This window comes from Chenopodium album, chromosome 10, assembly GCF_948465745.1.
Source record: "Chenopodium album chromosome 10, dcCheAlbu1.1, whole genome shotgun sequence".
NCBI lineage: Eukaryota > Viridiplantae > Streptophyta > Magnoliopsida > Caryophyllales > Amaranthaceae > Chenopodium > Chenopodium album.
In genome coordinates, this window is record NC_137843.1 from 8,768,515 (window position 1) to 8,840,603 (window position 72,089).

General features: G+C 35.1%; 6 protein-coding genes, 1 long non-coding RNA gene and 3 pseudogenes across 10 annotated transcripts in view; 2 read left to right on the plus strand and 8 right to left on the minus strand.

Moving 5' to 3' along the window:
* The first annotated feature begins 1,343 nt into the window (after positions 1-1,343).
* Positions 1,344-17,195, plus strand: LOC145564727 (protein DETOXIFICATION 27-like). The gene is made up of 5 exons (XM_081624945.1): positions 1,344-1,637; positions 14,174-14,718; positions 15,389-15,475; positions 16,369-16,425; positions 16,946-17,195. Exons 1-5 carry the CDS (start codon positions 1,344-1,346, stop codon positions 17,193-17,195), a joined length of 1,233 nt encoding a protein of 410 aa, XP_081481071.1.
* A 301-nt stretch (positions 17,196-17,496) lies between these two features.
* On the plus strand, positions 17,497-18,018 carry LOC145563430 (uncharacterized). Its single transcript, XR_014094539.1, has 3 exons — positions 17,497-17,616; positions 17,730-17,816; positions 17,971-18,018. It is a non-coding gene; the product is annotated as an uncharacterized LOC145563430 (long non-coding RNA).
* Positions 18,019-33,127: 15,109 nt separating this feature from the next.
* Positions 33,128-34,342, minus strand: LOC145563431 (putative clathrin assembly protein At4g40080 pseudogene; annotated as a pseudogene).
* A 3,575-nt stretch (positions 34,343-37,917) lies between these two features.
* Positions 37,918-41,510, minus strand: LOC145563432 (uncharacterized; annotated as a pseudogene). Its single transcript, XR_014094540.1, has 2 exons — positions 38,854-41,510; positions 37,918-38,734 (listed from the first exon to the last, which is right to left on the minus strand). The product of XR_014094540.1 is annotated as an uncharacterized LOC145563432 (transcript).
* Positions 41,511-47,191: 5,681 nt separating this feature from the next.
* Positions 47,192-47,752, minus strand: LOC145564728 (uncharacterized). The gene has a single exon (XM_081624946.1). The coding sequence runs from the start codon at positions 47,750-47,752 to the stop codon at positions 47,192-47,194; it is 561 nt and encodes a 186-aa protein (XP_081481072.1).
* Positions 47,753-48,175: 423 nt separating this feature from the next.
* Positions 48,176-53,310, minus strand: LOC145562160 (uncharacterized; annotated as a pseudogene). Its single transcript, XR_014094291.1, has 4 exons — positions 52,700-53,310; positions 49,154-51,241; positions 48,635-49,046; positions 48,176-48,540 (listed from the first exon to the last, which is right to left on the minus strand). The product of XR_014094291.1 is annotated as an uncharacterized LOC145562160 (transcript).
* A 445-nt stretch (positions 53,311-53,755) lies between these two features.
* LOC145563433 (putative LRR receptor-like serine/threonine-protein kinase At3g47570) lies at positions 53,756-55,405 on the minus strand. Its single transcript, XM_081623880.1, has 2 exons — positions 54,400-55,405; positions 53,756-54,289 (listed from the first exon to the last, which is right to left on the minus strand). Exons 1-2 carry the CDS (start codon positions 55,115-55,117, stop codon positions 53,895-53,897), a joined length of 1,113 nt encoding a protein of 370 aa, XP_081480006.1. The 5' UTR covers positions 55,118-55,405; the 3' UTR covers positions 53,756-53,894.
* Positions 55,406-56,603: 1,198 nt separating this feature from the next.
* Positions 56,604-57,302, minus strand: LOC145564730 (wall-associated receptor kinase-like 14). The gene has a single exon (XM_081624947.1). The coding sequence runs from the start codon at positions 57,300-57,302 to the stop codon at positions 56,604-56,606; it is 699 nt and encodes a 232-aa protein (XP_081481073.1).
* Positions 57,303-58,907: 1,605 nt separating this feature from the next.
* LOC145564731 (trimethyltridecatetraene synthase-like) lies at positions 58,908-59,961 on the minus strand. The gene is made up of 2 exons (XM_081624948.1): positions 59,923-59,961; positions 58,908-59,537 (listed from the first exon to the last, which is right to left on the minus strand). The coding sequence occupies exons 1-2, from the start codon at positions 59,959-59,961 to the stop codon at positions 58,908-58,910; spliced, it is 669 nt and encodes a 222-aa protein (XP_081481074.1).
* Positions 59,962-61,998: 2,037 nt separating this feature from the next.
* Positions 61,999-72,089, minus strand: part of LOC145562161 (cytochrome P450 750A1-like) — an 11,771-nt gene continuing 1,680 nt past the window's right edge. The window contains exons 2-3 of one of the 2 annotated variants that reach the window (XM_081622352.1): positions 62,865-62,927; positions 61,999-62,175 (exon numbers count right to left, since the gene is read on the minus strand). In XM_081622352.1, the coding sequence (XP_081478478.1) occupies positions 62,904-62,927 (24 nt within the window). In that variant the 3' untranslated portion in view covers positions 61,999-62,175; positions 62,865-62,903. Of the gene's footprint in view, positions 62,176-62,864; positions 62,928-70,533; positions 71,768-72,089 lie in introns of those variants that run through there. The other variant, XM_081622351.1, reaches the window with a different exon arrangement.

The window sequence follows — 72,089 nt, forward strand, 5'->3', positions numbered from 1 at the left end:
TTTAGTTGTAAGGTAGAAGCTTCTAATATTTAAATTTCAAAAATGTTAAAAAAAGATAGCTCTACAACAAAACAAAACAAACAAAAAAAAAAAAAAAAAAGAAAGATGACATCAACATTGTATTTAGGCGGGAAAATTTTTATTAAGAGAACGACAAGTGGACAGCAGTGATGTCATCATCTTCTCTTTTAGTAATAGTTACTCCCTCCGTCCCCAAATGATAGTCCCTTATGACCTATTTTTAGTCCCAAATTGATAGTCTCATTTGCTTTTTTCAAGTATCATTAATATTAATTTTTTATCAAAATTCCCTCAATTGCAACAATATTTGTGCAAATTTAACTTCCCTATGTAAATTTTATTTTTCAATGTACTTTCTCTCTCTACTATTTTACATATCCAATATAAATCTATTTTTTCAATGTAATTTACTACTTTTATTTAAGTTTCTTAATTCCCGTGATTTTTGCCCATAAGGGACTGTCATTTGGGGACGGAGGGAGTAATAGATATTGGTATGCAAAGATTTTTTTTATTATTATTTATTATTACTTTTGTTATTTTTTTGAGACATTGTATGTGAAGAAATTAGTTAAACAATAGTGTGTGAGTGTTTTTTTCCCTTTTAACTACATTTAAAAGCAAAGTAGGTTGTCATCTAAATTAAATTAAATGTATCAAGTAAAAGTTAAAACTTTGTTTATAAAATGTGGAGCAAACTTGAAGTTTTAAACATTGAGTATGAGGAGACCTTTACTACACCCACAATTGCCCACAATTGAGATTTAAAGTTGCTTTTATTAATTAGGAAGAATATCGGATCGGTTTGAACGACTTATGCTATTTCATGTTCATGAATCTAGACAAGACAAGTTAAAAGCAATTTGGCCAGTATAGACTTGAGAGGGTGATAGAGTATATAACCAAATTTTGAGCTATATGCCTTTTTAGCGATACATATATGCATTATAACATTTTCAGTTAAATAAGTTGTCAGACGGAACCCTTCACTAAAGTGTACGGTAGATTTTAATTTATTATGGAGTACACTTTTTAGCTCTTCTTATAAGTTATGGTAGCTAATTAGCAGTTTTTAGTAATGTATTACTCCGTAGTCCGTAGTATAAACATAGTGTGTACCACGTGACCAAAGTTCCTAACATCCTTAATTAATAACAAAATGATTTTTGATCCAATAATTTCAAAAAATTTGTCTTACTCTTGTAGTATAACTTCATAATTAATTGACCATAGTTTTTATTATATCGTTCTTATATCCCAAAGAAAAAAGAACAACCTCTCTCTATCGTGTAATTTCTCTCAAGCAAGTAAACCTGGCTACCATGGTATTAGACCAAGCAGTTCCTTTGATATCAGAGAATAACGATGATTCAACATCAAATGAAGGAATAACACAAAATTATGATTATTTTTACGACGACCTAGCTCTTTCTAAGCGGGTATGGATCGAATCTAAGAAGCTATGGCACATTGTTGGTCCGACTATTGTTAGTCGTATCGCGGCCTACACGTTGTTCGTCATCGCTCAGTCCTTCGCTGGCCACATCGGTGATGTTGAACTCGCTGCCATCTCCCTCGGCTCCAACGTCATCGTCGGCCTTACTTGTGGTCTATTGGTATTACGTACTACTCTCTTTTACTCAAATTTTATATGGAGTACAAGACTACAAGCTGTTTCTTGATTTTTTTTATAGGAATTCTTGATTCAGTGTTTAAAAACTCTGTTCTTTTTTGTTTTTCACATTTGAAATATATTTTATAAGAGAAATCTATCTATACTATATATTAAAGTAATCACTTGGGGGACATTTAGCATAATTTTGTGAAAAAGTATCCCTCAAAAATGCTTTTTTTTTGTTGTAAAATTCTATTAAAAAAAAAATTAAAATTCTTTTTATGAAATTTATTTATACAGAGTATATATTTGTAACACATAAGAATTTAAAGGATAGACATTAATAAATTTAAGTTTAAAAGAAAAGTGTTACATAAATCATTTAATTTTAATTAGCTCTATTTCAATTGGCTATTATTATTAACAAATCTTACTTTATATATCCCTGTATTGCACGGGACCAAAACTAGGTATAATTTAAGCGTAATTAACAAAAGTTACGGAGGAGTAACATTTTTTGATATGTACTCCGTATCAGTTTATATAAAAAAATTTCCTGAAAAAATAAAGTCCTCCTATTACGGAGTAACTTTTAATACAAGTAAAAGAAATAAATTTTTAATTTTTTTTCTTTGAATTATTGTGAGATAATAAGATGTATTCAGTCAACATTATCTTCCGCCACATGAGTGATATCACGATTCGATTCCATTAATTAAAGTGAACCTTATTAAGAGAAATACATCTTATGGAATACAGGTTATAAGTGGTCAAAATTTTAGTTTTATTTATTTATTTTAAAATAAATTGTACTCCCTCTGCTTTTAAATACTTGCTTCAAATCTCTATGCGCGGACTTTTAGGAGAAATTGAAGAAAGTAATATAATATGGAGGTAATGGGGTAGGTGAAAGAATAAAAAATTGTAAAAAACTAGTAGAGAGAATTGGAGGAGAGAGAATATTAAAATAATAAAATATGATTTATGTTGGGTCCACTAGGTGAGAGAAATGATTTAAATATTGTAAAAGCTTTTCAAATAAGGAAATGGAGCAAGTATTTAAAAACGGAGGGAGTTATATGAAGTGGTAAAGATTAGAGAAGTTAGGAGAAGAGAGTGAGGGATAGCTTAGGTAGTTAAAACCGTCCTTCCGATTTCAGGTTATCATGGGATTGGTGATCTGATCATCACTCGTCCTTATAACTCTCTAAATTAGAAGTACAGAATTACAGAGTATTAAAAAAAAGAGAGAGAAATTAGAAGAACAAAATTACGTTTGTGATTAGTAACAAAAATCCAAAGACATACTCATTTTATTTTCTTTCTCATCAAAAACAAAAAATCAAGTTGAGAGCACCTCTCACTAAAAGTGAGTTTCTTCCTAGCTCAGCTAGAGTTTATCTTCTTATCAGTGAATCTGCTTGTGTCCACCTTCTCTATTCCAATATTTCTTGATCTATTCTCCTTCATTTGATTCTGCTGGGGATTGTATGCTTTAATTTGTCTAGATTAAAGGAATTTTTCACCTTTGTCTTATTGAGTTTTCGGATTCCCAAGCCAGTGTTTCATATTCCAAAAATGTTATCTTGGTATTGCATATTTTTCTCGGCATCCAGGAAAGGTGCATACCTTTAATTAGATCTTACCTTCTCTTCGTTTATTGAGCGCAGTTGATAAGTGTTTTATTTGTCCACTTATCATGGCATTTTTAGCACAATTTTGTTGTCATTTTTCCCTCTTTACCCCCCTTTCCGACTCCTTTTTGTGTATGATTACAACTTTTGGCTTCCCCGTTCCTTTTTATGTGTGTGTTCGTGTTTGTAGATGCAAGGAGAAATTGGTCATATAGCATGAACATGAAGAACTATATTGGAAGCAAAGCACAAGAGGAGAGGGCGTGCAACCCCTTAGGAGAGGGCGCTCCTACCCCAAGCTTCACAATCTGCCTCTCTTTATTCCCAGCTAGGAGAGGGCGTGCACCATAGTAGGAGCGGGCGCTCCTCCCTAATCTTCCACAAACTGCCTCAAATTGCTGCAGGAGGAGAGGGCGCGCAAGATCCAGGAGAGGGCGCTCCAGCCTGAGGAGCGGGCGCTCCTACATGCAGACTCGACTTTTTAGGCGGATTTTACAATGTTATTTTGGGGTGTATAAATACGACCCTTGGCTTCAATTTTCTGCATCTTCTTCCTTGGAGAAGATCACCTTCTTCCCTTTAGTTTTCTTAGGCCCTTAGTTCTTCTCAACCCTCATTAATTAGCTTAGATCTTCTCAAACTCAATCCTTGTAATAGATTAATTGAAGATTGTTCTCTTGAATTCAACAATTTCCTCAACCTTGAAGCTTCATTAGTAATCTCTTTCCTCTATCCCTTACTCTTTATTTTCTGTTTTTAATTCCTTGAATTGTAGATTTCTCTCTTAATCTTGGTTAATTGTTGTTGCATGTTCAATCTACTTTGTTCTTACTACTCTCTTCAATTTGTTAGATTAATTTTGAACTTAGATATTGTTGTTAGAATGTTCTTCACCATGTTTAGTGAGTAGTTTCTTAACTAGGGGTTGGGTGAAGACCCAACCAAGCCATGGGTTAATTGATGTTTGTGTTTGCATGTTCATTTTGGGTTGATGATTGATTGTTAAAGAATTGGTTAATTGCATGTGTAATTGGATGGCCACTTATTGCTCATGTATTCACTTCTATGCTTGCATTGAAAGATGAGGTTTAGTTGTGAGCCATTTCTTGTATGATTATGCTAAATTCCTCTTGATTACGGTACCTTGTTTGGATGATGTAGTAGTCTTAGTTGCGGTAATTAGGAGAGAAATCCCAATTATTTGTGCCTTAGTACTATCTCGAACCGATCGAAAGACAAACCCGAGTTAGTAGTCTACTTCCCATCGTTAAGACTTGGTTGGCCTATCTTGTTAGTCGAGTTTAGTTTAGGAATGCTTAGTGTTGTAGTTTCGAGAGAAGTGAACCTTTTCTTGTATGATTAGACCGAATTTCTATCTTGATTACGGTTCCTCGTTTGGATGATGTAGTAGTCTTAGTTGCGATAATTAGGTGAGAAATCCCAATTATTTGTGCCTTAGTACTATCTCGAACCGATCGAAAGACAAACCCGAGTTAGTAGTCTACTTCCTATTGTTAAGACTTGGTTGGCCTATCTTGCTAGTTGAGTTTGGTTTAAGAATGCTTAGTGTGGTGACTTCAAAAGAAGACAATGTTGAGTGCCCTTTCTATCACCCAATTTGTGTACATGCTTGCCTATTGTTTTGATTCATTGGTTTGGTTGGTGTCGATTCCCATTTCCCCCCTAGTGTTTGTCTCCATATAGTAGTTATTTAATCAAACCTCCCATTTGTGACCGAACTAGATTACAACCGTTTCATATTCTCGGTGTACTCATACCCATTCCCTGTGGATACGATCCTTTACTTGCCCTAGACTTGTCTTAGGTTAGTTTAGGTAGAAATAGTGTTTGGCTTGAGGGTGATTGTCCAACGACCGATTATTTCCCTTTACCAGCAGTCTATTGGTACATGCAACCAATACATGAGCAGCAGTTAGTGTTCTCACCCTTCACTGGTGCAGTTTATTCTAGCTAGAGGCGGCTAAAGGGTAGGATATTAAATTCGTTCAGGCCTTGTTCCCCATGCTTGCTCTGTTACATTTCTCAAAAACTGAAGTTCTACTATAAATGTGAAAGTATTTTCAGACTTATTCTAATCTCAAACTACCTTAATATTCTTTCTTCTTGTCTTCTTCTCTTCTCTAGTCATTCTCAAAGCTCTTCCTATACTCTATGTCTTTTTCTGTCCTCTTATGGATAATAACAGGAACTCAACAAATGCTCATAATGAGCGAAACAATTTAGATCTAAGGGGGGGGGGGGGGCTCTTATTCCACCCCCACCAGATTTTAATCTCAATGATTGTATCATCAACTATAACTCGTGTGTTATAGGGGTTTTTATTGGCCCACATCCACCTCCTGTGGAATTTGTACAACATATTGTTGATTCAAGGTGGATCCGGAATGGGGAAATTCGAGTTTATAGAACAGGAAGCTATTTCTTGTTCGAATGTAGGAATGAGCATGATCTTGCTAGCTTGAATCAAACCAACACTGCAGTAATTGATGGAAGGATTATAAATTTCAGACGATATCAAAGAGATTTCGTCCCCCACCAAATGAATTTCACTCTCACTCGGTTGTGGGTAAGAGTACATGGACTCCCTCTGGCTTATCTCACTATGGGATGGGCACGACAAATTCTAAGGCATGTTGGCTATATTGAGGTAATAGATCAAACAGAAGCTCATTTTCCAATCAATGCAGAACTGAGGGCTTGTGTTCTAGTGGATCTATCGATCCCGCTTATCCCAGGATGCTTTATCCCAATTGAAGGGGATAGAGTGATATGAGCCTATCTGCGATACGAGGGGATCTATAGGTTTTGTAAGACATGTGGGTGTGCAGGACACGCCACATCTCGATGTCACCTTCATCCTAGGACAACAAGAAGAAGAGTGCAACACAGACTCGATGAAGTGGAGGCGGATGGCGTGAGGGTATTGTATGGCCCTACCGAATATCCTTTTTATTCTAATTACATTCATGGCTTGCCGGACAGGTACAGGTTTCGAAACACGGGGGTGGACTTGCGGATTCACGAAATTCAAGAGAATGAAGCAGTGTATCGAAGGGTGTCTAGAGAGGATGGGGATTTTGATGAAGGCCATCCTTATGAGCAGCCTTTTTCTCCTCCAAGCAGCGATGATAGTGAGAATTATCATACAGGAGAAGAGGAACTGCCAAATGATGAATCTGATGTAACTGATGGTGTAGGTGATGCGCGTCTGACTGATCTACACCTATCTCCGGGGAGGAGATTGGGCTTGGGTGAAGACCCATATGCAGAGTTTACTCGACCTAGGCAAGCCAACCCTAATCAGGGTGATTTGGAACAAAAAATGAGATGCATTTGGATCAGAATACACAAGTGAATGCACAACATTCGACTTCGCTGCTGGGCCAGGAAAGGCCTACTCCGATGAGGTCTGCTAATCAGCGTGCTAATCTGCCGGTTGCAAGGCAATTGTTTGGGGGCTCGACTTTCGAAGTCGGGGAGTCGTCTTCAGCACGCAATGAAAGCCGACAAGCGGGTGGGCCTGGTACGATATTCCACACCTTAGGGATATCGGATTGGGCCCTTTCTCCGGCTGCATTTGATGGTAATAATGTGGCTATTGCTGGGAACGGAGCAGGACAGGTTCGGGGTGGTAACTCCTCAGCAACTCATATTGTTCAGAATGAAAATCTCAGTCCGACAACGCTGCCTCCGATGAGAACGGGAGAGGAAAACCTCACGGATGATGAGTATGCTCAAATCATCGAAGCAAGCACAATTCTCACACTTGGGATTCGAGGTGCGAGACGGGTAGAAATCCGAATTATCCATCAGAATTCTAGGGGGACTTCTTCGCCTTTCTTGCGTCTTTCTCATGAAGATTTGACAGAATTTGATCCTCCAAATTCTCCAGTATCTCCGGTATCTCACTTCAGTTTGTTTAATTTTACTGACTTGTTTAATTATGATGATAGTGCTAATGATAAAAAGAGGATAAGGGAAGCAATTGGGCATCACCCCCACTCTTGTGATGGAGATTCGGTTAGGTTTAGCAAAACGGATTATGAAAGGGTTGAGCGGAAAAGGCTCAAAAGGTTGCATCGATGGTCCAACAAAGGGGGGTTTGCTATTTGGTTCAAGGGTGAGGATGGAACTATGAGGTTTGCTTCTAAGGAGATCTCGGACCCGGACATGGCTCGTGAGTTCGGGGTCGAGATAGATGATGACATTAGGAAGAAAGGGAAAAACAAAAGGTGCCAATGCTTGTCTTCTTCATCTTCGGGTTCATCCTACAAGAGGCAAAAGAGTGAGGAGGTAACCTCGGCTTACCGTGAAATTAGGGATGATATGGATGTTGATTTGCAGATGATGATTCTTGATTCGGTTAGGATCTCTTCCGGGGGTGGAGTGGCTTCTCAAAGCCAACCCCCTAAAGAGACATGAAGGTTGTGGCGTGGAATTGTAGGGGTCTAAATGATCCACACTCCCTTACAATTCCCTTCATAGTGTGGCTCTTCCGGGCTAAACTACCTATGTTTTTGTTTTTATCGGAAACTAAAATGGACTTTGTAAGCGCGGCTAGTAAGTTAGATATGTTGCACCCTACTTCAATTTTTGGTTGGGACTCGGAAGGAAGTAGTGGAGGGCTTCTAGTTTTATGTTGGTCTAGTAATCTAGTAGAATGTTTGTACTCTTCAAAGAATTTCATTTTTTGTAAGATCAATGAATCTAATGGAAATTCTAAGTATGTAATGTTTCTTTATGGTAAGCCTCAAGTAGAAAATAGGAAAATAATTTGGGAACAACTTCAATGGTTTTTGGAGGAGTTCAACAATGTGTTAATTATAGGAGATTTCAACCAAGTAGAAAGTTAAATTGGGAGGTTCTTCTATGATTAGAGGAATCGAGGACTTTCTTGATTGGAGATTTAGTAGCAATGTAACGGAAGTTCCTTTTTCGGGTCCAAGGTTTACTTGGAGTAACAAGAGGGAAGGAAATGACCTTATCCTGGAAAGACTTGATAGAGGCTACATTACAGAAGAATGGTTCCAACACTCCCCGGATGGGAAGATTGTTCATGAACCAATTATTTGCTCCGATCATGCGGCGATTACTTTTCACTCTCAGTTGGAAACCTCAACCTCAAATAGGCCTTATCAAATTGAGAGTTGGTGTCTACATTTTCCTGAAGTCAAAGATATGGTTGAAACAATATGGAAAACAGGGTTCAGTGGTTCATATATGTTTCAACTCACTAGAAAATTAAGTAAGGTGAGAACAAAGCTTCAATATTGGTGCTTGGAAAATAAAAAATTTTGGGGCATAAATTGGAGGAAAACAACTAAAGATCTACGAGGCATGGGGTTAAGCATTGATTCGGTTAGAGAAGGGGATGGTTACATTCGCAAGGTGAACCATCATATCTTAGATGATAGGTTGAGTTTTGATTTTTGGAAGCAAAGGATGAAGGCAAATTGGGTTAGGTTTGGGGACTGTCCAACTCCCCTTATGTATAGGAGAGTGAAGCAAAGGCAGTTGAGCAATGAGATTTTGACTTTGAAAGATGATGATAATAATTGGGTTGAAGGGCAAAAAGAGGTGGAAGAGGTGGTTCTTTCGTCCATCAAAAGGATTTATGACCCGATGATTGCTGAGAGTCACGAGGAAGATATTGATCTCCTATTAAGGCAAATGGATCTGTGGAGGACCTACACTGGCTTGATAGGCCTTTCACGGATCAGGAAATTAAAAGTGCTATGTTCAAAATGCACAAGTCCAAGTCTCCGGGGCCAGATGGGTTTACTGCTGATTTCTTCCACACCTACTGGGAAGAAGTGGGTCAATTAGTGATTAAGAGTGTCCACCAGTTTTTGAGATCAGGAAACATGCTGAAAGAATGGAATCAATCTCTTCTGGTGCTAATTCCAAAGGTCAAAATTCTAGAATCAGCCAACCACTTCAGGCCTATTAGTTTATGCAATACAGTTTATAAATGCATTTCTAAATGCCTGGTCAATAGGATTAAGGTAATCCTCCCAAAGCTTATTTCTGAGAATCAACATGCTTTTATTCCAGGGAGATACATGGAGGATAATGTCCTTCTAAGACATGAACTCATGCATCTGATAAACTCAAGGAAGGGTTCAAATTATACTGCAGTAAAGATTGATATGTCAAAAGCATATGACAGGGTAGACTGGACTTTTCTTCTTAAGGTATTAAAGGCTTATGGGTTTTCTAATCACTGGATTAGAATGATTTCACAGTGTATTTCAACAGTGAGTTTCAAGGCTGTTGTCAACAGGAAGACCACAGAACATTTCTCTCCTAATTGTGGTCTTAGGCAAGGGGATCCCCTGTCTCCTTATTGTTCATATTTTGTATGGATATTCTTTCAAGAATGCTAACGTTAGCAGAGGATATTAATCAGCTGAAGGGGTTGAAGGTGTCAAGAAGATCCCCTTCGATCTCACATCTTTTCTTTGCGGATGATGCCATGCTTTTCTTTAAAGCAACGGAGGAATCTTGTGGTTGCATCAGAGACATTCTGCACAAGTTTGGTAGTGCTTCAGGTCAACAATTAAATCTTCAAAAATCCTTTGTCAAATTCTCTCTAGGCATTGATAACAATACTCGGGCATCCCTTAAAAGGATTTTATGCATGTCTGAGACTGACAATATGGGGATTCATCTAGGGGCTCCAATCGATATTCAAGGAAAGAAAAGCTCCTCTTTTCAATTTCTTGTTGACAAAGTTTCTGACAAGGTTATCTCCTGGGCCTCCTTGCGCATCTCTCAATCAGCCAAACTTATTTTGATTAATACAGTGCTGGTCAGTATTTCGCACATGTTATGAAATGCCTGAAGCTCCCGCAAGCGGTTGCGAACAAAATTGATTCTCTCATCACTCGTTTCTGGTGGTCGAATAATGGAAACAAGGGTATGCATTGGGTAAGTAGATCGACTATTCAGCTTCCCAAAAGTATGGGAGGACTAGGTATTAGAGGTATGTCAAATCTTAATGATACCCTCCTCTTCAAACAAGCAACAAGAATGCACTTGAATCCACAACTCCTTCTTTCAAGGGTGCACAGAGGATTCCAACCTTGTGGAATTTGTAACTTAACTAAGCCCTATGAGAGAGTAGGAAATCCGTCGCTGGGAAGGTCAAGTCTGCAAAGAGTAACCAATTCTTTCAAAAAAGGTTTTGCTTGGAAGGTGGGAAACGGAGAAAGTATTAAGGCAATCAGGATGCCTTGGGTAAATGGAGAGATACCAGTGGCAAATTCGAGTCAAACGCTAGGTGCTTCTTTGAGCTGGAAGGTGAGAGATTTTATTGATAAAGAGTCAGCTACTTGGAAGGTGGGGAGAATTAGGGAATATTTTGATTGGGATAGTGCAAGATCAATTCTGGCAATGGAGCTTCCCGTATCTAAGGAGGATGATTTCCTCTATTGGAAATATCATCCATCAGGTAGGTTCACTGTTAAAACAGGTTATTACTTCCTCACAAAGGAAAATGAATAAGGGTCGAGTGCATATTCACATGAGGAGAATAGATTTATAAAGCTCATTTGGAGGATGAATATTCAACCCAAATGGAAAATATTTTTGTGGAAGCTCTTTCATGATGGAATCGCGGTCAAGGGCAATTTAGTGAAGAGGGGGATACATGTTGAGGCAACATGTGAGTTTTGCGGAATGGATGAGGAAGATAGCCAACATCTTTTTAGGCTATGTGATCTAGCAAGGGATGTCTGGGAGAATGGCTCCTTGGTAATTTGCTCTGACACTTCTGGGTTCAACTCTTTGAGATTATGGATCCAGCACTATATACTGCTGTTTTATAGCGAGGATGGTAGGTATGGTACCCGCAACATTAAGTTTATTGCTACTTTATGGGGTTTATGGAAGACTAGGAATGCTCGGTGTTTCAAGGGTACGAATGGGGGAACAAGCCTTGTGACGGAATTTTACAACTTGGCAATGCAAGACCACGATATTTTCTGCCAAAACAGTGAGAGCAGTAATAATGGTAATGTCGTTGAAAGACCTGGGGATGACCCCTACATTCCCCCGGGATTCAATGCGGTGCAATTGGGTAAAGAGAGGCATGGGTACGACAAGTTTATTGTAAGTGTAGATGGCTCGTGGGATAAGACTACAACAAGGGCGGGGATTGGTTGGACAGTCATAGGGTACAATCCTGGGAATGAGAATAGTGAGGGGGGCAAGCATGGAGTGGCGACCTCGGCTCTGCATTGTGAAGCTTGGGCTTGCTTGGAAGCTATGAAGTGGGCCAGGGCGAAAGGTAAGCAGGGGATCCTCATACTCTCGGACTCTATTGTACTCATTAATAATCTTCAAGGCGATTCAGGTAAGGATGTCTTGATTACTTGGATGGTCAAAGAAATTAAGGAAGTGGGTTCCTCGTTTCAGAGGTGCACCATCTTAAAAGTCCAAAGGGACCAAGTGCAAAGGGCAGATGTTATTGCCAAAAAATGCCGCACTAGTGGTTCGGACATAGTGTAATTTCTTGTTGTATTTTGCTCTTGTCAAAAAAAAAAAAAAAGATTAGTAATTTAATATTCTCTCACATTTATTTTTATTATTTTTAAATGCGTGTCAAAAGAATATATGTTTTAAATATAATCAAGTGGAGAAAGTATTTATATGTGAGTGTCACTCAAATCTAATCAGCAATTAACTACTTATTTTTTTTATTAACACAACAATTAACCACTAATTTAATGCTAATTAAGACGCAAAACCAACCCTTTTTTTTATTAGTCAACTTGACAAAATTGCTATAGCGTATTACCAACCTTTTGTTTCCATCTGAATTAAGTACTTCGTAGTAGCGGTGTTCAAAAATCGGTCTGGACCGAAAAAATGGACCGACCTCGGAACGGATCGAATTAATCGGTTCGGTCTCTGGGTCTAAAAAATTATTTTTCCGGTCTTCGGTCCGGTCTGGTCCAAAACCCCATAAAAACTGGTCTCGGAGTGGACCGATTTTTTTCTTAAATTTATGCATAAAATGTTAGGTAATGGTTAAGATTATTCTTAATAACCTTTGAAAACTTTAATTATATGAGCTTTTTTCTACTTAACATACAAAAAAAAGACGCTAAAGTAGAGTTTTCCTATATATTTTTTGAGTTTTCCAAAATATTATTAAAAATTTAGCATTTTTTAAATAAAATTCTAAAATCGGTCAAAAGCGGTTCGGTCCGGTCCGGGTTTTGGACCGATTTTTTCGGTCCGGTCTTCATTTCTTGAAATTAAAATTTTGGTTCTTCGGTCTGGTCCAATCCGATCTTGAACCGATGAACAACCCTACTTCGTATTCCATACTATCTTTAAAGAGAGCGTATTTGTTCTAATGATGGATTTTTTTTTTCGAACTAATGCATTGGATGTTAAAAAGAAAAATAGTTTTTTTTTTTTTTTTTTTTTTTTTTTTTTTTTTTCTTTTGTAATTTATTAATTTTCCTATTTACTCCTCATTATATATTTTGTCAAACTTTAGTTGTCTTCTGTGATTTCTATTTACGAGTAATAAGGAAAAAAAAAATATCCGGTGGATCATATTAGTAACATTTCAAATTTATTTTTGTTTTCATAGTATATAACTCCCTCTGTCCCTTATTTTATGCCTATTTTTCATTTTTTACGTGAATTAAGGAATTTAGATATTCTTTAAAACCCATGATTAGGAAGTAAAAAAATGTGCATGTGGGGTTAGAGAGAGATAAAGAAAAAAAAATGTAGTTGGTAATTATTGAAGAAATAAAGAAATAAAATGTTGGAAAATGATGTTAGAAGTACAAAAAAAAAAATAAAAAAAATGACAACTCATCAAAAAGAGAAAATATTGTCAAAAAATACCTTATTCTAATAGAAATAGGCATGTAATTTTGAAAACCTGAAAAAGGATTACAGACATGTAGATAAGGTACGAAGGGAGTATCTACTTTTTATAAAAAAATATATTTTACTAATTACTACGAAATTAAAGATATTAATGTTCAAAGTTTTAAATGAAGATTGTGCAAGATCTGAGGAGGTAATTATAAAAAAGCTAAGGGCGTAAGAGAATGAAAGAACTCCGATCTCTTCATTATTTTTATGTTCATCTTTTGACTATTGAAATTTGTCTAGACACATTTTTTTAATAATAGTTAATTTCATATAATAGAAAACTTTTAAATTTTAACAGTCCTAAAGTATTTAGAAAGCTTTTAAATTTTAACAGTCCCAAAGTATTTGTCACAAAAAAAAAAAAAAAAAAAAGTCCCAAAGTACACATTAAGACATGTCTAATAACACACCACTATGTGACTAATATTTTTGTATATACTGGGAATGATTTAAAAGAAGATTTCAAACAAAAACATCGAAAAAAATCGGAGAGTGTAGAAACTACTCCATATTTTATTTTATTATTATTTTTTTTATAATAGCAAAATTAACATTAATTAAAAAGTGTTTACAACGTACACTAAGCAACATAAGATAAAACAAGGGGAATTAAAACTTGTAAACTTCATCTTCATAGGGCATATAAACTACTCCATATTTTATTTGCTTAATGAGAGAGTGTAAACACTGTAACGACGGTGAGAATTTAGGTATTGGAATGTTATAATAGAGACTAAGTTTTATTCACCTAATTTTCACTTATTTGAACATAATCAACCTTGATTATCTTAGCTTAATTAAACTGACAGAACCTTTTATTAGTATATGATAACCATAAATTTAATAAGCGAAAATTATAAAAGACCAGCAAAAACAACACATGGAAAAATAAATTCTCTTAGCTATTTTCATTTTGACTTGCGTGTTTGTCAATGTGCGAAATATGATCATATATTATAATTGTGATTGGATTTACCAGGTAGGAATGGCAAGTGCACTAGAGACGTTATGTGGACAGGCATATGGTGCAAAAAAGTATTACATGTTGGGTGTGTACATGCAAAGGTCATGGATAGTTTTGTTCACATGTTCTATACTTCTACTACCTTTGTTCATTTTTTCAACCCAATTATTAAAGCTATTAGGTCAACCGGACCATGTTGCGGATCTAGCCGGGACAGTGACCTTGTGTCTAATACCATTGCACCTATGTTTCCCGTTCCTCTTCCCGCTGCAGACGTTCCTTCAAAGCCAACTACAGCCCGGGATTATGGCATGGGTTTCGATAGTTGGTATCGTTTTTCAAATTATTGGTTCATGGATATTGGTCACGGTACTTGGGTGGGGTGTAATGGGTGTAGCCATTGCTTTGTGCTTGGCTTGGTGGATACAAGCTTTGGTGTTGTTTGGATATATTGTTTTTTGGGATGGTTGTCCCCTTTGTTGGGCTGGTTTCTCTATGGAAGCCTTTTCTGGTCTATGGGAATTTATCAAGCTCTCTGCTGCTTCCGGCGTCATGATCTGGTAATTGTGTTGTGACGCTTTGAGTTTTGCACTTTTTCGATCTAATCTAATTCACGAATACTAAAAAAAATACTCATTATTTAAAAGTACGTTCAATTTTGTTTTCTCATTTTAACTCAAATATAATTCAAGTATTTTATAATAATTTAAAAGATAATTTAACTGCTTATAGTTTGTCTTTTGTATTGTTTATATTAAAAAACAATTTTTTTTCTTAATTCAAGTAAGATGCAATTTCTATTAAAAAAAATAAATTAAAGCTAACATGCAATTTTAAGTATTTTAAACTTTTTTTTTTCTAAGTATAATTACTTGTAAAATCAACAATCTTGGATAATGCAGTAATCATGAAATAAAATTAAGAAAAAAAGAAATAATAGAGAATTAGTAAAAATAGTTTTATTTCAATAAAAATAATTCAGTTTAGTAAAAATAATTTAAGTTTAAGAAAAATAATTTGGTGAAATGAACAAGACCTGATTATATGAATAAAGGAAATGTAGGTATTGTTAACCTATAAGAATTTATTATTCTTGGAAGCATAAATTGTTATAATGTGAAGTGGATAAATAATTTTCATCTTGAATGTTGCAATGGATAATTTGTTCAACAGTCAATGATAGTATCATCACGAATGTTGTCAATATTAATTGGTGTATTGCATGGGCAGTTTGGAGAACTGGTACTCTACAGCATTGATGTTGATGACAGGAAATTTGAAGAATGCAGATATCGCCTTGGATGCTTTGTCAATATGGTATGATGTTTTGAATCAACTTCGTTCAATGTGAATTTTATTTTTATTATAAGTTGTCTCCTGTTTAAAGGCTATTTTTTTTACTCAGTATTTACATTTAATTACTTATTTATTAATATTTTAGATGCCCCAAAATAAGCCATACTTTATGTATCTAATTATCCCATATTGATTTCCTCAAAAAAAAAAAAAAAAAAAAAAAAAAATCCCATATTGGCCAGGAGAACAAGAGAGTTTAAACAATTTTTCATACTTGTGTATAAAACCCAATAGCCAACGGATAGATAATAATTTTAACACCTGATCAAACTAATAAATTGGTTTATTTCTACCTCTTGTTCTCCTCACCAATGTGGGATATTCACTCTGATTTTCCTTTGGAATATTGGAACTTAGTAGTTTATTAGTAATTTATTGTACTGTTAGTTATTTAAACATTTTGAACAATTTATATATACTCTATTTTAACTTTTATAAAGTGATTTGTACTCGCACTTTGGTAGATTTGTAGGCATGTAGGTTAAAATGTGATATTTTGTTTGATTCAAGGTATAATTTCAAAACCTTAACGTTTTAATTTGTTTTACAATAAATACTACTTCGTATAATTTTTTGAAATACATAGCTTGAAGTATATTTTAATCACGATATTGCATTGACAAAAATGGTGCAACAAATAGCCAACAATCAAGGCTAATATTAGTCCCACAGACAGCTAAGTACTAGTACATGCAATTTTTTTCGAAAACTTACGTGACATTTGTGATGTGATTCTTCGTTCATGTGGTAGTGTACTAGTGTACAAGTTTTGTTTTCAGCCTTATTTTTCCTGTCTTTTCTGATAAGCTCTTTTTCTAACTTGAGCATTTTGGTTCATTGTTTCTGTTTTGCAGCACCAGCATCAACCAGTGGGAAATAATGATACCTTTTGCGTTCTTTGCTGGTGTAGGGTATGTAAGAAATTTTGAATTGCTTAATTACCCTAATATATAACGTTATGCTTTTACTTGCCCTGGTATATATAGTTAGGGTACGTAATGATATACTGATGACCAAGTAGTGTTTCGTTGTCACTTGTAATTCTTTTCGTCTGAATTTTCTTTTTGGCTTGTCCTTTCACATTTGCCTCATACAATAAATAGTTACTCGTATTATGAGACCGTACTGTACTCTCCCACCAATTAGATATGGTCTCACCACTTTTCTCTTGCACTTCAATCCAATAGGGTCAAAAAAAAAAAAAAGACTAGTAATTTTCTTTGTACGTTTCAAGGTTTGTCTGTAACAATGTTTGTATATGTATATCTGTATGTGTACAGTTACTTCGAAATTCAACCTAATATAAAATTTACATTCTTAGGGATTGATTGGTTATCTAATTTATACAAGTATTATGAAATGCTTAACAACTTGCATGTTTCATAAATTGAATATGGTATAATTAATTTTAATTTGATGATGAATAAACAGCGTAAGAGTAGCGAATGAACTAGGAGCTGGGAATGAAAAAGGAGCTAGATTTGCAACCATAGTAGCATCGACGACCTCCATAGCAATAGGGGTTGTCTTCTGGCTTTTGGCTATGATTTTCCACGACAAATTGGCTTTAATTTTCTCAAACAGCCAACCTGTTCTTGACGAGGTTGATAAACTCTCTGTCCTTTTGGCTTTCACCATCCTCTTCAACGTCTCCAACCCGTTCTCTCCGGTAAGTTCTTAAATTTCTAAAACACGTACCTACGTAGTAGGTCTAGTGTGCCACAAGTGTATATTGTATGCAACATACTACATGCTTAACCATCGATATCTCTAATTATCTGTATATTATAAATCAATTCTTAAATACTTGACACAACATGGTTCATTTTATAAATTACGTACAATACCATAACATACTTAATTAGAGTCTAAATCAAAAAATTAAATAATTCAAGAAGCATATAGAAAATATTATAAAAATGCAAGATAACAAGATAAAAAAATTGTTTGTGCTACTTAATCCATTTTTTTTCTTGCTTTTAGGTGTTGCGGTCGGATCAGGGTGGCAAAGTGTTGTGGCTTACGTTAATATTGGTAGTTACTATCTCATAGGCATCCCTCTTGGCCTTTTGCTGGGATGGACATTACATGGAGGTGTTACGGTACATAAATATTTACCTTTCAAATTTAAGCATTCTAATTTAATTTGTTTCATTTCAGTCCGATGATACAATTAATATTTGAAAGTTTGACAACTTAATGATCGAATACATAGGGTATATGGGGCGGAATGATTGTAGGAACTGCAGTTCAAACAATGATATTAGGCATTATTACAATGAGATGCAACTGGGAGAAAGAGGTAATGAATTCGATCAGATCCAAAATGACCCTATTCCTTGTATATATGTATATGTCATTCATAAATGGATCGAATTTGCTTATTGTTGTTACAACTTGTATATATTACTCGGTATATAACAACTAATATTGTGTTATGTATGCTCACATCTCAGGCTAACAAAGCAAGCAGACACGTGGATAAGTGGGAGGCTATATAGTATATATGCACTTTTCGTTAATCAAGCCAGGATCACCTGGAATCGGGAGGGAAGCTTTAACCACTTGAGCCAGGCCATCCATCACTCTCACAGTATAATTTGTATTAGTGTTGTGATAATTCAATTAAGGCGAAAGTAGAAGATTTGTACTATTATTGTGAGAACTCAAATCAAGATATGGCAAATTCTTGGATGAATAGGAGAATATCTTAAGAAACTGAGTACATCGCATCAAGTACTTTGAAAGTTGATTAACGAGTGTTATTTGGTCTTGAGAGTTGTAAATTAGCTTGCTTGAGCTTAAGCAATACAAAGGGTGAAACAAGCTAAGCCAAAGCCAATTTCCCAATTTGTTTGATGTATGCACATAGTTCCCAAGCCCCCGAATTTAGAGAAAATTAGTAAGATTGGTGTCTGAACATTAATACTCCCTCCGTTTTTAAATACTTGCTCCATTTCTCCATGCGCGGAGTTTTAGGAGAAATGGGAGAAAGTAATAAAATATGGAGGTAGTGGATAGGTGGAAGAATAAAAAATTGTAAAAAGCAAAAGTAGTGGAGAGAATTGGAGGAGAGAGAATATGAAATTAATAAAATATGATTTATGTTAGGTCCAGTAAATGAGATAAATAAATTAAATATTGTAAAAGCATTCCAAATAAGAAAATGGAGTAAGTATTTAAAAAAGTCGAAAAAGAATGGAGCAAGTATTTAAAAACAGAGGGAGTATATCATTTGTGTTTACTTTCTATTGCTGTACGAAGAATATGTTTTATACTGAGATAATGAGATTTAACCTTAAGAAGTGTCATTAGGTTAGATGCCTTGATTTTGTTCAAATCAACATCAAAGTGCATAGCAACTGCTGGCGTCAATATTGTCCATATGACAACATTATTATAAGAAAAATTTTCCCGCCTAAATAATATATATTGTCATTATATTTACATTTTTACTTTGATATTTATTTAGTATATTAACTAGTTTTTGAATTTTTGAATTTTTTTAAAATTTTTTTTATGCTACTAAGGCCCCGTTCTTTAGAGCTGCTCTGCTCTGCTGAAATTTGCTTGGCTCTGCTCTGCTTAAAAAAATACTTAATATTTAAATTAATATAATAATAATAATTAATTAATATTTAATAATAATAATATTTAATAATAATAATAATTAATATTTAATAATAATAATATTTAATTTTGAATTATTATAATAATAATAATTAATATTTAATAATAATAATATTTAATTTTTAATTATAATAATAATAATAATTAATATTTAATAATAATAATATTTAATATTGTATTATTATTATAATGATAATTAATATTTAATAATAATAATAAATAATTAATATAAAATAATAATAATATTAAAAATTAATATTTAATAATAATAATAATTAATATTTAATAATTATAATAATAATTAATATTGAATTATAATAATAATAAAAATATTTAATAATAATAATTAATTAATATTTAATAATTATAATATTAATAATAATAATAATTAATATTTAATAATAATAATAGTAATAATGATAATAATAGTGATAATATTAAATACTTATTATTAATAATATTAATTATTATAATAATAATAATTGATTTTTTATAATAAAAATTAATATTTAAAGATAATAACTAATATTTAAAGATAGTACTAATTATTAATTTTTAATAATAATAATAAAAATAATTATTTTTAATTTTTAACAATAATAATAATTATTATTAATTTTTAATAATAATAATTAAATAATTTTTAATAATAAAAATAATAATTATAATAATATTAATAATTAATATTTAGTAATAATATTTAATGATTATAATAATAATGCGATAATATTAATAATAGTAATAATAATAGTAGTAAAATTATTATTATTATTATTATTATTATTATTATTATTATTATTATTATTATTATTATAGTATTAGTAGTAGTAGTAATAGTAATAATAATAATAATAATAATAATAATAATAATAATAATAATAATGAAATCTGCTCTGCTCGGCTCGGCTCTGTTCTGCTGAAATCTGCTCTGCTCTGTCCAGAAACTCAAAAGAACATGGCCTAAGTCTATAATCACAACCTCTTGATAAGGATTGACTGATTCGTAGTCAATACTTATTTATAACAATTAATTAGTTTGTTAATATTTCAAAGTTAGCTCCTATACTTTAACTTTCCCGTCAAAAAAAAAAAAAACTTTGTATATATTATTTCGTAACTTCCTCCTATAATTACTATAGCCGTAAATCATATACTCTTGTAATCACTATAAATATGTTGCTCATAATCAATGCAAATTAACAATAAGAACTTCCCTCAATATATTTTCCCCATTCTCTATGTGTATCAGGTTCCTTAGCTTGATCCCAAAGACCTACTCCCCTTCTATTTTCACAAAATTTTCAATGGCACTACAAGTATACAAGTACTTGCTGCGAATGCTATTATCTATAAATAATACGTATAAAAAATTCAATTTAGAATATTTTAAAATCATTTACAAGTACATTGCAAATAGATGAGTAGATTTTTTTTTTGTAAAATCGGTGCGATGCACAGGCCTAACCTAGTTAAGAACAAAGTATTTTCATAATCACACTTGAAGCTATAAACACAAAATCACAATTATACTACTTGAATACGAAGTAAATTGTAAACATTATCAAATTAAGAATGAACTATAGAAACAATTTGTTGATGTACATCATACCAAGTAATACATATAAGTGTCCCATATTGATAAAAGTTGAGAGAGTTAAACATTTTATAAGGCTAAGGGACTAATCCTCCTATTATCATATGGTTTTAGGATATAATCTCTTTTTTTATCTTTAAATAGACTCTCTCTCTTGATTTGCGGATGTGACTCCAATCCGTATTTAACACAGTTACACCAAAGAAGATAAATGATGTGACATAAACATGCTAATATGCTACCGACGTATTTATGCATCGAATGAATATTGTGAGTTAATGAGGAAGTTGAGAACTAGAGATTTTGATCAAAGAGTGTAAATGAGACTATACTCTTATTCATTAATAAAGCCAGAAATGGAAGGCACATCAACTTGATGTACAACATTTATAACCCGGCCAACTGGCCCACCTTGTTCATCAAATGTACTATGTAATTAAAAAGACTAGTAAGTAGTAACCAATTAAAATACGGATAGCATTCTCCTTCATGTTCCACCTCGCCAATGACTACATTTAGGGTTTGTTTATTTCAGCTTAATTTCAGTTCAATTCAGTTCATCTTCTAATTTTCTTCAGCTCAATTCAGTAAATATGAACAGTTCCTTAGTCATTTACACTTTGCAATTTGCATAAGTAACACATGTTCCTTGAACAAATTAAACCTACAACCATGGCCATTCTTTAGGTTACCTAAATATATTTTCTATCTTTTAGAATATGAAAAAAATATCATATTGTCAATTTGTCATTAGAGTTAAGACCTTAAGGAGTTATGGGGATTCATTGAGTGATATAAACGTGAATACGTGATACTCCATATCTAGTTGTTGCTTAAAGTATGTTCATCCATATATCGACTCCATATCTAGTTGTTGCTCAAAGTATGTTCATCCATATATTGATGACAACAAGTTTTCATTCGATTGTAACTTATATGTTAACTTAGATGGAACACACAAGAGGGGGGGTGAATTGTGTAGGAACTAGTGCTCCCAAATTTTGCGGAAATTAAAAACGTAGAACGAAATAAAGAGATGCGAAGAGATTTTTACGTGGAAACTCCTTGTGCCCAACAAGGAGAAAACCACGACCACTTGGGATTTTCGAACACGACTTCACTAAATAGGGCAACTACTCCGTTACAACCTATAAGGAACTCGACAAAACTTAAGTTCCAATTAGAACCTAAGCCAACCCCAAATGCTCACTCTAGCTTCTACTCCGAAGCCTACACTCAAGACTTAACTCTAAGTCTTTACAGGGATCACTCAACCCTTTCCCAAATTACAACTCAGTAATTTGAACTCTACGTGTTTAGATATCTTACAATAGTTGGAACATAGGAATACTCTCACTGACACAAATATATTTTTTACTCAAATGTTGTACGATTGTCAGGATGCCTTAAAACTGAAACTCAACTCCCTTTTTATATTGTTCCATCAACCCGACCACCTTCCCCACATTCTCCACTACTTGAGGTGGTGTTCTTAAACTTTAGGAACTAACTCAAGCTACGTGAAGAAGTCCGGAAGGTCGTTCAAGATAGAACGTGGGATAAGGTTTGAATAAATCTTTTCCTTGGAGAGTAATTTAAGGAATCAGTTAAAATCTTTTTACAGAAGATATTTATTTTGTTAAAAAGAAAATATCAGAGAAATATCTTTTTATAATTTTTTAACAAAAACCAAATATAAGATAAAAACTAATTTTATAAAACTGATCGTATCGTTTCAATTTTAATTCCAATTAACTCTCATATTCCTTGTGTTCCAACCAATCATAAAATATCAAACACTTACATAAAGCCTAAAAATAATAACTCATACTTTTTAGTCTTCATGTAATACTCGTTGCTTTTTATGATATTCCAATAGGACCTTTGATAACTCTATCTTGCCAAATAGAACATCCAAGCATAAAACCTTCTTTGCCTTCTTCACTTCAAATTGTTGTGTATGCCATAGGTAGATTAAGGACTTCTTTTTGTTCCAAACCCCGGAACTTTGTTCTTAATAAGAACCTGCCTAAATAACCTGCACACTTAATACACTTTTATCAAATCGAGTTTGCTTGTCATCACCAAAACTAATCGAGGTCAACAATATTCCCCCTTTTTGGTGATGATAAACTTTACAAACTTATTTAAATAAAGAGACAAAATTGTAATGAAGAAAAGCAAATACAAGCGTCTAATAATTTACTTAATATTATTAATAACTAGTTTATATAATAATGTAAAGTAGTAAGTACTACCTGATGACTGCTTGGAAGAAACATGGTGAAACATGGTATGAGACTTTGTAGGAACTCGGATGACTTATATTCACTGTTTGCATTACTTTCCCCCTTTTGGCATCAACAAAAACAATAGTAATAGCACAATGATCCACACATAGCACCCGTTGTAGAGTTTATAATAGAGCTATGTATCAAGTTAACTCACAACCATACAAAACTTTCCAAGGCAATCACACATATGCTAATCAAAAGTACTTATTATCAATAAGCAAAAGTTCTATGTAGCACATATTACCAAAAAATTGCATAGCCAGTACTACAGACCCAAATAAAGCAAAATAAAGATAGTGTTCCAGTTGAAATCTAAGAAAGCAAAAGATTAAAGAGTAGAAAATGTAGCAGACTAGTCATCAATTTCAGGAACATCTTCAAAAGCAACCTCCTCCAGGCGATGAAGAACTGTGTCTTGTGCCTGAGTAACTGACTTTCTATGAGCTTTGGTTACAAGTTGAAGACGGTGTACTGACCCTTTCAAGGAACCTACAGTAGCTTGAAGTGACATGATCTTGTTGTCAATTTGATTTTGTTTAGATATCACCTGCTTCAGCATGTCAACCACAGTGTGTAACTTAGGATCACCACCAAAAGGTCCTGTGTTTCTCATTGTACCAAACCCAGATGTTCCAAAAGAGGTTGGAACACCAAAACCCGAGCTGCTACCAGTAGTGCCAAAAGTATGTGTGTTCCTTGTAGGAACATGTGGAATGACAGGAAAATTTAAAATCCTCTGTTTTGGTTTATCCTGCTCCACCATAGGCTCAAGTTTTTCTGGGTCACTTTCACTGTCCTCACTCTCTTCACTTTCGTCACTAGCCTCACTTTTCTCACTGCCCTCATCACTTACCTCAACAAAGGTGGGAGGTTTTATAAGTTTAGGTAGGCTAGCCACCCTCATGCTCCTTCTCCTTATCACACCAGTTTGGTTTGGTTTAACAATAACCTTTTTCTGCCTTTTTGTTTTGGATGAACTCTTTTTTTTCTCACTTTCCCTTTCTCCCTCTTTTTTCTTTTGTCCAATCTCAGGTGGAATAAAACAAGTTTTTCCATCCACCATAGTCAAGCCAAGAGCAGTTAAAGAGTTATATTGAAGAATGGTCTTAGCTTGCATGCGAAGTGAATCAAACACACTCAAATCCACATCGAAACTTTCAAACAAAGTGGTGAGCAAAGGACCATAACCAACAGTATACTTAGGAATAAAATGATGAAGATATTGGATCATAATCGATGGAAAATTAATGTTCAAATTATTGCCTAAACAATAAATTAGAGCACAATCTAGCAAACCCGCCTTATATCTCTTTTGTGGTCGAGGAATTACTCCCTTTCTAACAATGCTAAATAATAATTTCACCAAAGGTGATGAGAAATTATTTTGAGACACCACTGTCATAGTAGAATCTCAAGTACTACCCCCCAACATACTTCACTATTTGTTCATGAGTAATATCACCAATTTGCACAGTATGTTTGTGCTTAAAATAGTCATAATAACCAACATTAGGAACACTAAACAATTTTGCTAGATATTGTGCATCGAAAGACAGAGAAGTACCATTCACCTTACTTGTACACACACCATTCACACAACCAAAATTAAGCACAAATTCATTGACGACACCCTGAATTAAGGGTTTCTTTGCATGAACATTTAATAATTGAACCCAACCTTGAAACTCTAGTATGTCAAGTAATTCTGAAAACTTACAAGATTGACACCATTCCAAGTTTAAAGCAAAATCCCGAGTAAGACGATCGGCTTCGAGTGTGAGTGCTTTTAAACGCTCCTTAGCTTCCCCCTTAGATGGACCACCATCTATCTTTCGTCTCTTAGTTGTGCGGTTAGTGGAATTTGGGGAAAAACTAGGTTCGATCGGTTGAGGTTTTGAATTTTCCGATGTATTTGCCGGTTTTGAAACGGGATTGGTTGTTTGTGTAGGGGAGTACGGAGATGCATCCATCGGAGTTGGTGAGTCCGTAGATGGTGAAGAGGTACGGGGTCTTTTCTTTGATTGGTGAGGTAGTGGGGTGTTGTTACTTGTTTTTTCCATTGAAGGGTGTTGGTGTGTTTTTACAGAGGAGAGATAAAAAGAAAGGGGTAAAAGGTGTTGGGGAAGAAGAAAGGTTATGTGGCTAAGGTAATATGTAAAAGAATTTTAGTGGAATAAGGTCATAAGAATGCCTTAGACTCATAATATAGTCTGACAAAAATTTCTAACTCTTCAATTTTTTTTTTTATTTTTATTTTTTTTTTTTTTGAAATTTAAATAAGATTAAAAGATGGAACAAAATAAAATAAAATAAAAGATAAGTTTTAGAAGAGGTATTTAGCTATGTTTACGGAAGAGAATGTTTAGGGGGATAAATAAATCTTTTTGTAAATAATAGAGAAAAATAAAAAATTAAAAATTAGAAGATAAAATATGAGTGAAAAAAAAAATAAAAAGATACATGCTACATAACACAACAGGAACTTTAACAAGTCAACATGCTTATTTTTCTAATTTATACGATCAATTTGCACACATAGCAATTAACAAGTACTCATCCTGTATGATGATCATTTACCGGATACAACTCTAAATATGCTTTTGCACAATAATTTTATGCTGGATTTTTCATGACACATACTAGTTATTTGAGTCGTACCTGATTAGGAGATTTGCGTGCAATTCAGTGAATTTTTATCATACCAAGTTCCAATCTCATCTTTTCATGCTTCTCCCTGCTTAAAGGTTTAGTCAAAATATCTGCAATTTGATTATCAGTTGGGCAGAAATCTAATTTAATTAAACCTTTTTCAACGTTGTCCTTTAAAAAGTGATGACGAGTTTGAATATGCTTTACTCTAGAATGATGTACCGGATCTTTAGAGATGCAAATGGCACTAGTATTATCACAATAAATAGGAACACATTCTAGAATAATACCAAAATCTCTTAACTGTTGTTTTATCCAAAGTATTTGGGAGCAGCAAGAGGCCACAACTACATATTCTGCTTCTGCAGTGGATAAAGAAACAGTATTTTGTTTCTTGGAACCCCAAGAAACCAAACATGGACCAAGAAATTGAACCATACCTGATGTACTCTTGCGGTTTACCAAGTCTCCAGCATAGTCTGCATCTGCATATCCTCTTAAGTTGAACGTATCACTCTTAGGATAGAATAGACATAGATCGTCTGTTCCATTTAGGTACCTCAGAATCCTTTTTACAGCAGTCATATGAGATTCTTTGGGATTTGATTGGAACCTAGCACATACACCCACACTAAAAGAAATATCTGGTCTACTTGCCGTTAGATATAATAATGAGCTAATCATCCCACGGTACTTGGTTTGATTTACACTTTTTCCTTTGGGATCTTCATCTAGACGTGTAGCCGTTCCCAATGGAGTGTGATTTGTCTTTGAATTGTTGAGCTCATACTTCTTTAATAACTCCTTGATGTACTTTTGTTGGTGAATCATTATTCCTCCGTCAGTTTGTTTGATTTGTAGTCCGAGGAAAAAATTGAGTTCCCCCATCATACTCATTTCAAATTCACCACTCATTAGCTCAGCAAAATATTTGCACAAAGACTGGTTAGTTGCACCAAATATAATGTCATCTACATAAATTTGTACAACTAAAAGATGAATTCCTTTTGATTTCAAAAATAAAGTTTTATCAACATTTCCTCTTTTAAAATCATTTTGTAAAAGGAACTTTGAAAGTCTTTCGTACCATGCCCTAGGTGCTTGCTTTAGCCCGTAAAGAGCTTTGTCAAGCTTAAAGACATGATTAGGAAAGTTTGGATTTTCAAAACCCGGGGGTTGTTCCACATAAACTTTTTCTTGAAGATAGCCATTTAAAAAAGCACATTTAACGTCCATTTGATATAATTTAAAACCCATGAAAGCAGCAAAAGCAATTAAAATTCGAATAGCTTCTAATCTAGCAACGGGAGCGAAAGTCTCCTCAAAATCAATACCTTCTTGTTGGTTGTATCCTTTGACAACCAATCGAGCCTTATTTCTTGTAATGTTTCCATGCTCATCTAATTTGTTTCGAAATACCCACTTTAGTCCAATGACCTTATGGTTCTTCGATTTAGGTTCAAGGTGCCATACCTTGTTCCTTTCAAATTCATTTAGCTCTTCTTGCATGGCATTGATCCAATCTGCATCACCTAAGGATTCGGTATGATTTTTTGGTTCTATAGTAGATAAGTAGGCATAAAAGGCACAAAAATTTCAGAGTTGGGATCTTGTTTGGGTTCCTTTGCCAAGGTCACTTATAATTTTATCAATTGGATGTGATCTTTGGTGTTTCCAAGGTTTGGGTTGGAAATTTTGCAAAGTTACTCGATTGGATCCTTCAACATTTGTTTCTGCAGATTCTGTTGCTACTTCATCCACAACCTGTTCCAAATCTTCATCATGTGTTCCATTGTCTTCTGGAACAGGTGTTTTTTCTTGCTCATGTTGCGGTTCTGTTACAATTTTGACCAGCTGCTTTATTGGTAAAGGGACTTCTTCTTCATCCTGGTCAGTGGAACGGATCAGACCAATTTTGAAGTCTCCTTGTTCCTGTACAAGCTCATGTTCCTGTACACTAGATAAATAGTCAGTTTCATCAAAAATAATATGTACAGACTCCTCAACACACATTGTCTTTTTATTATAGACTCTGTAAGCTTTGCTATTCCTTGCATAACCAAGGAATACAGCTTCATCACTCCTTTCATCGAATTTCCCTATGTTTCTCTTACCATTGTTGTGCACGAAACACTTGCAACCAAAAGATCTGAAATGAGATATATTTGGTTTTCTACCCTTGAATAACTCATAGGGTGTCCTGTTAGTTATTGGTCGGATCATGACTCTATTGATGATATAACATGCAGTATTTACTGCCTCGGCCCAAAAGTTCCTAGGAAGATTGCTAGCAATAAGCATGGTTCTAGCCATATCTTCCAAGGTTCTATTTTTCCTTTCTACGACTCCATTTTGCTGTGGAGTTCTTGGAGCCGAGAAATTATGATCCGTTCCGTGTTCCCTGCAAAACTCATCAAATCTTGAGTTTTCAAACTCAGTGCCATGGTCAGAACGCATACTTATTAGTTGATAACCACTTGTCTTTTGAATTCTTTTAGCAAAAGCAGTAAATTCATCAAAAGTCTCATCTTTGCTAGAAAGAAATATTACCCATGTAAAACGAGAAAAGTCATCAACTATTACCAGAATATATCTTTTACCACTTCTACTCTGTACCCTCATTGGACCACATAAGTCCATGTGAATGAGTTCCAAAGGTTTAGCGGAACTTACCATTTTCTTACTTTTAAATGAGGATCTTACTTGTTTCCCTCTCACACATGCATTGCAAACTTTTCCACTTAGAAACTTTATTGAGGGAAGCCCCGCAACAAGCTCTTGTGTCCTAAGCTTGTCAATGAGAGGAATACTAGCATGTCCAAGGCGTCTATGCCATAGAAGTGAGTCATCTTCAATGACACGGAGACAAGTTAGGTTGTTCCTAGGAACTGTGTTGAGATCCACAATGTATGTGTTCCCTTCACGAATTCCTTCCAAGATAACCTCCTCACTGTCATTGTTAAAAATTCTACAGGAGTTAGAAGTGAAACTTACAGAGTTGCCTTTATCACAAAATTGTGAGATGCTTAATAAGCTGTGCTTGAGGCCCTCGACTAAAAATACATTGTCAATTGGATGGGAACTTGACTTTCCTACTTTTCCAATTGCGATTATCTCGCCTTTCTTGTTGTTTCCAAAAGTCACCGTTCCTCCATTATAGGTCTCCAGTGAGAGAAATTTAGATTTGTCTCCTGTCATGTGTTTGGAACACCCACTGTCGAGGTACCAAGTGTTGTTCCCCCTCACTGCGACCTGTAAGAAAACTAATTGTTAGTTTCAGGAACTCGGGTTTCCTTGAGTTCCTTTTCATCACCACTAGTTTTCTTAACCCACATCAATTTAACAGTATTTTCATTTTTGAGTATTTTCTTATTCCTTTTGGAACATGCTTCTTTCAAATGACCTATATTACCACAAAAGGAGCAGAGCTTGTTACTAGGTAAATCTACATATTTATTCTTCTTAGGGCTCTGCTTGGAAAAACCTAATCCTTCTCTTTTTTGAACTTGGGCATCAAGGATATATTTAGGAGTAATCTTTGGAACTTCCTAGCCTTCTTTCTAGCATTAGCTAAAGCAAGTTCCTTTTCAAGTTTTTCCTTTTGTTCCTTAACGGTAACAAGATCATTATTCAGTTTCTCAAAATCAGCATTGAAAATACACATATGTGTCTCAATAGAACTAGCAGAATCTAGACTAGCATTAAAAAATTTATATTGAGCAAGTTCTACCTTGAGAGTAATATTCTCATGCTTAGTACGTTCAAAAGACTCTTTTTAGCACAGTGTTCTGATCCAAAAGATCAAAGAACCTACTTTGAACGTCTGATCTAGTACTGTTCAGATAGGTGATGTGGTCTTTACTAATTTTGAGAGCTTTATCACTTTGTTCCTTTACTATGCTAAGCTTTTTAAAATCATCCAATGTTTCTAAACAGCAATTCAATTAATTTTTCCTTAGATAAAACACGAAGGGTTTTGGAACATACCTCATTTGATGTAACATCTTTCTTTTCTTTGATTTTGGCCATTAGACACAGATTGGCCATCTCTTCATTTTGTGGCTCCTCATCATCTTCTGATTCTGAGTCACTACCCCAAGCTGCAATCATTGCCTTGCGATAGTCAGGTTTTCCAAAGGTTGATTTGTATCTTTCTTTTGTCTGCTCCTTTCCTTTGGCTTTTCCTTGATCAGTTTCCCAAAGAGGACACTCACGAATGAGGTGTTCCGAACTTCCACACTTGAAGCATCTGGGATCAGGTTTAGAATTGGATATTCTCTTGCTTGGATTTTTACCCTTTTGGTTTCCAGTTTTAAGATTTTTATAGAATCTCCTAAACTTTCTAACCATCATGGCAACTTCTTCTTCATCAGGTTCTGAATCTTCTTGTTCCTCAACCTTAAGCACAAGTCCACGGTTTTTGGAACTCTCTGTGTTACTTGCTCCAAGGTGCAGCTCGTGAGTCATGAGAGATCCAGCCAGTTGCTCAATATTGAATTTTGTGAAATCCTTTGTTTATTGCAATGCAGTAACCTTGGCTCTCCATCTCTCATCTTGTGGAAGGCTCCTTAAGATCTTTCATATCTGTTCATCAATTGGTATAGTTCTTCCAAGAGAGACTAACTCATTCGTTATGTTAGTAAAACGAGTAAACATTTCTTGAATAGATTCTTTTGGATTCATTTCAAATCGTTCATATTTAGACATCAAAAGATCTATTTTGGAACGCTTAACTTCGTTTGTTCCTTCGTGTGTGACTTGTAACAAATCCCAAATTTGCTTTGCGTTCTTGCACCCCATGACTCTATTATGTTCATGAGGTCCAAGACCACAGTGGAGTAATTTTACAGCTCTAGCATTAACCTCCATTTTATCAAAATCATCTTTATCATACTCGGACATTGGTTTAGGGATTACCTCGTTTTTGTCATTGGTAGTTGTTACCTCAAAGTCGCCCACTTTAATAACTCGCCACACTTGATAGTTTTCTGCTTTGATGAAGATTTCCATGCGGTTCTTCCAATATGAAAAGAATTTCCTGTTGAACATTGGAGGTCTCTGAGTAGAGTAACCTTCTTCAAGTTTCTCGTGTGTGTTCATTTTGTTTGGATCACACAACTCAACAGGGTTGCCTGCTTTCTTTGAGTAACCCGCTCTGATACCACTTGTTAACTTAGATGGAACACACAAGAGGGGGGTTGAATTGTGTAGGAACTAGTGTTCCCAAATTTTGCGGAAATTAAAAACGTAGAACGAAATAAAGAGATGCAAAGAGATTTTTACGTGGAAACTCCTTGTGCCCAACAAGGAGAAAACCACGACCACTTGGGATTTTCGAACACGAATTCACTAAATAGGGCAACTACTCCGTTACAACCTATAAGGAACTCGACAAAACTTAAGTTCCAATTAGAACCTGAGCCAACCCCAAATGCTCACTCTAGCTTCTACTCCGAAGCCTACACTCAAGACTTAACTCTAAGTCTTTACAGGGATCACTCAACCCTTTCCCAAATTACAACTCAGTAATTTGAACTCTACGTGTTTAGATATCTTACAATAGTTGGAACATAGGAATACTCTCACTGACACAAATATATTTTTTACTCAAATGTTGTACGATTGTCAGGATGCCTTAAAACTGAAACTCAACTCCCTTTTTATATTGTTCCATCAACCCGACCACCTTCCCCAAATTCTCCACTACTTGAGGTGGTGTTCCTAAACTTTAGGAACTAACTCAAGCTACGTGAAGAAGTCCGGAAGGTCGTTCAAGATGGAACGTAGGATAAGGTTTGAATAAATCTTTTCCTTGGAGAGTAATTTAAGGAATCAGTTAAAATCTTTTTACAGAAGATATTTATTTTGTTAAAAAGAAAATACCAAAGAAATATCTTTTTATAATTTTTTAACAAAAACCAAATATAAGATAAAAACCAATTTTATAAAACTGATCGTATCGTTTCAATTTTAATTCCAATTAACTCTCATATTCCTTGTGTTCCAACCAATCATAAAATATCAAACACTTACATAAAGCCTAAAAATAATAACTCATACTTTTTAGTCTTCATGTAACACTCGTTGCTTTTTATGATATTCCAATTGGACCTTTGATAACTCTATCTTGCCAAATAGAACATCCAAGCATAAAACCTTCTTTGCCTTCTTCACTTCAAATTGTTGTGTATGCCATATGTAGATTAAGGACTTCTTTTTGTTCCAAACCCCGGAACTTTGTTCTTAATAAGAACCTGCCTAAATAACCTGCACACTTAATACACTTTTATCAAATCGAGTTTGCTTGTCATCACCAAAACTAATCGAGGTCAACATTATGACTTATAAATATTTCAATATATAAATAAGTATTAATTAAAATTACAAAAGATTGATATTCAAAAATAGGAGATTTTGTCAACAACTACCATTTAATTGATTACTTTTGATAACAACTACCTATTAATTTTTTTTTAATTTTTTTTTAAATAAGTACTACAAAACACAAAAAGTTTGAGTAGCACTACCACTTTTGATTTTCCGACTACAGTAATAGTTGTTCTCAAAAAAATATTATCTATTTGTCACATAACAACCATCTAGAACATTTCTTATTGCACATTTTTTTATTTTTCGTTCTAGAAGGTTTATCTATTACTCTATTAGGCTACGTTATATGAGTTATGACTAATGATTCAATTTTGCTTCAATTCATGTCCATCTTACTTAATAAAAATAGATGATATGGCAAATTAATTAATGATAATTGCAGACATATAGTACTAATTTATTCTACCTAATACAACCTAACAATGCACTCCATAATAATTAAATGACTCATAATAGAAGTTTAGCATTAAATTATTAATGCTAATTACGTGGTTAATATGTCATGAAACTCATCATTTTGGCATCCTCCTAGATTAGAAGATTAGTAGTAGAGAGTATGCGCGTCATGCTTGTAGGCTTGTAGCAATCATTCGGCTTTGAATTCTTATTGTCATCATTAACATCCAATTTTGTCATATCAGATCAATGCAATTTCTGATTACTTTTCGCTTTAGTACTCTTACCATGTTTGATGTTTGGCTTTTCCTCCAAAAAAAAAAAAAAAAAAAAAAAAAAATAAAAGAATGATGTTTGACTGTCATATTCACCCATTCATTAACATGAATAACATCCAATTTTATCATATTAGTAATCTGAATTTTTGTATACTCTATAACACTTATTTTTATTCAAAGATTTTTTTTTTTTTTGAATATTTGTATGCACATTAAAATAATACGAAAAGTGTTACATTTGAGATAGTAGTCATAGTACATACAAGTTATAGGGGAAGAAAAATTTTCCCGAATTTAGACTACGACTTAAGTTGACAATTCAATAATAAGGTATACTAACATATCATCCCTTTAAATCAATCTAAAAAAAAGACAAAATTAGTCACAAATTTCGCTAAAATACAGAGATTTACATACAAAAAGTAAACCCCCTCCCACATACGCCCACCAATTACACCCAAAAAAAAGCACAAAAAAAATATAAAACTAACATAAAAGTAATTAATTAAGAAGCCTTAATTTCCTAAATGAACCAAGATCACCTCACCTCACCTTACAAGCTCACCATAAGCAAACTGAAACGCAAACCGGTTTGACGCAAACTGAACCGAGTCTTGCGGCTTAACTCGCTCCCCGAACCGAGCCGACTCGAATCTACCCCAACTTAGCACCATCTTCTCCTCCTTAAACCCCTTCACTTCTCCAACTTTATCCTTCATCTCACTCACTAAACACCACAAGTCCTCAACCAAACCCGACCCATTTACCTCGAACATCGATCCGAGTCTCTCCTTACAGTCCTCCAATCTCTTAAGAGCACAAACCAACTCAACCGAATCAACAAAACTCAAACAACTCAATCGTTCCTTAAATTCCTCAACTCGAATAACAATCTCATCTACCGTAGTAAAATAGTCTTCACCTACTAATCCCATAACTTCTAGTAACAACTTATTACCCTCTAAATGAACACAATCAGGATTCTTACAAATTTCCTCTAGCACATTAATCAATCCATCAATCTCCCTTAACAAGTCCTTGCATAAAAGCGAGGCGATGATTTCCTTACCCTTTTCCCTCTCGAGGCTACACGACGTCGAAAATAGAAAATACCCGAGAATCCTAGAACTAGACAAGATCTGCTCCAGGTACTTGGCGTACCACCTGATCCAGGTGGACAACTCCCAGGTTATCGGAGACGAGTTGTCCCGAAAATCGGAGAGTTTAAGGTAGTTACGCCCGCCAGTAGCAGGGTAAACAGAAAGCTGGTCGTGTAATATGAAGTTTCCACGTCGGACAATGACGTGGAGAGCTAAGAGTGATTTTATTGCTACTGCTGAGGAAGATGTCTTGTGAAGTCGCCGCATGAGAACGTCAATCACTACGGCTGCCGCCGTACGTGGACCTTCTCCTGCGGCGAGTATTGCTGCGAGGTGGGATTCTTGGGGTGGCGTATCGGCCTCGTGGCTAGTGGCACGTAACACGGTGAGACGGAGCGCGGCCGTAGTGTGGTTGCGGGAGAGGAGGGCTGCCTTGCCTATTGACGCTTTGTCCTTGACCTTGCCTATAATGTCGCCTAGGAGTCCCATGTTTTATATTTTGTTTGAGTTGAAAATTTCGGAAATGGGTAGGAAAAAAACGAAGGTGGGAAGTTTTTAATATAAGGTATGATATGAATTTTATAAAGAATAAGGTTTGAATGGTACGAAATGATATCAACGGTTATAGGATTTAATTTAAGTTCAAGTTAAAGTGGGGTGGGGTTAAAATGTAAAGGAGGAAGAATAAAGAAGGGGACTGGTCATACAAAGATAAAGGGGATTATTAAAGAGACAAATTTTACCGGCAAACGACTTTTTGATTACTTATGAAAGAGAAACTTCCAACTTATATTGTCAATGCGTGCTACCATTGAGTGCTCAAAATCTTCAAATTGGCCAACTCTTGGATTGGTGCTAGTACTCCGTATAATTTTTTTGTTAAGGTGGCGATTCTGATTTGTGATTTTGCATTTAATAGTTTAAGTAGGTTAGTAGGGTACGTTGCACAATTTATTTTTGGGACTTTTTATGATTATGATTGTAATCAACTATTGAATTTTAATTGACATCAATGAACTTTTTTTTTTTTTTTTTTTAATCCACCGCTTGATTTTAACTTTGAATTGAGGATGTATTTACGTGATGACAAATATATTAAGGAGTATTTTATTTAGTATTGTATTCAACAATCTGATCAGTATTATTTTATAAAATTATTTATTGTATTTTATCTGAACATTGTATTACCTTTTATAGCAAGTGTACTATCCAGAAGAACGTCGTCAATCAAGAGGTTTGCATTGAAACAAGATAAATACAAAGTCTTACTCAACGTCATATGCATTGGCTTTTTTTGTCCTCCCGACATATAGAAAAATGCATTATTTAAATTTAACTCTTGAATTTAGAATTTTTCTAATATCATCTCACTCATACGATCATACCTTACTAATATTTACTTCGTATTTCCTACAAGTATAATAAATAAGGTCATGTATTAATGTGTAATAAGTATAATCATCAACAACACAACCTCTAACCATAAAATAATTAATTAAGGTTGGTACACTTGCTGATCACTATATGAGTGGATCCCCTAATCTATATCTATATCTATACTTAGTATTTAAAAACTATAACCAAGAAACTAAGAAAGACACATGTCCTCATCCATTCTATTACACTTCTCTAACCATAGTGCCACATGTCATCTTACACTATTAATTTTTTTTATACCATTTTTTTTAATTCTTTCATTAAACTTATACTTAATCTTTCATACACACTTCATCTCTTCATCTTCATCTCTCCCCTTTAATTCAACCTTTTCCTATTCTCTCTTTAATTTTAGCCCTTCCACCTTCTATTTAAGCCTTTTTTTCGATTAAAGTTCCATAATTCTTATTTCTTTAATCATGTTTCCGATTACATATTATACCCTATAATGACTTACTGATATTTCTTCACTTATCTCTCAATACAATTTTATATGAATAACCCGTGCATTGCACGGGCCAGAAGGCTAGTTTAATTAATACGGAGTCATGTAGACAATATCAACTTAGGTGTTAGCAATATATCCCAATAATACAATCATGATTAAATATCCTCGTGTCTTGAGGGTCCCACAAACTGCAGGCTGCATTTGTTTCACTGAATCACTGCCATCCTTCAATAATTTCGAATGTATTAGGCGGCGTCACTAAAAGTACAAGTACAGAATTCTTTCACTGAAATACAACGTATAAGTTGATCTTTTTCCCTTTTACTGTACACTTTTTTTAGATGATCACGGCCGAGTTGCCAACAAAATTGGCGCATTATAGGTCAAGGATTTGGGCTGGGCTGGACCTAACATTGGGCTGAAAAAACATGTCCAAACTCGTTATTTTGGTTAATAGCAGATTTTTTGGGTCAAAATCAGACCGAGTCAAAGTTTTAACTAAAAATGACATTTTGGCTTCCCCTTTTCTTTACAAAAAATGGGTCGAGCCCAAAATTATTTTCCAAATTCAACAATTGTGGTCGCAAATTATAAAATAGGTGCACCTTAGTATACTTTTGAACATTTAATAAAATAATCCAAATAATTACAAAATTTGAATATAGTAAAAAAATTATGAACAATTGCAAGTTTTAAACATCTAGTATAATTTGAACAATTGCAAATTTTGAACATGTATATATTAGAAACAACACTATATAATAAACATCAATTTTTTGAAAGATGTTTATGTGAGTCGTAATAATTCAATAGTTTTGTTATATAAACTGAACATTTATTGCATATAATTGAACATTTATTTATAAAATATGAACATATAAAATTGGATGTTTTATGTTCATTTTTTGTGATTTGTTCATATTTTTTACTAAATATTCAATATTTGTAAAGTGTTCAATTTTTTTTTTTTTTTTTTTTTTTTTTTTTTTTTTTTTTTTTTTTTTTGTAAATGTTCAAAAGTATAGACGTGGTGCACCTATTTCTAGTCCCTATTGAATTTTTAGACCATCTTTAATCAGGTCTACTTTTCTTTCTTTTAAATTGATACCCAATATCCAATATTTATCTCATCCCTAGTGAACTAAAGAAATTTTTAGTTAGTTTTGATTGTTTACATAAATTTTTTAAGTAAAACTACGAAAATATTATATTTGTCTCCAATACTTTAATTTTTATCAATTAGAAACTACTCGGTAATCTTTACATACATAACCTTCATTTATTTACGTTATTTTACCTTAAGTATGAGTATTTTATTACTCCCGGCCTCCGTTTCATAATGTTAGTTCCATATACTGTGTTTGGGCATTTCAAAAAGATCTACTCATATCAAATATTTTTTTTGAAACTTAATTTTTTTGGCATTAATTGGTTGTGGATTGATGACATGACACTAAGTAAGGAAATCTCTACATTGAATTATGCTTTTTTTTTTTAAAAAAAAAAAAAACTTAAATAAGATAAACTGATTATGAATTATTTTGTAATTTAATGTTAGATTCCAAATAAACGGAGGGAGTAATTTTTTGAAACTTATTGTAAAGTTAATATAGAACACTCATGTTAAGATGTGGAAATAAGAGTGCTCCTCTCAAAGGGGTTTACTGAGCTTCGAACACAGTAATATAAGCCTTAAATAAACGTGAAGTACAAAAAATAAAAAAAAAATAAAAAAAAGTACAGACAAAAACGTGAAGTACATGAATTAAAATATCTCTTTATATAGGTCTCAAATTCATTTTCAAGAGACATTGGATCGTCATTACTCCCGACTCAATTTAAAATTTATGTAGACGTAAAAGTACGGAATAGCACAATAATTAACGTAGGAAATATTAAAGTGCACCCTGATAAATTGAAATATCAAAAAAGCAATTGACAATTGACAATCTTGCTTTGATTCTTATACGTACGTAGAATATAATATAATTAAACATAAAAGCTTGATAAAGATTTAATGGGCAAATAAAATTTATAAAAAGTTAATACCAATAATTTCATGTGTAACTAACAAGAGTTGGTTCAAGTGGTAAGCAAGTTGATGTCTCTCAAGGGAGGTTTTGGGTTCGAGTCTCACCGTATGGGAGACTCACCCACCATAAGCCAATGTCGAAGGGTGCCCTTCTCTTTCATAGTTAAGGAGATCGGTTCATGAAGAAGCGTATTATTTAGCTAAATTAAGTTGCAATTTCAATGAGTATTGTGTTTGGCTCGAAGAGTACCCTCTTGAATTACAAAAGGTCATTTGTAAATATCTTACAAACTTGATACTTTAATAGAACTCTTCTGTTTTGTGTCAAAAATAATAAATAAGAAAGTACTCTTGGCCATTTTTGTTACAATATTAAACAGAGAACATACTATCGAAAGCAAAAACTTACACTTAATTAGTTAATGCTAATGTCTCACAGTAGTCTTATAAGTTATAACTCTGCTGCTAGCATGCATGATTCCTGCAAGAGCCTAGTAAAATTCAGTACTGTATGTAATTGATGAATTTAGCATATACTAGACAATGTGAAATTTAGAACTACATGTACCTAGACGCGTTTTGCACGAATGACATGTAGTTGTTTAAGGAGAGCATCCTTTAGTACTTGCAACTCCCCAATAGCATCTTCGATCCTCATTCGATCTTGTGGTGACTCCACGGAACATTTTACTCCAATTTCAATGATAGATTTTATGCACTTATGTTTCCTGTCAATTTCTGTCAAAATTTCGCCTTCATTTCCTTCACTTGTACCTCCATCCTCTAGGAGCCTTGGGTCAATGATGTTTACCAATTGATCAGACAATGCTGCTGAATTAGCATAATTGTGAAGGTCTAAACCTCGTTCGAACATCTCATCAGTGGGACTCTTTGAAATCATCATCTCTAACAACACAATGCCAAAACTGTAAACATCACCTTCCTTAGACACCATACTTCCCAAGCCATATTCTGTTCAAAACAGAGTTTTTCAAAGCAGAGAAAGATACGTGCTTAAATTATAAATTCTGATTAATAAATTAAATACACTATAAGTTTAGATTTCAGTGTTATCATTTCATATTAATTACCTGGAGCTGCATATCCAACCGTGCCTTTGACTGCTATTGAGCTACTGTTATTCGCAGTTGCACGCAAATGAAATCTTGCTAACCCAAAGTCCCCAACATGAGCAACCATATCATTGTCGAGGAGAATGTTGCTTGGTTTTAGGTCGCAATGAATGATAGGAGTGTCGCAACCATTGTGCAGATAATCTAGTGCACTCGCCACATCAATTGCAATCTCTACCCTTTGAAGAAGGCTTAGTCTTCTAAAATGTGGATCTGTGTGAATCCATTGATGAAGACTTCCATTTGTCATGAACTCGTACACTAAAGCCTTGAAATCATTGCCTTGAAAGTCAGTACTCGAGCAAACCGTGACAATCTTAAGAAGGTTCCTATGACGGATACTTCTTAACGTTTCACACTCGGCCATAAAACTTTTGGCAGCTCCTCTCTGTTCAAGGCTGATAACTTTAACAGCAACAACCATATTATTGTTCTCATGATCAATGACTCCTTTGTAAACAGACCCGAAATGACCTTTACCAAGTAAATTTGCTTCCGAAAATCTATCTGTAGCTTTGAGAAGCTTGTCATAAGATATTGAGAAAGGCTCTATCAAATTTAACAAAGTAGGAAGTATACTAATGACACTATGGACACACTCGCAACCAAAGAAGCTACTGCAATGATTGCAATCACGGCAACAGACAATTTAATCCCCTTTGCTCTCGAATCATTATTACTAGGTGGACATGTTGGCAATTGAAGCTCTGAAATCCCTCCACAAATCTTGTTATTTCCAAGAATTTTCAAGGCGCTTGAATTTGCAAAAACACCTTTTCTAGGGACCTCTCCCTTAAAATCATTAAAAGATAGATCTAGCCCTATAAGTGAAAAATTTTCGAAGAAATTTGGAATTGGACCAGACAACTTATTATGAGAAAGATTCAAAAAACGCAAACTAGTTAATGACTTAAGAGACGGAGGGATAAACCCGGTGAACAAGTTTCCTCCTATATCTAGCTCAATAAGCTCATTACAACTACTAAGGGTGGTAGGAAACTTTCCTGAAAATGTATTTCCTGATATATCCAACAGAACTAAATTTCTCAGTTGCTCAATTTCAAGCGGGATGACTCCTTGTAATTGGTTGTAGGACAATCGTAGTTCAACCAACATCGATGAAGGATGAAATAATTGAGGAGGTAGAGTTCCACTTAGTCTATTATTTGAAAGTGTCAAATACAATAGATTAATACAACTACCTAGACTCGATGGTATTGTTCCTTCAAATCTATTGTTAGCTAGATTGAACTCACTCAAATGTGAGAGATTTTCCCATGAATTAGGAAGAGTTCCAGAGAGAGAGTTATCATTATAATCAAATAATTCTAACTTAGTTAGCTTCTGAATCTGAGATGAAAGATTTCCAGTGAATTGATTACCTTGCAAGCCTAGTACTCTTAAATGAATAAGGTTATAAAGAGATGATGGAATGTTTCCTGAAATTTTATTATATGGAAATTTAAATACAGTTAGTTCTGACAAGTTACCTAAAGAAGCAGGTAAAATCCCTCCAAAGTTATTAAAAGAAGCTTCCAAACGGTATAAATTACTACAATTTGCAAAAGTTTGTAGAAAGCCTAAATCATCTGCTTCTCTAGTACCCAAGTAGTTAGAGTTGATCTCGACGTATAACAAATTAGGCATATTTCTAGCACTAAAAATGAATTTTCCTGTGAATTTGTTTGAATAAAGACCTAATTTCTCAAGCTGAGTAAGATTTGAGAGGGAGGGTGGTAGGTTTCCATGGAAGGAATTTTTACCTATGAAAAACGCGGTGAGTTGAGGAAGGCGGAACCCAATATCTAAGGGAAGTGTACCATGGAGATGATTTTTTTCTAAACTAACCTCTTGAAGACGAGAAAGGTTGTAAAAGGAAGGAGGAATAATACCTGAGATCTTATTTCCAGACATATAAATGTAAGCCAAATTTTGGAGTGCTACTCCAATGTTGTCCGGAATGCTTCCATGAAAGGAATTATTCGAAGCCAACAATATTTGCAAGGAAGTCATGTTCATGACGACCTTATTAAGGATGTCACCCTTAAGACGATTATAAGAAAGTGACAAAACTAGTAGCTTAGTAAGGAGACTAAGTTGAGATGGAATGAATCCACCAAGATTGTTGCCTGATAACTGAAATTGTTCTAGGTTTAAGCAACGAGATATGTTGGCTGGAATTTCACCTTCAAAGGTGTTTCTAACTAACTCTAGGGACCTTAACCTTAATAGATTTCCAATTTGAGGTGGTATGTGTCCTCTAAAGCTATTGTTGTATAAATTTAGTACATGAAGGAAACTTAAGTTGCCTACATAAGGTGATAGAGTTCCCACCAAATTATTGTTTTGAAGGTTTAAACCGACAACTCGATGTGGATGCTTGGTGCCACAAGTGACACCTTCCCACTCGCAATATGGAAGGGAGTTGTTCCAAGTGCTTAAGACTCCGCAAGGGTCAAGAATGATTTGAGACTTAATCACTAAGAGGGCTACATGGTCTATGGTATAGGGAAAGACGGAGTTGAATAGGCTTAAGAAATGAATAAGCAAAATGAATACCAAGGTAAGTTTACTAGTAGGATTCATTGCGTTTTGTACATAAACAAGTGTTTGAATGCTATTTCTGTTATTTGTGAAGTATGTTATGTTTATCAACATGCTGCTTATATATAGGAATTTATTACTAGTAGTGGCAATATGCTTGAGTAGAAGAGATATTCAAATGCCAGGTCAAATCAATTTGTTGCTTATTAGTTAGGAAATTGGATTGAATTGAATGTAGTAGCAACTCGCAAGATGCTAGAATAATGAATGGACCGTTATTCATATATATATGCCAGGTCTAACCAATTTAATTTGGTTGCTTTCAATTAGAAAATTGAATGCAGTACGGATCCGAGTAGTAAGATGTTAGAATAGATGGAGTCCAACTACATTGTTGCTTTTCAATTAGGAAATTAAATGACCAAGGAGTAGAAAAATTCTAAGTAGAATAGACAGACGACTATTCAAATGCCAAGTCTAGCTAATTTGTCCCCTCAAAAAAAAAAAAAAAAAAAAAAAACAAAGTCTAGCTAATTTGTTGTATAACTTGTTTTCTATGAACAATGTCAAGAAATGCCCTTCCAAATGGGTTTTGTTCAAGTTAGCTCTGAACTTTTTTCATTTGTTGTACCAACATGGCAATATTGGGATTATTAAAAGTAAATCGCCCAAAATTGAAATTATATATTAAAGTATATTTTTTATATATATATAAAAAAAAGAGTATTCATCACGAATTACTCCATATCGAATGTTTGTTTCATCATTATTGGATTCACCAAGTCTTAACGTTGAATCATTGAACTCAAGTTTTATTTATTTATTTTTTTTATGGGCCAGGGGTGCCCCTCCTATCACTCAAGCTATTTAATCAGTCCTTTGATCATACATTTACCAACTTTTATGTATCAAACGCTACACACCCATCAGTAGATTTATATATGTAAAAATTTTGATCTTATAACTATCATGCTTTTATTAATTATAATAAGGGAAAAAAGCGTACAAGCTAATATAGATACATCGAATTAATAATTATTCTATAATATTTTTATTCAATTTATGAATTATGTGAATCAGTACAAAGTACAGACTTCACTCACTTCAGAAACAGAAAACTAGCAACTACGTACAACCTTTACCATGATCATTATGTCTTGCCTGGATAATATAGCGATAAGCCGGTAATCGATATTATGTGTGCTTGATACTGATGGACCTGGATGATCATCACTTAATTAGTTTTACATAGTTAATTATTTTCTATAATCATAAAAAAAAATATACTCATTTTTTCAAATCATAATCTTGAACATATATATTACATTTTGCCTTTGAATACAATATAAGAAGTAATAGATTGAGAATGAAACATAAAACTTACTTTGAATATGTCAAAAATAGCGGAAGAACGAACAGAACAGCAAGAACAGGACACACGCATTTTCTGCCTTCACAGCTGCATCCGTAGAAGATCAGCTCAGGACCTTAAAAAACTAAGCTTCATTAATGGAGTTTATGAGGTTTATTACAGAGAGAATTCTCAGAGAAGAAAAGTAGAAGAAAATAGAAGAATGAAATAATGAAAAATGGATGATCAGAAAAATACAAGTTGCACAGCATATTTATTGCTGGCTTTTTATTACAGCTAATTAAGAAAGTTGTTATAACAAACTTTTGCTGAGCTGGCAAGTTTGTTATTAGCTTAAGTTGGGCTGGGCTGACCCTTCACAGTATCCACGTATCCAACACCCCCCCTCAAACTTGGCAGGGAAGAAGTCATGCCAAGTTTGGAAAGCAACTCATTGAACTTAGCAGAAGGCAAAACTTTTGTCAAGACATCAGCTAATTGAGAGGAAGTAGGTAAGTAAGTAAGCTGAATAAGACCCTCCAAAACCTTCTCTCGAGTAAAATGACAGTCAATGTCAATATGTTTCGTGCGTTCATGAAAAACGGGGTTCTTAGCAATGTGAATTGCATACTGATTATCACAGTGTAAAACCACAGGTAACAAATCTGAAACACCAAGTTCAGTCAGTAACCTCACCATCCAAGTCACTTCCCCAGCTGCACTAGCCATAGCACGATATTCTGATTCAGAAGAAGAAGTGGAAACAGTTGGTTGTTTCTTCGATTTCCAACTGATGGGTGAATTACCAAGCTGCAGAACATAACCTGTTACTGATCTTCGAGAATCAAGACAAGAGCCCCAATCTGCATCTGAGAATGCCTGTAAGGTAATAGTATCACCAGCCCTCATCAATATACCCTGACCAGCAGTGTGATGAACATAACTAAGAGCATGATGCAGGGCAGACAAGTGAGTACATCTTGGCTTCTGCATGAACTGGCTCAGAAGCTGCACAGTATAACTGAGATCTGGCCTGGTGTTGGTTAAAAAATTTAATTTGCCAACCATGCTTCTGTAATAAGTAGGATCAGGCAACAAAATACCATCAGCAGCTTGAAGCTTAAGGTTTACAGGAAGAGGAGTCACAACAGACTTGAATGTAACTAAGCCACACTCTGATAATAATTCTTTGGTGAATTTCTGCTGTGTAAGGACAATACCAGTAGAATGATAACCAACTACAATCCCCAAGAAAAAATTAAGCTTGCCCAGATCCTTTATACTGAAAGTCTTGTGCAGATGCTCCTTTAAATGATTTATAGCATAGATATCATTGCCAGTAAGGATGATATCATCCACATAGACAGCAGCTATAGTGATTGTTTTGACCCCCTTCTTGAGAAATAGAGAAGAATCACTTGCACACTGTGTGAAGCCTTGGTTTACTAACTCAGAGGTGAGTTTTGCAAACCATTGTCTTGATTCTTGCTTTAACCCATATAGAGACTTGGTAAGTTTGCAAACCTTATTAGGACCAGCATCAAAACCTTCTGGAACCTTCATATAAACCTCCTCATACAAATCACCATGCAAAAATGCATTATTGACATCAAGTTGATACAAATCCCATCCTTTGCAAGCTGCTAAGGCAATGACAGTTCTGACAGTGGCCATCTTAACCACAGGAGAAAAAGTTTCTTCATAATCTATGCCAAATTGTTGAGTGTAACCCTTAGCCACAAGCCTTGCTTTGAACCTTTCAATTGTCCCATCTGCCCTAAGTTTGATTTTGAAAACCCACTTGCAACCAATAGGCTTTTTACCAGGAGGAAGATCCACTATATCCCAAGTGTGATTAACCATCAAGGCATCCAATTCTTTTTGCATAGCAGAAATCCAATTAGGATCTTTACTAGCTTCAGCATAAGACTTAGGCTCAGAAAGAGATGAACAATGAGCAACAAAGGCTTTATGTTTCTGAGAAGTATCATTGAACTTCACCAAGTTACACCAGTGATCACAGGAAGAAGAAACAGCAGCAAAACAAAAATAGTCACCCATCCAAATGGGTGGTTTTCTGACTCTGGGTGGTATATCAGGTGGATTACTGTTTTCTGGATTTAAAACAGTTTGAATATCCAGGATAGTAGAAGAATTGTTATCCAAAGATGTGTGAGACAGGATTGGAGCAGACATTTGACTAGAAGAATCATGAGAAGAATGATGATCTGAGAGTGGAGTATGAGGAGATTGTGGTGGTGTGATATGTGGTGGTGTGGACTGAGAATGAGAATAAGATTGTTGAGATGTGGATACAGAGGAAGAAGTAGATGGATAATCTTCAACAAAAGGATCAGAAAAAATATGAGAACTATTGACAGTGGGGACAAAGAACTAGAAAGGTTCATGAGAAGAATGAGCAATGTGTAAGGGGAAATGGTGCTCATGAAATTTTACATCCCTACTAATGGAAATAGTATTATCTTTAAGGTGAAGAACCTTATAGCCTTTTTGAGAGGTGCTGTATCCAATGAATATGCATGCATCAGCCCTAGGATCAAACTTGGTTCTATGAACCTTTGAGGTAGAAGAATAACAAAGACAGCCAAATGTCCTAAGGTGATCCAAATTAGGGGGTTGTTTATAAAGAATTTGGTAAGGAGAAGTGTTCTGTAAAACAGGTAAAGCCATTCTATTTACCAAATGAACAGCACAAAGAATACACTCTCCCCAAAACCTCTCTGGTAGTTTGGACTGAAAAAACAATGCTCTTGCAGTTTCCAAAAGATGTTTATGTTTTCTTTCCACAACTCCATTTTGTTGTGGAGTTCCACTACAACTAGATTGATGTTCTATGCCTTTCCCCTTGTATAGATCCATAATCTTCCCTTCACACAATTCCTTGGCATTATCAGTTCTAATGCACTTCACATGGCAATCAAATTGTTTCTCAGCAAAAACAACAAAATCACTCAAAATTGCAACAGCATCAGATTTGAATTTAATAAGAAACACCCAAGTGAATCTACTGAAATCATCAACAATGGTCAAAAACATCTTATATCCATTGTAAGTCTTATGTTTATATGGTCCCCAAGTATCCACATGAATCAATTGAAAAGGCTTAACAGTCTTTATTTCACTATGAGGAAAAGGAAGTCTACATTGCTTAGCCTAAGGACATATCTGACAAATAGTATCAGGTATTCCTTTATGGCTTAGAGAAGAAATTACATGCTTCAACCGACTAAAGGGAACATGTCCTAACCTTAAGTGCCACAACTTGGCATTATTATCAACAAAATTACTAGAACCATTAGCAAAAGAAGAAGTCTCATTACTCACTGCAGTGGCTAAATGCAGAACAGAATCTGAAACCAAACTAGTGTTCTGATTATCCTTGTCCAAAGCATAGTATAAGCCAGAATGTAATCTACCAAGAACAATCTCCTGTCCTAAAATATGATCCTGTACCAGACACTCATTAGCAGAGAAAATCACACGACTGTTCATGTCCTCAGATAGTTTATGAACTGAGATAAGGTTGAATTGGAAGTCAGGCACATATAAGACATTGGTCAATGTGATTTGTGCAGTCAACCTTACTGTGCCTATGTGTGTTACCTGAACCTTACTGCCATCAGGTATAGTAATTGTGTTATCAATACTATCAAGCAAATCACAAGACATAAACAGCTTCTTATCATGGCAAATGTGGTCAGTCGCACCACTATCTATAATCCAACCAGAATTATTTGAATGAGATAAGAGGCAAAGTTTACCTGCAAAGTTGGCACTGCTGTTGTTATTTTGATTGTCATCTTGAGGAGAAGCTGTAGCATTCTGATCACCAATCATATTCAGAATTCTTGAATACTCAGCTCTTGTGAAAGTAGCAGTAACTGTATTTCCATTCTCAGAACACTCATTTTCTTGACCACTAGCCATATGAGCAAACCTTTTCTGATTTCCTGACTTGAAATCTGGTGGGTAACCATTGAGTTTGAAGCATCTGTCTACAGTGTGACCATTCATTTTGCAATGAGTACAAAAAAGGTTCAAATTCCTCTTGTAACCAATGTTCTGCTTCCCATTAAACTGAGTATTACCACCTCCTGAGAATCTGTTTCCCTGGTAAGACTGACTGTTATCTTGATAATAACCTCCTCTATTGTTCTGTCCTGAAGAGAAACGAGGTCTGTTATCATAAAATCTTCTCCTATCTGCACCAAAAGCCATAGAATCATGACTAGAGCCTAGTTCACTGATTTGTTTGTGCTTTTGCTCCTGTAATAGCATTCTATATGCTACAGTCATCTGAGGAAGAGGATGCATCATTAAGATGTTACTCCTAACTTGCTTATAGCCATCCTTTAACTTCATCAAAAAACGTAGAAGTCTCTAGTCTTGCTGTATCTTAAGAAACTTTCCAATCAAATTGCACCTACAACCAGCACACTCACAAACAGGAAGAGGATTAACTTCATCTAACTCATCCCAGAGAACCTTCAGTTTTGCAAAATATTCAGCAATATCATCAGAATCTTGTTGAACTTCATTGATTTCTTCTTGAAGAGCATACATCTGAGTAGAAGAAATATGTCCATATCTCTCCTCCAAATCCTTCCACATTTCTCTTGCTGTCTTATAGAAAAACACTGATTTCTTAGTAGTAGAACCAAGAACACCTAAGATCCATCCTGCTACAAGATCATTACAACGAATCCAAGCTTTGTAGGTATCATCATCTGATGCAGGTTTAGGCAAACTACCATCCACAAAACACATTTTATTCTTCGTAGACAGACCTATCACCATTGATCTCTTCCAGGAACTATAATTTTCTCCATCAAACACCTCAGAAATAAACTTGTAATTGTTGTTATCAGAAGGATGAATGTAATAAACTGTACTAGGATCCTGAGTTAACTCCAAAACTCGTGTAGAACTTTCTGGCGCCATTACTAATTACTTCAGAAAGATCTAGATCAAAAATTCAAAGAAGAACCCTAGAAATTTCCAGATAACAATCCTCAACAAAAAAAAAAAATCAACAAGTATCAACCAAAAAAAAAAACTCCACGGAAAAACAATATCTCCAGAAATCAATATCAATAAACTCCAAAAAACATTCAAGATTACTTCAATTAACAATTCCAGATTTCACAAGAAAAATCGCAATCAACCACAACCTCAAATAATCCTCCAATCAATTGAAACAAAAAAAAAACCTCCAAACAAAATATCCAATAACATCAACTGAATCACAGAAAGAACGAGATCAGAAATACCAAAAATGAACGAATCGATCGTAATACCTCTGCTCTAATACCATGTCAAAAATAGCGGAAGAACGAACAGAACAGCAAGAACAGGACACAAGCATTTTCTGCCTTCACAGCTGCATCCGTAGAAGATCAGCTCAGGACCTTAAAAAACTAAGCTTCATTAATGGAGTTTATGAGGTTTATTACAGAGAGAATTCTCAGAGAAGAAAAGTAGAAGAAAATAGAAGAATGAAATAATGAAAAATGGATGATCAGAAAAATACAAGTTGCACAGCATATTTATTGCTGGCTTTTTATTACAGCTAATTAAGAAAGTTGTTATAACAAACTTTTGCTGAGCTGGCAAGTTTGTTATTAGCTTAAGTTGGGCTGGGCTGACCCTTCACAGTATCCACGTATCCAACAGAATCGATTTCTGCCTGTCTTAGATTAGTCATATTCCTTGTTAAACCAGCAGCATCCCTGAAAGAGTTTAGAAAAAAAATCAGTAAAACAAGAAATGTATGTAGCGAAACCGCCATACGTGACAGTAAAATCTAAAGTAAATAGTACGTACCTAACGTGCCTTGCACGGATGATATGTAGTTCTTTAAGCAGAACATCCCTCGTTACTTGTAACTCTCTGATCGCGTCTTCGATCTTCATTCGATCTTGTGGTGACTCTACTGAACATTTCACTCTGATTTCAACCACAGACCTTATGCACTTCATTTTCCTTTCATTTTCTGCCAAAAGTTCGTCATCATTTCCTTCACTAGCATTATCAGCACCATCATCTAAGAGCCTTGGATCAATGATGTTTATTAATTGATTAGGCAATAATGTTGCTGATTTAGCATGATTATGCAGGTCTAAGCCTCCTTCGAACATCCAATCGGTGGGATTTTTGGAAGTCATCAACTCTAACAACACAATGCCGTAACTGTATACATCACCTTCCTTAGAAACCATGCTTCCCACACCATACTCTGTTAAAAAATTATCATCAAAGCAGAGAAAATATACACTTGTTAAAAAAATTAAAGACAAAATGAAGATTGAACATATTGGAATTGTGTCATTGTTTTGTTCTTACCTGGAGCGGCATACCCAACTGTTCCCTTGACTGCAACAGAGCTACTGTTATTTGCACTTGCACGTAAATGAAACCTTGCCAACCCAAAGTCCCCAACATGAGCAACCATGTCATCGTCGAGAAGAATGTTACTTGGTTTTAGGTCGCAATGAATGATAGGTTCGTCACAATCATTGTGCAGATAATTCAGTGCACTCGCCACATCAATTGCAATCTCTACCCTTCGAAGTAGACTTAGGGTTCTCAAATTTGGATCTGTGTGAATCCATTGATGAAGACTTCCATTTGTCATGAACTTGTACACCAAAGCCTTGAAATCATTGCCTTGAAAGTCAGTACTCGAGCAAACAGTGACAATTTTAAGAAGGTTCCTATGACGGATACTTCTTAATGCTTCACACTCAGCCATGAAACTTTTGGTAGCTCCTCTCTGTTCAAGGGTGATAACTTTAACAGCCACAACCATGTTACTCTCTTGATCAAGGACCCCTTTATAAACAGACCCAAAATGACCTACACCAATTAAATTTGCTTCCGAAAATATGTTTGTTGCTTTGAGCAGCATGTCATAAGATACTTTTGAGCAGTGCTCTACCAAGCTCAACTCTGATCCTCCAGATGTTTTATTTTGTTTCCGTCTTGAGCAAAGTAAGAAGTACACTAATGACAATATGGACACACCCACAACCAAAGAAGCTACCGCAATGATCACAATCACAACTATTGACAATTTACCCTTCTTTCTTTTCGGTGTAGCGTAGAGAGGACATGTTGGCAAGTGAAGCTCTGGAATCCCTCCACAAAGCTTGTTATTCCCAAGCACTGAGAATGTACTAATATTTGCAAAAACCCCTTCTTTAGGGATCTTTCCCTCAAAATTATTGAAAGATAAATCCAGTTTCATCAAGGAGAAATTTGCCAAGAAACTTGGAATTGGACCAGACAACTTATTATGAGAGAGATTCAAAGTACTCATACTAGCTAAAGACTTAAAAGATTCGGGGATAGATCCGCTAAAAAAGTTTCATCCCAAGTCTAGCTCAATAAGGCCAATGCAATTACTCAAGCCTATAGGAAGCTCCCCATAAAGTCCATTTTCTGACAAATTCAACAAAACTAAATTCTTCAATTGCTCAATCTCCATAGGGATAATTCCTTGTAGATTGTTATGATCTAAATGTAGCTTGACTAACATTGAAGTCGCGTAGAATAGATGAGAAGGAACAAATCCACTAAGGTTGTTTTGTGAAAGTGATAGATACAATAAATTCCTTAACTCTCCTAGACTCGAGGGTATCATCCCTTCGAAGCTATTCTGGTTCAAATAGAGCTGACTCAACCATGACAAATTTCCCAATGAAAAAGGAATCTTGCCAATAAGATGATTGTTATCACAGTAAAAGGCTTCTAAATTTCTTAGCTTTCCGATTTGTGGTGGAAGGTTTCCGGACAAATGATTGTGTTCTAAATCTAGTCGCTTTAAGTTAATGAGGTTAAATAACCCCGTTGGAATACTTCCTATAATTTGATTTTCACCAAAAGATACTTCAGTTAGACTACTTGACAAGTTGCCAATATAATGAGGTAGGACTCCTCCAAAGTTGTTAGAGGCACATCCTAGAAGTTTCAATTGGCTACAGTTAGCAATCGTTTGTAAAAAACTTAAGTCATCGGCTTCTCTTGTTCCTAAATAGTTATCGGCAATATCTAGCCACCATAAACCAAGCATGTTTCTAGCACTAAACATGAATTTTCCTGTGAAATTGTTAGAATATATAGCTAGTTCCTTAAGATGAGTAAGGTTTGAAAGTGATATTGGAAGATGACCATGGAAGGAATTCCCACCTATTTTGAAATAAGTGAGTTGAGGAAGACTAAATCCGATATCTAATGGAAGAGTTCCTTGGAGTCGATTCAAGTCAAAGTCAAAGGCATGAAGAGATGATAAATTGTATAAAGAAGGAGGAATATTACCTGAAATCATATTTTGTGCAAGCCAGATGTGTGTTAAATTTTGGAGTACTCCAATGTTGTCTGGAATGCTTCCTTGGAACGAATTAGCGGCTGCACTTAAAATGTGCAAGGATGTCATCACTACAAGAATACGCGCGTTTACCGATGGGAAATACCGATGGCCACTAAAATCCATCGGTAAAAATATAATTTACCGATGGTTTTATCAAGCCATCGGTATTTTTTAAAATACCGATGGCCTTACCATCGGTAAATTATTTCCGATGGTTTTCATCCATCGGTAAAATCTAATTTTTTAAAAGAAAATTAATTTTTTTACCGATGGTTAAAAGCCATCGGTAAAATAAATATACCGATGGCTTTGACCTATCGGTATTTTATCGATGGCTTTTAGCCATCGGTATTTTCTTAAAATATTAAAAAAAAAAAAAAAAAAAAAAAGGGAGGAAACCCTATTTTTTTCTTTCACTTTCTCTTTCTTCCTCCGCCCCCTTTCACTTTCTCTTTCTTCCTCCATAATTCACGCCTCTCCTCTTCTTCATTCTTTATTCTCTCTCCTCTTCTATCTCCTCTAGATCTATCCTCTCATTCTTTCTTCTCACTCCTCTCTCCTCTTCTTCTCTCTACTATCTTCACCTTTTCCTCTTCTCCTTCTCTTCTATGTCTTTCCTCCTCCCTTCTCTGCACATTTTTTTGGGTTCAACCATCACCGTCACGAGGTTACGGGTTTTTTGGTTAAACTCGACCATGAAAATTCCAGATCTGGAATTTTCATGGTCGAGTTTAACCATTTAAACCCAAAAAAGAAGAAATTTGAAAGGTATGTGGATTTTTTGTTTAATTTTGTAAGTTAATTTCGTTTGTGGATTTATATGTGTGATTTTTGTGGGTTTAATTTTCTACCATTTTCGTGTTGTGTTTGTTAAATATCGTGTGTTTATTGTTTTTAAACTTTAATTTTCATCAATGTTTGATTTTTTGTTATTTTTTGTTAGTTTTTCTGGTTTCTTTGGGGGTTGTGTGGATTGTTTTGTGTTGATTTTTGTTTATTTTTAGGGTGTTTCGGGTGGTGGTTGGTGGTGTTGAGTGGTTTACGGTGGTGGTGGTAGGTGGAACAGGGTTGTGGTGGTGGTTGGCAGTGCTTAGTGGCTTACGGCGGCGGTGTTGGGTGGGGGTAGGCAGGGCCGTAGGCAGGGGGTGGGTAGGCAGGGCCGTACGTAGGGGGTGGGTAGGCAGGGAGTGGGCAGGGGTTTTAATTTTTTTTTTTATTTTTTTTAAAAAATTACCGATTGCCAAAAGCCATCGGTGATCCAAATATACCGATGGCTTTGACCATCGGGAACAAAACACCGATGGCTTTTGCCATCGGGATTTAAAAAAGCTCCGACAGTTGGTAACCATCGGTAAAACCATTGGTATTAAGTTTACTGATGGTTTTTCCATCGGTATTTTCGATTTTCCCGACGTAGTATAATCCGATGGTTTTTTACCGATGGCAGCCATCGGTAAATGAGATACCGATGGTTTTTTACTTACCGATGGATTTTGGCCATCGGTAAATGGATCATTTCTAGTAGTGCATATTGATAATAATCGTGTTGAGTAGGTCACCGGTGAGTCGGTTATACTGAATAAATAACAACTCTAAGTTGGTTAGAAGGCCAAGTTGAGGTGGGATGACTCCGGTAAGATTGTTTTCTATAAGACTTATCACCCTCAGTCTCTGGCAGCGAGATATGTTGCTCGGGATTTCACCTTCAAAGGAGTTATTTTCTAATACTAGAGACCTTAATCTAAGTAGATGGCCAATTTGAGGTGGAATGTAGCCTCTAAAAGCATTATTGGACAAGCCGAGATAATGAAGGAAACTCAAGTTGCCTACATAAGGTGATAAAGTTCCCACCAAGTCGTTGTTTTCAAGATCTAATTCAACTACTCGATGTGGATGCTTAACACCACAAGTAACACCCGACCATTGACAGTGAGGGAGGGAGTTATTCCAAGAGCTCAAAACCCCTCGAGGGTCCTCACTAATTTCGGACTTAATTGCTAAGAGGGCAACACGGTCTACATTATTTGTAGGCAAGACGGTGTAAAACAGGTTTACGAAATGGATAAACAAAATGACCAGAGAGGCAAAAATGAGATTCATAACTAAGTTTGATATATATGAATTATTTCAAGAAATAGAATAGGCTTGGTAGCTTAGTATGCGTATCAATATGCACTTATATAAGCACATAAGTTGTAGTACCAAGACGCGTTAAAGAATAGAAATATAGAATGTTCAAATGTGTGGTCTATCATAGTCAAGACTCAAGAGATTACCTTCGAAGAGGGTAACTAAGTACCCCATCTTATTGAGCAATGAAGACCCGTGATTATTGGTCAAGATTATGATGGTTTTGTAGAAGCTTGGCTTTTGTTCATACAATATAGTCTCACCTCATTATTCATTTAAATTACTTATTAACTCCATTGAGCACGGTATCCATTCTTTTTATGCCAACAAGGCAACAACTGTGCACAAACTCTGTTAGATTAAGAGATCAAGGCATCATCAAGTCCGACTAGACCACTAAAATTTAAGATTATGTCAGACTAAATTTTAAATACCACCCTTTTATTTTAGATTAAAAAAAAAAATTCCTACACTAACTATATCTAATTTAAAAATTAAAAAAAAAAAGTTGTCATCAAGACACAATGAATACTTTGTTATTTAATAGCATGCTTAACCGTCTATAAATATAGCATCTGACAATATTCAATACATGTATCTATTGATGATGCGTAACTCTTTAAGTAATTTATCCTTTGTCCCTAGTAGTTCGTTGATGGCATCTTTGATTGTTATCCGATATAGAGATGACTGTACTGAACATTTTAATCCAACCTTAACGACAGATTTTATACACTTGATATAACAGTCAGTATTTGCCAAAGTTTCATCTTGATTCCCATTTCTTGCCTCTAGAAGTCGTGGATCAATTATCTTGGACAGCTGATCCGTCAATAATGCTGATTTTGCATACTTATGAAGGTCTAAATCTCCGCCAAACATCCTATCCGTGGGAGTTTTTGCAGTCATCATCTCTAACAACACAATGCCGTAACTGTAAATGTCACCTTCCTCGGATACTATACTTCCCAGGCCATATTCTGTCCAAAACAGGACATTTCACAGGTGAGGAAAGTTGCAATTGAAATTAAGGTAAAATATATGAACATAAATTCTTATTTTAAGAAATTAAACAAAATTGTGGAGTTACCTGGAGCAACATATCCAACAGTCCCTCTAACTGCAAGTGAACTACTATAACTTACACGCGCATGTAAATGAAATCTTGCTAAGCCAAAGTCCCCAACATGAGCAACCATATCATTGTCGAGCAAAATGTTGCTTGGTTTCAGGTCACAATGAATTATGGGAATGTCACAATAGTTGTGCAAATAATCAAGTGCACATGCTACATCAATTGCAATATTTACTCTTTGAATGAGGCTTAAGGTTCTCTCGTATTTACCAATGTGAATCCACTGTTGAAGGTTGCCATTTGGCATGAACTCATAAACCAATGCCTTGAAATCGTTACCTTTAAAGTCCATACTCGAGCAAGCAGTAACAACCTTAAGAAGGTTCCTATGACGACTAATTCTTAATGCCTCACATTCTGCCATGAAGCTCTTGGTCGCTCCTTTCAGATCAAGGCTAATGATTTTAACCGCGACAACCATTTTATTTTTGTCCAGATCAAGAACTCCTTTATAAACAGAACCAAAATGGCCTACACCCACTAAATTTTCATTCGAAAATCCTTTTGTTGCTTTCAAAAGCATGTTGTAAGATACTTTCAAGAAGGGCGATTTTAATTTCAAAGACGATACTTGAGACAACTTATTTTTTTTCCTCCTATAAATTTGAGACAACTTATCGTATTTCCTCCCACTACGAACTGTGAAGTATACTAATAACAATATCAAAGACATTAACCCAAATCCCCCAACAAAGGCAATAATCACTTCCACAAGAAGAAGTCGTCGACCCCTGCACTTACATTGGTTGCCTTGGGAACTTGACAAACGAATAAGGCTATGAAGCTCATCATAACCAGGATACGCTCTACCAATCTTGTTATTTTCAAAATTTGTTACTGCATATTTAACAACAGTACAAGAAAATTAAAATCTAGCTCTGCCTATTTAGCAACAGTACGTACAAGAAAATTCTTGCAAATAGAAACAAATTAGACTAAACTTGAAAGATTGAGGGATGACTAATCCACATGCCCCTAGTTACAACTTAAGTTCGCTAGTGTACTAGTCAAAACTTTTGAATATCTATCTATTTACAAATATTGAAAATTTTTAAAAGACATGAGAATGATGCAACCTTAATACTTGAGCAACCTTAATTCTCATCACAACTCTCAAATTGAGTGTCTCAATTACTCCAAAAATATACTCCCTCCGTTTTTAAATACTTACTCCACTTTTCTTTTTCGGCCGTTTTTAAATACTTACTCTATTTCCTTATTTGGAAAGCTTTTATAATATTTAATTAATTTCACTCACCTAGTGGACACAACATAAATTATACTACCTTCGATTTTCGTTTAGTTGTAACTTTGGGGTATTATTTGTGAGATATAAAATATTTCAAGTTGCAACTAAAAAAAATCGGAGATAGTATTTTATTAATTTCATATTCTCTCTCTTCTAATTCCCTCCACTACTTTAGCTTTATACTATTTTTTATTCTTCCACCCACCCCACTACCGCCATATTTTATTACTTTCTCCAATTTCTGCTAAAACTCTGTGCATGGAGAAAGGAGAAATGAAACAAATATTTAAAAATACAGGGAGTATCTTTCAATTATGTTCATTAAACATAGAAACCCTACAATTTCTCCAAGTTGTCCTTTCAGGGAAAATTAAAAACTTCCAACATTTATCCTCTGAATCCATTTAATAACTACATAAATTAAGTAATTAAAAAAAAGGGCCCGTCAAAAAAAAAAATTTAAAAAAAAGGGATACTTTTAACTTTCCACATTTAAAAAGTAATAAAAAATATAAAAATAATAAAATAAAAAAAAATAATTCAGTTACCATCTCTGTTTCAATTCTTTTTTGCAACAAAATTATGTATTATGTCTCACAAATAAAACCCCTTATTGCAAATTATAAGAAATAGAGGTATTATAAAATACTATAAACCTTAAATATAACAATTTTTAACTGAAGAAACCTCTGTAAATTAAGGCATAATGCACCATCGACGCACGACGCATTGACTCATTAGCTCAAGGTCTTGCGCAATAAACATTGACCAAGACATATCTCATAAAAATATAAAATCATTACCTACTACATCGTTGACTCATTGACTCACGGTCGTGTGCAATACTGTGCAAATTACATTTCCATGAAAAAATACGCACACGCCAAAAAAAAAAAAGGGGGGGCAGGCACTAACCGTAACGAATTTTACGACAACCTTCTCCGTCGATGAACCCATCACCGGTGAAACCCGGACGACACCGACACCGGAACCCAATTGTTCCAACATGACTACAATATGCATATTGATGACACCGGCACGTGCCGGTAAGCCACCAACCAACCTGAATTACTGCTTGAAACTCGACCAATGAAAAATCCAAATCACCTCTAGCCACTGAATCATAAACAACAACTGATGAAAACAAAGTTTGGCATGTAGTACCAATGACATCTTCGTACCTCAAAGTAGTAGAATTCTCCGTAATATAACAACTAATATATTCACTCCTTCCTTTACACTTCGAAAATCTGCTCTCAACCAAGTTCGATGGAATTACGCACTTGTTTAATGGCGTGACACAGTTTTGTAAAAGTAAACTATTTTGCGCAGTTAAAGCGTAGTTTCTTCCGTAAAGATGATGTATTTGGTTGATCGGACGGCTGCAATTTGGAGAGAGACTTAGTACAATGGAGTTCCATGTTATATTCATAATATCAAAACCTTGGAATTCCACTCTACCGTTGGACGTGCAATTCAGTCGAAACTCGCAATTTTCGGAGAATCCGAAAGGGTACTTTACTTTTGTTCCGTTGCATGATCGGATGCATTTTGTTGGATTTGTTATTGCTTTTGTTGTTGATATGAAAGTGAAAAGTATCACTAGCATTGATATTGTTTTTTCTATATTTTTTGAGGTAGTTTGCATATTTTTTATGTTGAGACTTGGGTTACAGCACTAATGAACAAGACTAAATTTGCTAGGTCGTAATTACGAACTTTCAATATGAAATAATTTGTGCTATTATTATCATTTTTACATGTGTTTTGAATTTTAGTGAATAACATGTTTAAAGGTACATCGAAAAGTCAAGTTACCCGTCAAACAATCCTAATGAGTCTACTTATAGTCGGAATAATCCCTTAAAGAAGATATGATTAGCTCAATAAACAGTAGAAAAGTTCTTGCTTAATATACTACTATTCAAAGTTCAAACATTTCAAAGAAAAAAAAAATGTTAAATTCACCTATTCAGTATCATGTGGACCGTGTACGTAGTCTATACAAGATGGGCATACAGATGGTCCATAGATAAATATTTCAAATGGCCTGAATGGGCCTTTCTTTTGGGGGGAGGCAATAATGGGCCTACTACCAGATGATTGATCATCCAATGATCCAAATAATTTAAAGCTGAAATTTTTGGTTATTTAATGGGCCACAATGGCCCTATTTGGCAATTGCGAGTAGCTTTAAACGGTTTATGTTAGTTGCTTTGAATAGGTATTATTAGTTGTTAGTTGTTTGATTAGCGGATTGTAATTAGCTATTTGTGTAAAATTATTTGGTAAATAACTATTATTTTGATTTGTTGAGATTAGTTATTTTAGTGTATTAAACAACCAAAAACTAAAAAATCCTCATATGAGGTATTTGAACTTGCATGTTGTTGACTTGTCTTTTTACGAATAGAAGTTATAGAGTATATTTTATTATCTTATTCTCATTTTATACATAGTGAGCTGATTGGTTGATGACTCGATCATCCAATTTAAAAATTAGAGATATTTGTTTTTAACATTATGACACCACACACCAGGGTGTCAGGTCAAGTCAGGTTTCATTATGGTATAAAATTTACTTCAAATGTTACTCAACACTAGCTATTGGGTAGGTTTATTAGAATCCTGTATTTAGTCTCGTGACTTTTATTAGTATAATACTACGTACGTAGCTCAATCATCACGTATCATACAAGATAAATAAATCACTAATATGTAGGCTAACGTTGTCACTTTGAGTTAAAAAACAGTATGCTAGCTAGTGCATAAGTTACTCCACACCACGAACACATATTACTCAATCCATCTCTTAATGTTTGACCAATTTTCATTTTTAGTATGTTTATCTAATTTTGTTTCATACTGCATACGGAGTATTAGTTTTGGTTGTATTGTACCACAATTTTACTCTCACATATTTGGTTATACCACTTTTCTAGGCTATTCTCCCCAAAGTTTATTAATTCTTCCAGACTATCACACATTCGGAGTCTCATACTACATATGGAGAATTAAACATTAAAAAAAAAAATGCAGCAACTAAAAATACAGAGCTGAGCTAAAATTTATTAATTCTAACATTACCATACCTTACGCACTTTAATTTATTACAACATGAACACAATTTAAAAGGCCTTGTATAGTTGTATGTCCTACTACCTCAAAACCCAACTTGAGGTATTTTAGGTTCATTATTAGAAATTTTAAATTTTTAAGTATGGTAAATATGGTGACAAAGTCGAGGCTCAGCACAAACACTAAGACAAATCTTTTTAGGAGTTGAGAGACCATAAAGCTCATCCATATCCAAATCTTGAGGCTTCATGTTATTAGGCAATTTCCATGCAAAACCATGAAGAAGATTTGCCAAACTTGTCTCAATAATTTTAAGGCCAAGATTATAGCCTGGGCACATCCTTCTTCCCGACCCAAAAGGCAACAACTCAAAATCTTGACCTTTGACATCTATATTCTTTCCAATAAATCTTTCAGGCAAAAATTCATCTGGTCTTTCATACAACTTAGGGTCTCTTTGTATGGTAAAAGTATTTACAAACACAACGGAACCTTGAGGGATATCATAGCCTTTAATTTTAACTTGCTCCCTTGCTAGGTGAGGTGCTAGGAAAGGTGTTACCGGGTGCAGTCTCAATGTTTCCTTTACTATTGCGCAAACATAAGGCAAATTTTGTATATCTTTCTCTTGAACCCATCTTTCCTTTCCTATCACGTGGTCCATCTCTCCTCTAGCCCTGGCAATGATGTCCGGCCTTCTTATGAGTTCGGAAATTGCCCACTCAACTGTTGTTGTCGCACTCTCTGTACCTCCGGCTAGTAAGTCCTGAAATTCAATTTTATGTAAAATTCTAATGTAATATAATGCATATGCTCACAAATGACAAATGGAGATCGGATTAATTAATAATAATTTAAATCAAGAGAAAATTGTGAGAAAGGACCTTTTAAGCGGTCGACTTTTTGAAAAAAGACCTTTTAAGTCAAAATTTGAGAAAAAGGACCTTTTAAGTTGCATTTTGTTTGTAGAGGGTACTTGGGTGCTCTTGCGTGGTGGTCAACGTCGGAGCTCCGGCGTTGACTATCATGTGACTTATTTTTATTTTATTTTTTTTTTAAAAAAAAAATCCCCAAATTTCCCTCTTTCCCGACCTAACCGTTTCATTTTCCTCCCCTTCTCTCTCCTCCTCTCTAATTCGTCACTTATGTACTGTGCAAATGGAGGGCCAAACATTTACTCCTTCTGCCATTGTTAGTGAGCAATGAATTGAAGACAAAGCATTCAATTTTTTTGACATTAAAAGGTAAGTTTTTTTTCTCTCTCTTCTAAATTTCGTCATTTTTGCCTAAATTGGAACCTGTACTTTCACCATTTGCCCTAAATTATTGTGCTGTTGATTTCAATGGCTAGGAAAGGTAAACGCAAGTCAACTTGTAAGAAATTCAAAGAATTGATATTCAGCTTTACTAAAATCCAAAAAACGAGGTAAAAACCCTTAATTTTTATACGAAGTCGCATATGAAATCTTTGTCCATTTTACTTGGATTAGTGTGTTTATTACTGTAATATGAGATGATAAGTGGTCAATATTCTATAAAATAATAAATTGAATTGATCATTGACCCACAAATTAAGGGTATGCTTAACTGTTATTTTTTTTATTATTTTAACTTGCAAACGGACATCTGTGAAGTTTGGTTTGATTAATTTATTGTGATTATTTTATAATTGTTTTAGTTGTTTATTGAATTAATCAATTGCATAGTAAGACTAAATGTGTAGTATTTAATTCACTCAGGTTTAACTTTCAGTACCTTGTTTATAAAATGCAAGACCCAAGAGAACCAGAACACACTTCTACTATTTTATCCCATAAAAAACCCAAGAGAAGGCTTAAAAAACAATTTCAGGTTATTTCAAATGAAGTAGTGGTAGTGTTGCACATGGTTTGAGTGACTTCAATAGTGATGAAGATGTGTGTTTGAGTGAGGATGATTATGAGGACAGAAGTGATGATGATTTGTTTGCAAAGTATGTAGACTTTGACATATCTGACACTGTTGTTAGGAGTTTGAGTGATCAGAACCCCTCCCAGAACAATGAAGCTGTTGGTGAGTATCATGAGGCAGGGGGGATGCAGTTGCATAGTGATGATGAGTTAAATGAAAGTGATGAGGAATTAGGGAGTGTTGTTGGATCTGATGATGAGGAGGTTGAGTATTCTGTTTTTAACCCTAAATATGACTTCAAAAGACCCATTAAGCTCTGTTTGGGCATGAAATTTTCTTCTGCTGCAGTGTTTAGAAAAGCTTTACAGCATCATGAAATTGAAAATGGGTATAATTATTATTTTTTATATAACAAGAGTAAAAGGATTACTGTCTTTTGTGCCCAAAGGTGTGATTGTGAGTGGAAGAAGGGCAAGAGGGTAGAATGCCATTGTAAGAAGAAGAGGAAATGTTTGTTCAAAGTTCACTGTAAGAAATTGAAAAATGAAGAGACATTTCAGATTAAGAGTCTTAGGTTAGAGCATGTGTGTGGGCATCAACATGAAAACAACAAAGTAATTAGTCAGTATTTGGAAGAAAGGTACCTTGAAGATTTTAGGGATGACCCTACTTACAAGATAATTGTCTTCCAGAAAAGAGTGAGGAGAGAGTTAGGAGTTGAAGTTGGGTACTCTAAGTGTTATATTGCAAAGAGTATAGCACTAAAAATGATAAATGGGAATGCTGTAGAGGAGTATGAAAAGGTTTGGGAATATGTTGAGACCATTAGGAAGTATTATCCAGGAAGCACCGCAGTGGTTAAGCTATCAAGTATTGAAAACCCCACTCCCTTGTTTCAAAGAATGTACATATGCCTACAACCATGTAAAGAAGGGTTCATGGCTGGTTGTAGGCCAACACTAGGAGTGGACGGGTGCCATCTGAGAGGGCAATTCCCAGGAATTCTTCTAACTGCAGTGGGAAAAGATGGGAATAATAACATATTCCTAGTGGCATGGTCAGTGGTTGAAACAGAGAATTCTGAGACTTGGACCTGGTTTTTAGACTTGTTAGTGAAAGATCTTGGGTTTGTTACTGGAGCTGTAACTTGGGTAAGAGAGTTAAAAGATGATGATGTTACCTTCATGTCCGACAGACAGAAGGTTAGTGTAACACCCCCAAATCTCCCTCTACGGAAATACCAGTATAATACGTATAATTATACCGTAGAGATAGACTTTGGCGCATTACCGCCGCGTGATTACGCAAGACTACCCAACTTACTAACAAAACCATACTTTGCAGCGGAAACTTCAAAACTCTTCTTTATTAATAATAACTATAGATAGAAACCAATGTTATGAGTACTCAAAAATAGATACAAAGACCAAGATTCCTAACTTAGTGAAACCAAATCCCGGGACTCCAATGCATCAATTTATTCACTCCACCTGAAATAACACTGCTTACCATTACTGTAAACAGGGCGAACCAAAACAAATAAGAAATACGGGTTAGCAAAATATGCTAAGTACGGTAAGTGCAAGATAATTAAATTCAATTTATTTGCAAACATGCTTTTGAAATCAATTCCAATAATTCCAAACTCATGATTCAAAACCAATTCTCAATATTCAAATCCCAATAATCAATAAAACCAATTCCAATTATTTTAAAACCAATTAAACCAATTTAACCAATTCCTTTCCCAAGTGTGCACACCCCCCAAGCTAGTCTCCTTATGTTACAAGGCTATTCTTGAGGAAAGACCCGGTCATACAAAGTCCAAGGCCTTATCAAAATACCAAATCCGCATAGTGGGATTACTAACATGCTTATAAAGCATAAATAATAAATTTAATTCAATGATTAAATAAATCCTCTTTAAATCCAATAACTCCAACCTTTAATAATAATAATTCAAACTCCCTTTTTTTTTTTTTTTTTTTTTTTTTTTTTTTTTTTTTTTATAAATCCAACAAGCTTTCAAAACCAATCCTTTTTAAATATGAATAATAAATTAATTAATCAAAACATGTTATAAAAATCAATACTCCAATTTAATTATTAAAACCAATCTTTTAAACATACTTTTATTTCATAAACCATAATTCAAGTCAATTTAATTCAATCACCATAAAATCATTCAAACATGCTAACGTACCTTGATCCTTGCTTAGCCAAAATCACTTCAAAAGAACTCTCAAGTAGCTTGATCAAAAACACCCTACAAATAAATATAACCTTAATTAATATAAGGTTAACAAATAATCACAACAATGAAATTAAAAACCCCCAACTATATGTACATGAACCTTTTAAATTAATTTTCATAAGCATCATTAAAAATCTAATTTATATAATTAAAACTACTCATAATAATTTTTATAAATCCCCCATAATAATAATAATAATAATTGAATAAAAGAAGAGAAAGAGAAAAGATAAGAAACCAAGGAAAAGAGAAGAATTGGATTTTCGTTGGAAAGAATAGGCAGAACTTGTAGAGGCTATAACTCCTTCGATATAACTCCGAATTGGGTGATTCTTGAGCCTAACCTCAAGGATTTTTCGAGAGGAACAATCTTTTGTGAAACAGCAATACCCCAAAAACTGACCAGAAGTGCCCGAAAATTGGCTTCAAAGATAAACGGGATGATTTGTGTAAAAAGAGGAGAAGAAAAGAAGAGAATTGGTGTGAAGAATGTGAGAGGTATGGAGGGGTATTTATAGGCTACCTCATGCAAGAATTATGGTAAGAGAATTTGGGAAGAATTATGGTAAATAGGGTTTAAGGGATTACTTGGAGAAGTGAGTAAAGATTTAAGGAAAGTTTTGATATTGAAGAGATTGTGTATAATTGAATATGGAAGGTATGATTGTCATGAAAAATATTAAGGAAATTGGAATTACTTGGGGAATAATTAAGAAAAATAGATGGCAAGAAAATATAATGATTGGATACTAAAAAGATGGAGAATTAGATTTAAGGAAAATAGGAGATTTTAAGGAGATAATTAAAAATACAATTTACCAAAAATATTTTTTCCAAAATCTATATGGGATGGCCGAAATTTTTGAGATTTCCTAAGCTCATATTTTCGGCCCTCCTATTTAGTACTTTAGGAAATTATTTTGCTAGTTTTAAGGAATTAAAATAATTGTGTAAATAATATTTATTGTAATAAATAATTAAATAATAAAATACCAAATATTCACCAAATAATTTAACTAATAAAATCAGATTTTCTCTTAGGAAAATCCGAAATTTGTTAGCCAAATAAATGGGATTTTCGGACTTATTAAAATAATAATAAAATATAGCTTTTGCCTTAATTAAAATATCCAAAATATATAAATAATCTGGTTTTTAAAATAGGATAAATGGATAATAAATCTTATCCAAAATAATAATTTGTTTTTAAAATACTTTTGGCGCCAAAATTCAAATATCGTTTTGGCTCCAAGATTTAAATAGTAAGTTAAATTACTAAAATACCCTTTTTAGAAAATAATAATTAATTAATTAATTAGAAAAATACGTATAAAAATACGGGGTATTACAATTAGTGTTCTACATTTGTTTCAGAATACTTTATTGATGCTCTTTGCTTGTTAACTAATTATTAATGTCTTGTTTGTAGGGCCTTCTTGATGCTTTCAGTACAATTATGCCTATTGCAGATATCAGATTTTGCTACAGGCATATATGGACTAACTTCAAACAAAAGTTCCCAGGAGAGGCATACAAAGAGTCATTTTGGAAAGCAGCAAGGTCTTCCACTAAGGTATGTATATATACTTGGTAGTAACTAACTTGCTATCAATGTACATATGTATGTGCATATCTTGTTGTTTGTAAAGAATTGGAACAATTTAGTAACAATGGTTTATAATGTATATGTGATTATACAGCATCAATTTAAATTCCATATGGATGAGATTAAGAAAATGATTACAGAGGCATAGAACTACCTAAATGCTATCCCAGTTTGCCATTGGTCGAGGCATGGTTTTAGTTCTAGAGCTAAGTCAGGGATGTTGTTAAATAATTATTGTGAAAGTTTTAATAATGTCTTGAGAGAAGCTAGGACTAAACCAATACTGTCTTTGATGAAATGGATTCGTAGATATGTGATGATGAGAAGTTGTGCCAAGAGAGAAGGCTTAAAGGATTTTGATGGTCTTATAATGCCAAGTGTTGTAAAGATGATTGAGAGGGGACAGAAACAAGTCTGCAACATGAGAATCAGACAAGCTGATATTTTTGAGTTTGAAGTGGACCATGAGGAAGATACCTATGTTGTGAACCTTCAGAATAAAACTTGTGGTTGTTATAGATGGAGCTTGATGGGAATCCCATGTTGGCATGCATTAGCTTGCATTGCAAAGAGAAGATTGAACTACAAAGAGTATGTGCATCCAGCCTATCATGTAACAACTTATGCTGCAACTTATTCTCCTAAGTTCCCTGGTATGCCAAGTCATAACCAATGGGAGAACTCCACCATTCCAAAACCCCTCCCACCTCCATATAGGGTTTTGCCAGGCAGGCCTTCAAAGAAAAACAAAAAGAAAGAACTTGGTGAGGGTAAGTATGTGAACGGGCCAAAGAAGCAAAACAATTGCAAAAGGTGTGGTGGCTTAGGTCATTCAAAAACAAAATGTTTCAGACCACTTTTGAGCAAAGGGCCTTTGAGCAAAGGTGGCAGACCACCAAAGGGAGACAAAGGGGCTAGCACTTCACAGCAGGCCACACCATCTACAACCCCTGCTTCAACAACAGCTGCAACTTCACAAGCACTAACCCCTGCTTCAACAACATCTGGAACTTCACAAGCACCATCTACATCAAAAAAATCAAAGTCTGCCAGCCAACCTACTACAACAAAGAACAAGAGAAGGAAGACAACTTCTGTGAATGCACTCCAAGCATCGCAACCTTCCCAGCAAAGTTGTTTATCTAAAATTTGTGTTTTGGTAAACTATGTCTGTACTTAGAATTATGCTCCGTCTTTTGGATATTTTGGTTAATGAACAATATTTTGATGAACAATATTTTGGTGTAAATATGGAGTATGAATGAATTAATATGCTATAAATTAAATCCCAACAATTTGATCTTCCTTATCTTTATGTGTTATGGTCTTTTACTGTCTTGTTGTTTAAGTTTCCAGGAGGTTTTCAAAAAAAAAAAAAAATTCCAGGAGGAGAGAGAAAGAGAGAGAAAAGGGGGGGGGGGGAATGAAAGGGTTAGGTCGGGAAAGAGGAAAATTTGGGGATTTTTTTTTTTAAATAATAATAAGTCTTGTGATAGTCAACGCCGGAGCTCCGACGTTGACCACCACGCAAGAGCACCCAAGTACCCTCTACAAACAAAATGCAACTTAAAAGGTCCTTTTTCACAAATTTTAACTTAAAAAGTCTTTTTTTAAAAAGTCGACCACTTAAAAGGTCCTTTCTCACAATTTTCTCTTAAATCAATGTAACAATAAGTCACTAAAACCATTTAATCAATTTCATAATATATTTTCTTCCTTATATTTTTCTTGGATGTATGTGCAATTAAAATGAATATTACCCTAACGTTTATTATTTCACTATTCTAACTTACGTTTTTTTTTTTTTTTGATGCAAAGGGTGGGTCAAGCCCATTTTATTGAACATAATAAGAAAAATTAAGCAATAAGTCGTGGCCAAGCCACTCCAACCACATCCTCCCTTAGAAGATTATTTCTTTCGGCCGGAGGTGAGTCGAAATAAATAACCTTCTCTTCATGGATGACCCCTAAATTGGCAAGTTGATCCGCTACTCTATTCCCCTCCCTATAACAATGAAACAAACTAAAGCGATTACAAAATTTTTTAATTAAGCTACGGCAAGCAGTGAGTATGTGAACACATTTTCCTCCTTGAATTGTAACATTGTTGATAGCTTCTAAGCAAGCCTCATTGTCCATCTGCAAAATTAATTTGGTTATACCTAACCTTTCTTCCATCTTCAAGCCTATTTCAGCAGCCATTAATTCAGCTTTATAGGCATTGCAAATGCCAAAATTCGCTGTGAAGCATCTTATGAACCTGTCACTACTATCACGCAGTATGCCTCCCCCTCCTGCAAATCTTAGAGTACCCTTGGCAGCCCCATCTGTATTGAGGCACATCCAGTCCATAGGAGGAGCAATCCAACGAATGAAAACTTCACTTCTTTGTTGCTTACTTCTGTTGTTAGGGTGTGACTGATTGTTGCTTGTGAGTGCTTCCCATGTTGCTTCAGCTTGTGATCTTATAAATGTACCTATGTCAACTGGTATACTTGTGGAGTTTCCATGTTCTTGACAGTTTCTCCATCTCCAAATCCACCACAAAGCTGTTGCAAAGCACGTGAGCCACTTCTCAGAATGTATAAGCTCTTCCCCTTTCAAGTTCCTGGTCAGCCAATTTTGTAAACTTCTAGTGAAAAAGGAAGGATACAGGGCAGTCCCTCCAACATTAGCCTATATACTTCTAGCAGAAGGATAGTCTCGAAGCAAATGAAAAAGAGTTTCATCTACATTTTGGTTGCATAGATTGCACCTTGGATCTTCAGTGAGGTGTCTGAGTTTTTTATTAGCATTACTCAATACACGATCATGAAACAACAGCCATAGAAAGACCCTAACGCGCTGCTGAACAGGGGCATGCCAAGCTAAATCCCATTTTTTATCACTAGACTCATCTTCCTTCATTATACGAACAACATATTTAATTGAAAAGCCCCCAGAATTAGAACCTTTCCAATATCTAAGGTCGCCCAAATTCGGATCTTTAACCACCTTGTGACTTGCAATTTTTTTCAAAACCGAGGGAGGCAGAATGTCAGTAATAAGGTCCCATCTTCAACCCGAATTCGCATCCCATAATTATTCAACAATTGCTCCATCAATAGCAACTGGAATTGGCCTAACTGCCATTTCTCTAAGAGGCATATTAGTAGCCCAACAATGGTCCCAAAAAAGTGTCGAACTTCCATTCCTAATAGCCACTGCCGAGCCTTTTTTCAACTAAGTGACATTATCAGTGATCCCGCGCCAAACATTGGACATATTTTGCGTTGGGATAAACATATCAATGTCACATCGTCCTTTGCAATATTTGTGCCTGAGAACCCTAGACCATAAAGCATTGGGTTATGAGAGAACTCTCCACCCAAGCTTCGTAAGAAACGCGGAGTTGGCTTGTCTAGCTGAACGAATGCCTATGCCTCCCTTTTCTCGGGGTAATTGAAGCGTTTCCCATGAGAGAAGATGGATTCGATTCTTTTCCTTATCCCCACCCCAAATAAATCTTCGAGCTTTTTTATCAATGTTGTCACAGATTGAACGAGGGATTTTCGCAGATTGCATCGAATAATTAGCCATAGTGGTAACAGTAGACTTGGCTAATGTAATGCGTCCGGCAGGAGATAAAAACTTAGTCTTCCAACTAGTCAAGCGCCTATCAATCTTTTCACACAAATGAGCAAAAGTCTGCTTGGTCACTCTACTTGTTAAAGTTGGCATGCCCAAATAAAGACCAAGGTCCTCCATTACCTCCATGGCGAGACCTTCACTTATACTGCTCTGCTTCTCAGTATTGATGTTGTGAGAAAAGTACACCCGAGATTTTGACAAGCTTACACGTTGTCCCGAAGCTGCATAGAAACGATCAAGACAATTCTTAATTATTGCAGCTTGCTCGATTGATGCTTCAGCAAAAAGAATCAGGTCATCCGCGAAAAACAAATTTGATAATTGCGGTCCTTCTTTGCTTGCATAAATTGGTTTCCACTGTTTCGCCACAATAGATTCCTCGATCACTTGGTTCAATCTCTCCATGCACATCACGAAGAGATAGGGAGATAAAAGGTCTCCTTGCCTTATGCCACGAGAGGGAAGGAAGACATCGGTTTTTTCTCCATTCCACAAGACACTCATGGAGGGGGAACTCACGCAATCCATGATTATGTTAATCAATTTAATCGGGAATTTCATCTCCATAAGGGTATCATGTATAAAGGACCACTTAAGACGGTCGTATGCCTTCTCGAAGTCGATCTTTATCATCATGTAGCCTTTGCCACCCTGTTTTCTCTTCATAGTGTACAAGACTTCTTGGACAATTACTATATTATCAGTAATTTGTAATCTAAGAACAAAACTTGATTGCGAGGATGCAATTAATTAAGGCAAGAGAGGTTTTATTCGATTAACTATCGCTTTTGTGACTATTTTGTAAGTGACGTTGCAGAGACCTATAGGTCTGAACTGGGCTACTGTTTCGTGGTTATCAACCTTTGGGAGCAGCGCAATATAAGTCTCGTTCAAAGAGGCAGGCATTCCCTTCCCTTACAACACGGCATGCATAAGAGCATAGACATTCGGAGCTACTGTGTTCCAATGCTTTTGATAAAAAAGAACTTAGAAACCATCGGGACTGGGGGCTTTCAAGGAACCCATATTCTTCACCACAAATTCTATATCACAATTAGTAAAAGTTCTATAGAGTGTATTCCAATCAAAGGCTGATATTTTCAGAGCAAACCCCTGCAGGAATGTCATATTCACCCTCTTTACCTTCAGCCGCATACAACTTTTTGAAGTAGGAAACCACCTGATTCTTCACTTGATCCTGTTCATGAATCCAATGTCCCTCGTCATCCTTGATAGCTACTATCTTATTTCTCCATATCCTAATCACTGTACTTAAGTGGAAGAAAGTAGTATTCCGGTCTCCATGTTGTATCCAATCGATTCTTGCTTTTTGGTACCAAAGGAGTTCTTCTTGGCTGAGAACTAAATCAAGTTCCTTACGAAGTTTAGCTTCAAGCTTCAACAAGCCTGACTTCCTTCCACTAGCAAGGTCAGTTTGGATGCCCTTAATTCGAGCCATGAGTGATCTTTTTTCTCTGAAAATATAATGGAAAACTTCTCTTTTCCACTCCTGTAAGTCAGCAGAAAACGACTTGAGCACAGTCATAAGAGGTTCCTCAAACCTCCATTTTGAGTCTAAAAAATCTGAGAATTTTTCATGAGATAGCCATGTTACTTGAAAGCGAAACAGTCGGTTGAGAGAATCCAATGGAGAAAAACCATTAGAAGAAATAAGGAAAGGACAATGGTCGGATTGGATTGTTGGCAAATGTTTGACTCTTGCTTTCTCGAACCTCAAACCCCACTCTGAATTGCACAAAGTTTTGTCCAACCTTGCGCTTTTGCGAGTTTCAATTGAATTACCACAAGCCCAGGTATGCGAGGGGCCAGAGAATTCAACCTCAATCAGTTGATTTTGTTCGACCCAATGGTTAAACCTTTCACTTCTCCTAGCTGTATCAGGACAACTTGAGTTTCTCTCCCAACCAAAGCGAGTGTCATTGAAATATCCAGATAATAACCATGGCTTATTATTGTTTCTGGCAAAGTTTGAGAGCTTACTCCAAAGCTCCTGTCGCTTGGAAGGGTCAGGGCTTGCATAAGCTTTAGTAAAATACCACGGCTCTTCCCCCCTTCTAGTGATGAGCATAATAATGTATTGATTATGTTTGACAATAGGATCAATAGAGACAACCTCCGGTTTCCAAAACACCCAAATGCCACCACTAAAACCTTGAGTGTCAACACGTGTGTGACCATTATAGCCTAGCATCGAGGCTATTTTTAGGGAATGATCACCTCCCATGTGAGTCTCTACCAAGGCAAAGACTAATGGTTTATTAATGCGAATAACTTCACGCAAAGCTGTTAAAAAATCACGGGTACCCGCTCCTTGAACATTCCAGACCATACAAGTAATGGGGAATATATTATTATCAACTAGTTGTGTACTATTCATAGGGAACAATGAATTAGGTGCAATTGCATTATAAGCATCAGAGATATGCTTTAAGGGCTTCCTTAATCTTCCATGGTAACTTCAATGTTACCACTAGTTCTAGTGTCTTTGGCCTCGACACCGTCCATGAGTGTATCTCCATCTCGAGTTGATGGGTTAGGGGGCTCGCTATTCCCAAATATGGCTCTATAGGAGTCATTACGCAAATGATTTTCTCCGGAGGGATGCATAGAGTGACTGTGTTCGGGAGTATTTGAGACATGAGTGAGGGAAGCAAGGGATTGGCTTGGGAAAATTGGCTTATGATTGAGATTCTGAGGCAAAGTTAAGGTGGCTTGGATGTTGGCTTGAGTCTCGCTTGAGGTGTTTTCTTTTCCTTGGGTAGCAGGGATGGAGTTTAAGATTGGAGATAAAGTTGACTGCTCATTAGTTTTATCTTGGAGAATATTTTTAGGAACAAATTATCTTTTTTCCTATATTCCTTCCCATGCTTCGAATTCCCTTGAGAATTCCCTTTAGCAGAAGATTTGGAAATATCTTTACCTAAAATAAAGGCAATATCTTTTGGTTGAATAATCTGTGGTTCAGAGGATTTGCTCAAATCAACTGCTTCCACATAATTCTCAATCAAAGTCGAATTAGTATCCTCTAGAGTAACATCCGTTTCCTTATTTTTCTCCAAATCACTGTGATTATGCTCATTCAAAATTGCGAATCTGGACCCTCCTTTGTCAACCCGTTGACTCTGACCATCTCTTTGACTTTTTTCTGGTGGCTGTTTTCCTCCTACTAGTTGTTTGACCTCCCTTTTGCGAGGTGGTGGCTTCTTAACAAGCATCCAATCACCATAATCTTGTGCTTCCACATTGGACTTGATTTTTTCTCGTGTGGCAGGCTCATTTCCCCTACCAGGATCATCAACGCTGATGGCAGCCTCTTTCACTGGACATGTATCTCCTTGATGACCAATCTTTCCACAATCAAAACATATCAAACAAAGGCCTTCGTATTGAATTCTCCATATTTTCCCCTTAAGCCAGAACTTAGAAAGGAGCGGTTTGGATAGGTCAAGTTCAATGCTAAGCCTTGTGAGTTGACCCCTTTAAGCCATGGCAGTGTTGTTATCAATGCGTACAACCTTCCGTATCTTGCTTCCAATTTTATGCAAAAACTCCTTATCAAAATACTCAACAACAAGATGAGGTATGCGTACCCAAGCTGTTAAGAAACGAATTGGAGAATCATCAGGGATGAAATTGGGGACCCATTTACGGATGGTGAGATAGTTGTCATCTAACATCCAAGGCCCTTGAGTAAGCACATGATTACCTCCTTGCATAAATTTTTATTTTCTTTATTAAAAATCAATTGAGTGATTTTCTGTTTAGGTTTCTTATTTGAACGAGAGATCTGGTCTTGTTCTTCAGGAGAAGGGGCAGGGATTGGGGTTTTTTCCGCCATGGCAGAGAATTGTATTGGCATAGAATTTTTGTCCTCCACCTTAAATAATACTTACTATTCTAACTTACTTTATTACAGA

Excerpts from the sequence above, each read along its gene's own strand:
- LOC145564727 (XM_081624945.1), top strand. The coding sequence starts at position 1,344 with ATGGTATTAGACCAAGCAGTTCCTTTGATATCAGAGAATAACGATGAT. Across the intron at positions 14,719-15,388 it reads GCTTCCGGCGTCATGATCTG|TTTGGAGAACTGGTACTCTA; the intron begins GTAATTGTGTTG and ends TTGCATGGGCAG. Across the intron at positions 15,476-16,368 it reads TTGGATGCTTTGTCAATATG|CACCAGCATCAACCAGTGGG; the intron begins GTATGATGTTTT and ends TCTGTTTTGCAG.
- LOC145564728 (XM_081624946.1), bottom strand. The coding sequence starts at position 47,752 with ATGGCGCCAGAAAGTTCTACACGAGTTTTGGAGTTAACTCAGGATCCT.
- LOC145563433 (XM_081623880.1), bottom strand. The coding sequence starts at position 55,117 with ATGTCTTTGATATTGTTATTAGTATACTTCACAGTTCGTAGTGGGAGG. Across the intron at positions 54,290-54,399 it reads TGTTGGATATGTTGCTCCAG|AATATGGCCTGGGAAGTATA; the intron begins GTAACTCCACAA and ends TGTTTTGGACAG.
- LOC145564730 (XM_081624947.1), bottom strand. The coding sequence starts at position 57,302 with ATGCTAGTGATACTTTTCACTTTCATATCAACAACAAAAGCAATAACA.
- LOC145564731 (XM_081624948.1), bottom strand. The coding sequence starts at position 59,961 with ATGGCAGAAGGAGTAAATGTTTGGCCCTCCATTTGCACA. Across the intron at positions 59,538-59,922 it reads TTTGGCCCTCCATTTGCACA|GACTTACTAGCCGGAGGTAC; the intron begins GTACATAAGTGA and ends ATTGAATTTCAG.